Source organism: Mirounga angustirostris, unplaced genomic scaffold, assembly GCF_029215605.1.
Source record: "Mirounga angustirostris isolate CCGP_5_RB_7025 unplaced genomic scaffold, mMirAng1.0.hap1 SCAF_6, whole genome shotgun sequence".
Taxonomy (NCBI): domain Eukaryota; kingdom Metazoa; phylum Chordata; class Mammalia; order Carnivora; family Phocidae; genus Mirounga; species Mirounga angustirostris.
In genome coordinates this window covers 6,021,515-6,082,462 of record NW_026991714.1, presented here as the reverse complement: position 1 = coordinate 6,082,462, position 60,948 = coordinate 6,021,515, and the positions used below count along the sequence as shown (strand labels likewise).

Genomic DNA, 60,948 nt, shown 5'->3' with positions numbered 1-60,948 from the left:
CATTTCCAAGAAAAATCCAGACATATGCAGATTTACTAATGTACCTTAAAGAGAAATAAGTTTCAAAATATGTCCAAACAAATCTGCTTTACATTTCTAGAAATTAAAAAAAATCTACTTAAACATCATTTCCAACTTTTATAAATAATTTTGTCTAAACATTCCAAAAATCAGAACGCTTGAAAATATATGAAACAAAGAATATGGGTTATAGAAAATTTTAATATCAAATAAAGTACAATTTACATGATTAAAAGTTTTGATTTCCATATAATGTATTCTACTTAAATGGTGTAAGAGACTAACAAATAACAAAGCACAGTTTCCATGTCACATCAAATGAAATGCTGATGGCCTATAAACTAGACAATCTGCCATGAATGACAACCAGCGAGGGAAGCACACATCAGCAACTTTCTTTCCAAGCTATCAAAAATGTCAAGTTCATATTTTTCTTGTTTGTGATCCCAAAACCGGCAGCATCTTCATTTCATCCACTCTGTTCTTATGTATTTGAAAAGCAGGTGTTATCCATCGACCACATGAGCACTGTTCACCATACCAATTGAAAGAACCCAACTTGGCATTGCATTTGGGGCAAAGAAGCTGAAATAAAGGAACTGTGTTACTTCATTCACTCACTTTTATACAAGACAAATAATTATCACTGGCAATATAGGATATAAAAACAGGTAAGACTCAGTTAAGCACTGGACTCTTGATTCAGGCTCAGGTCATGATCTCAGGGTCATGAGATCGAGCCCCACCTTGGGCTCCTTAAGCAGTGGGGAGTCTGCATCTCTCCTACCTTTCCCTCTGCCCCTCCCCCTCTCTCCCTCTCTAAAAACACAAACAATACAAAATAAAAACCAGGTAAGACATGGCTCCTACCTTCAAGGAGTTTTATGATCAAATCAGCAAGATAAAATACAACGGCAATTTACAATGACAGATGGTGGGCTATGATAATTGTGTAAGAAGCACGTTGTATGCTGGGAGAAGGACCAGATTAATCCCAGTATGGGGGCGGAAGGTAAAGGTTGAGATATGATGCAAGATTTCAGGATGTGGTATGTGTTGCCTTCTAAATCAGTCTGCAGCTTAATATCCCAAACTAAGATCATCATGGCCGAAGACTAGGAAAGCATGTTAGGAGCCTCATGTCAGATCAGTATTGATATTGGTAGCATGTAGGCTAGGCCTCAGATTCATGGCTATTTAAAAACAAACTGATACTCCAGTTAAATAGATTTAAAAAAAACCTGAACATGTCTATTATATTGTATTCTGATGTATTTAGAGCATTATTTTTTAAGTTTAGCTTGTTATTCTGTGCATGACATGAGGCAGGGAGTCTTATTTTTAATCCTAGATGATATAAGCTCTGGACATAAAACTCAGAAACCAAATTTGATTACAGAAGTATCTTAAATTTTAATATGACAAAATATACCACAAAGCTGAAAGAAGCAACAGACAGGAGAAGATATTTGCAATATAGTAGAAAAATCATTAACATCTAGACTATATAAAGAGATCCTATAATTCAATAAGAAAAAGGCAAAATCTATAGAAAAATGGACCAAGGATATAAAGGAAATTTATAGAAAAAGAAGCTATAAATAGCTGATAAATACATAACAATATTGGTCCTCAGCAGTAGTCATGGAAATTCAAATTAAAACATTTTAAGAAAAACATTTTTCATCTCCCAGATTGACAAAACTTTAAAACCAGTTTTAAAATACTCATTATGCCAAGGGTATGGAGAAATGGATACATGCATTCAATGTTAGCGAAAAGCAAATTTGTATAAGCATTTTTATTGTCAGGGTGGAATATTAGCAATATTTAAGACATACACACTCCACAGGACAGGGATTCCACTTTTAGGTCTATAGGAAAATTCAAATAAGTGTACAGAGAAGTATGCACAAATGTGACGTAGAATCTTCCACAAAAATGCCTTCATCTTATATGTTTTCCAGGCTAAATAAGAGCAGCAAGCCAAAAGCACAAGCCACAAAAGAAAGCAAGCAAGAAAGAAAAAAACAGATAAAGTGTATTTCAAAATTAAAAACCCTACTGCTGCAAATGATACCACCAAGAACGGGAAGTGACTGCTAACGGGTATAGCATTTATTCTGGGAATGACGAAAATAATGATGTTGCAAAAATTCTGTGAATATTCTAAAAACCACTGAACTGTACACTTTAAATGGGTAAATTATACAGTATGTGACTTACATCTCAATAAGCAGAATTGTCTGAAAACATGGGTTTGAACATAAGGTACCTCTTTTTAGGCAAGATGCAGACATAAACTGTTTCCTCACATATAACTATACATGTTCTACCTATTTTGTACATTATTGTATTCTTCAAGTGAAATATAGTAAGTTTCATAAAATTTTCATTATACAAACTTTTATACAAACCATAAAAACCTTTACAATCATTAAGACTAATTGTATCTTAGATTAAGAGTATCTTTAAATTAATAATATTAAGTAAACCTAAAAGAGAAATGTGGTCATCCCAGGATGCTCTCATGAGCTGCATTCTTAAGAATTAATAGGAAATGAAAATGAATTTCTTAGCAAACATACTGAACCGAAATATCAGGAAAAGAGAGAGAGGAGGCAAAAGAGAAAAAGAAAGAGAAGAAGATAAAGAAATTTTAAAATCCTTGATTTGCCCTACTTGTTACCAAGTTTTAATTTGTTAAATATATTCTAACCGGCTTATGTTAGTCTTCTATTTGAAAAATATAAATAGCCTTAAAAGGAATTAACTTAGACCAACAGCTCTCAACCAAAAGTGGTTCACTACTTTAGATAGGCTGGATTTTTACTTACTTAATTAATTTGATAGACTCTTATCTGCACTAGAAAGATATAATCTTCATAAAGAAAGTACTTATGATGGAGTGAAACACCAGTTAAAATATGGTCTAGAGGGCAAGAAACAACAAAATATAGATGATATAATGAAACTGCAGAAAATAAAATGTGTTCTTACCTGTCCATCCATCACACCCAACAAAGCAGATTCCATCCACTGTACAGGTTCAATGAAATACGATGTACATTGAGCCAGACTCCCTGTGGTGAGCATGAAAGATGGTGTCACTCTCTTGTGGGCAAAGGCTATGGGACCACTTCCTTCATTATGATCCAAAATGCTAGAACTTCGAAATAAAGATCGCCTGCAACCCCCAAACAAACAACAACATTAATGACTTCCAAAAGGATGAAAAAATAGATGAAATGTGCAGTGTTTCTTAGCAAAATAAAAATGGATTATGCTACTTTAATTTTCAATAACCTCTACAAGTAACCTGATTTACTTTCACTCTTAAGAATTTATATTCTTATATAAATGGTGGCTCAGTCATTAAGTGTCTGCCTTCGGCTCAGGTCATGATCCCAGGGTCCTGGGATCGAGTCCCACATCAGGCTCCCTGCTCAGCAGGAAGCCTGCTTCTCCCTCTCCCACTCCCCCTGCTTGTGTTCCCTCTCTCGCTCTCTCTCTCTCTCTCTCTCATCAAAAAATAAATAAAATCTTAAAAAAAAAAAGAACTTATATTCTTCTTAAAAGCAGTTTTGAGTTTGAAATTTTTATTTTGTTCAATTAAACAAATTCTTCCTACAGATTTTAAGAAAATGAAACTTTTAGTACATTTTGGCTACTGAGACAAGATAAAATCTCCAGAGGATAGAAAATATTTTACCTGCACTTTCTACACTTGTAGAGAATGCCATCTTTCAGTCCTTGTGAAATGGTGGTTGGGTCAACAGCAAAGAGTTCTTGAGGTAAGTTCTGTAATTCTACATGAGATAATTAAAATGTATCTATTTGTTGAAATCAACTCTGCATTTTCAGACAAAATTCAGCGAATGTCAAATTGAGGCAAGAAGTGCTAACCTCAGGAAAAAAAAAAAAATCTCCAGTGTTGAGAAATCAAGGTGAGGTCAGAGAGCATAGTGAAGAAGCCCTGGGGTTCTGAGCACAGACTGCCTGAGTTCAAATCCCAGCCCACCACTTACAAACCATGTGACCTTGAACAAGTTATTTCTTGCTAAACCACTGGTTCAGAAGGAGGAAAAAAAAAAAAATTGTACCTGTCTCAAGGGATTACTGGAAAAGTGAGATAACGCACCTGAAGCCTTTAGCATCAGAGTAAAGAGCATCTAAAAAGGGCCCAATAAGTACTAGCAATTATTACTTACCTGGATACTTTTCTGTAACTTTTTGTAAACGATATTGCTTATAAATTGCACTAGAGGTATCTACTTCATATCCCATTGCCTGGTATAATTTCAGTTGCCACTCAAATCCCTCATTCATCCTGTAAGGACAAACAAATACAAAGTTAAGTTTTCTCTAAATGGATAAAATCACATTAAAAAAACAGAATTATTTCTATAACAAAAAACTCACTTAGCCTCTGGTTTGATGATCTGGAGATTTTCATAGGCTTTTTCAAAGGTAAGCTGGTCAGTCTTCATCATAAAAGCAATCATTATAGCCACACTTCGACTAACTCCTGCATGACTGAAAAAGAGACCTTTAAAATAAAATATCAAATAGCAGCAATTAAAAAAAAAAAAAAAGCCCAGCTCCCTATCAACGGTAAAGTTCATGTCCAGTTCATGTCTGCTTCTTCTACCCAAATAAACCCTTTGCCTCTAAAATACTACCCACACACAAAAGAATTATTCCTTTATTTCCTTGATCTTTTTGAATTCTGAACCATGGGAATGTATTACCTTTTCAAAAATAATTACACTAATTTAAAAAATTTTATAATGGCTTTGGAAAAAATCCAACGCTCCTTTGCTCTTGGCATTAAAGGCCCTGAAGATCTGGTCCAGGCTTCTTTCCATTTTACCACTACCTTATGTCCTTCATGTAAATATTTACAGCAAGTACTGGCAAGGAGTAAAAGTGCGGACTCAATAAATTTAAACTAGTTATTACACTCCAATGCAACTAAAGAGGACTACTAAGAATTCCCAAATACCTATCAAGATTTTCTTACAGGCATTGCTACAACTTACTCCCATCTTTCCCCTGGGCATGGCTTTGGGCTCCTTTATGTCCTAACCAATTTTCCTCTCCCCATTTCTCTTCACCAACCACCCTCTGCCCCAAACAAAAACACTGAAAATAATCTGCTTTTCCTTGGAAGTTGGAATAACCTTAACCTTTGTTCATCTCTTTTAGTACACCACTCGAATCCTAATCTGCATTACAGTCATCCGGGGACGTTGTCTGGCTTCTCCCGAAGAGCCTTTTTTTTTTTTTAAATAAAGATTTTATTTATTTTTTGATGAGAGAGAGAGAGAGAACACAAGCAGGGGGAGTGGGAGAGGGAGAAGCAGGCTTCCTGCCGAGCAAGGAGCCCGAAGTGGGGCTCGATCCCAGGACCCTGGGATCATGACCTGAGCCGAAGGCAGATGCTTAACGACTGAGCCAGCCAGGTGCCCCTATACTTCAATTTTTTTTTTTAAGATTTTATTTATTTATTTGACAGAGAAAGACACAGCGAGAGAGGGAACACAAGCAGGGGGAGTGGGAGAGGGAGAAGCAGGCTTCCCGCTGAGCAGGGAGCCTGATGTGGGACTTGATCCCAGGACCCTGGCATCATGACCTGAGCCGAAGGCAGACGCCCAGCCACTGAGCCACCCAGGCGCTCCCCGAGGAGCCTTTAAACTCTTTTTAGGTTCAGGGACTTTGCCATCTATCAGCCCCCACTAAAAAACAACTCGGGGATGGGGCCGGGGGCTTCAGAACGAACCAACGGAAACAAGTCTGAATCAACAAAACGAGAATGAATGAGAGCAAGCACGCCATCGGGGGCCCGCCTCCTGCCCCTCCTCTCTCTCGGACACGCGCCAGTCGCGGAAGGGACGGAGACGACGTTCTGGTGGCCTGACCGCCCCTCCGTCCTCCCCGAGGCTCCTCGGAGGAGGCGGGGCCGCTCCCCGACGGGCGGGCCACTCACCAGTGCACCAACACGGCGCGGCCCTCGGCGCGGGCCTGGCTGATGAAGGCCACGCACCGGTCCAGACGGCTGAGCAGGTCAGTCTCGGGCCTGTCCAGCGCCGACACGAAGAGGCTCCGTAGACCCTCCATCCCCGCCCCCGACTTGAAGTCGGGCTCCTCTGAGTCCACCGTCAGCACGGCCGTGATGCCCGCCCGCCTCAGGCGGTCCGGCTCCGCCGCGGCCGCCGCTCCGCCCAGGTACAGCCCCGGCCGCACCTCCAGCATCTGCCCGGCGGAGCTGGCGCAGCCCTGACCGCGCGCCCGCCGCTCGCAGCCATGGCTCCCTGCCTGAGCCTCCAACATGGCGGCCGCCCGGGGCCAAGCGGGCAGGGCCCTACCATGGAGTAGGCGGCCGGCTAGAACGCCCTCTCCGGGGACGAGCCGGCCTGAGCCGCGCAGGGCCTCCCTCGGAGGACCACGGCGACCGTGGGAACGTGTACTAGCTGGGGAGGCGCTGGGCGTCTGAGGCCGAGCGGGCTTTAAACCCGGGTCTGGCCGCAGCCCCCGCAGCTTGATGGCAGCAGATAAATTCCCCAAGTACAGGGTTTCCCAGGCTTATAGTGCTGAGACTTTACGGAAAGGGACAAGAAGAGCAGCGGGACTCAAATTTGAAATGATGGTCCCACCGACTGAATCAGCAGTACCATTTTATGCATTTGGGGTAAAACAGTTGTTTTTTTCCCCCCAACATTTATGAAGCCGTTCGTTTGTATTTCTTCTCTTGTGACTATTTTTTTTTTTTGTCTCTTTGCCCAGTATTTTTATTGGCCTGTGAATCTCTTTCTTGTTAATGCATACTGTCCTATATACTTTTTTTTTAAAGATTTATTTATTTATTTATTTGACAGAGCGAGAGAGGGAACACAAGCAGGGGGAGTGGGAGAGGGAGAAGCAGGCTTCCTGCGGAGCAGGGAGCCCGATGCGGGGCTCGATCCCGGGACTCCAGGACCATGACCTGAGCCGAAGGCAGACGCCCAACGACTGAGCCACCCAGGCGCCCCAGGAGAGAGAGAATCTTTTTTTTAAGATTTTATTTATTTATTTGACAGAGAGAGACCCAGCGAGAGAGGGAACACAAGCAGGGGGAGTGGGAGAAGGAGAAGCAGGCCTCCCGCAGAGCAGGGAGCCCGATGCGAGGCTCGATCCCAGGACCCCGGGATCATGACCTGAGCCGAAGGCAGACACCTAACGACTGAGCCACCCAGGCGCCCCCTGTCCTATATACTTTGAAGATAGTAATCCCATGTTCTTGTATGCTCCTACCCTCCAACCGAAGACCACCAGGAATCTACATCACTTTCTTATCATTTGTATGTTCACTGAAGTAGCATTTTTAATTTCCTTCAAGAACTTTTCCTTTGCATTCACATTTTAGCTAATTGTTTGGCACAAAAGGCTTAGTTTTCAGCCTATCTTGGCTTTTGACACGCCTCTGCCACTAAACTTAATCATTTCTAGCTTCTGCCTTAAAGTGAGAGATGTGTGAGTCCTTTCACTTGAACACTTAGAGACCGTTGTAGGATGATTAATTGGCTGCTTTCAATATTGTTGTGTCTCAGGGACTAGGGAGGCCTGTGGAGAGGGAGACAGATTGGGGGAATGACTGGTCTGTGGAGCAGTGAGAACATATATAACATTTGTTAAATTTGTTGTCTTATATAGATGTGATTTGTGGCACCCGAAAGCAATTACAATAGTAACATCAAAGATCACTGGTCAGAGATCACCATAACAAATATGATAATAATGAAATTGTGGAAATGTTGGGAGAATTGCCAAAATGTGACAGAGACATGAAGTGAACAAATGCTAAATGCTGTTGGGAAAATAGTGCCAATACGCTTGCTCAATGCAGGGCTGCCACAGACCTTCAATTTGTAAAACATGGAATACTTGTGAAGCATAATAACACAGGTATGCCTTTATAGGATTTGGGCTTATATTAGGTGATTTTGGACAGAGTCCAAGGAAGCAGGGCTTTGCTCTGGATTGGACACTGTCAGGAAGTGGCGGTGATTCTAGGATTGGGTATATCAGTGCATTTTCCCTATAGGGAGAGAAGGCTACATAGATGCTACAGCCGTAATTGGTCAAGAGGTAGTAGACAGACACATGGACCAATGGAACAGAATACAGAGTCCAGAAATAGACCCTCACATATATACTCAAATGATCTTCAACAGGTGCTGGTGGGACAATGGCGAAAAATAGCCTCTTCAAATGGTGCTGGGAAAACTGTATATGCACGTGTCAAAGAATGGAGTATGATCCCTACCTTAAACAATATACAAAATTAATTCAAAATTGATTAAGGACCTAAACATAAGACTGTAAAACCCAGGGCTCCTGGATGGCTCAGTCAGTTGAGCATCTGACTCTTGATTTCGGCTCAGGTCATGATCTCAGGGTCATGGGTTGGAGCCTGGCATTGGGCTCCACACTCAGCAGCAAGTCTGCTTGTCCCTCTCCCTCTTCTCCTCCCTCTGCTTGTGTTCTCTCTCTCAAATTAATAAATAAAAATCTTTAGGGGCACCTGGGTGGCTCGGTCAGTTAAGCATCTGCCTTCAGCTCAGGTCATGGTCCCAGAAAAAAAGCGAGCTAAGCCCAAAGTTAGCAGAAGGAAGGAAATAACAAAGATCAGAGCAGAAATAAATGAAATAGAGACCAGAAAATCAATAGAAGAGATCAATGAAACAAAGATCTGGTTTGGGTTTTTTTTAAGGTAAACAAAACTGACAAAACTTTAGCCAGACTCACTAAGCCAAAAGGAGAGAAATCAAAATCAGAGAGAGGAAACATTACAACTGACACCACAGAAATATAAGGGATCATGAGAGACTAGTATAAACAATTATCTGCTAACAAATCGGATAACCTAGAAGAAATAGATGCATTCTAGGAAACATGTAGCCTACAAAGACTGAGTCATGAATAAATAGAAAATCTGAGCAGACCAATAATGAGTAAGTAGATTAAATCATTAATCAAAAATCTTCCAAAAAAAAAAAAATCCCCAAGGCCAGATGGTATCACTGGTGAATTCTACCAAACATTTAAGGAAAAATTAATGCCAATCCTTCTCAAGGTCTTCCAAAAAATTAAAGAGGAGGGAACACTCCCAAATCCATTTTACAAAGGCATTACTGTGATTACAAAGCCAAATAAGGACACTACAAGGAAAGAGAACCTCAGGCCAATATCCCTGATGAATATAGATGCAAAAATTCTCAACAAAATATTAGCAAGTAGAATTTAACAGCAAATTAAAGGATCATACACCATGATCAAGTGGGATTTATCCTTGGGAGGTAAGGATGGCTCAACATTCACAAATTAATAAATGTGATACACCAAATTAGCAGAATGAAGGATAAAAATCACACGATCATCTCAATAGATGCATAAAAAGCATTTGACAATATATAACATCTTTTCATGGTAAAAAAAAAAAACCACACACACAAACTTTCAACAATTGGGCATGAAGGAACATGTCTCAACATAATTTAACAGGCCTTACATAGCAAGCCCATAGCTAACTTCATACTCAACAATGAAAGATTGAATGTTTTCCTCTAAGATCAGGGTCAGGACGTAACTGCCCACTCTCACCACTCCTATTCTACATAGTATTGGAGTCCCAGCCAAAGCAAACAGGCAAGAAAAGAAATAGGACACATCCAAATCGGAAAGGAAAAAATAAACTTGCTTTTGCTTGCAGATATGTGATCCTATATATAGGAAATCCTAAAGACTCTCCCCAAAAACTGTTAGAACTAATCCACAAGTTCAGTAAAATTACAGGATACAAAGTCAACATACAGAAATCAGTTGCATTTCTATATACTAAAAACAAACTATCTGAAAAAGAAAGAAAGCCATCTCATTCACAACAGCATCAGAAACAACTCAGGAATCAATGTGACCCAGGAGGTAAAAGGCCCATACACTGAAATATGAAGGATTAGCCTTTTCCATGGTAACCAGAGGAAAGGGGGAAAGAGTGGGTGGGGATGCAAGGAAGCTCAGTGGTTTGGTGGCAAGAAGCTATAGGCATTTTCTTGCGATGTTTTCTATTTTCTGGGTAAAGAATCCGGCTTATATGCTGAGAATGAGGATGGAAGTTTGAGAAGAAGCAGTTTGAGGAAAATTTGCCTGGAGAGAGTGGAGAACGTCCGCGGAAGCTGACCTGTGGGGTCAGGCGTCCCAGTGCCTGGTCAGTGTTCGCATCATAAAAATAAAAGTCTTCCGTGCGGTAAAGGGTTAACTCAGTAGGCCTTGGTTGCTCAAGCTCAAGCTTGAGGGTAGTCTCTGGAATAAGGAAAAACTGGAACTATCTAAATGACTGCAGGCAATAGGTTGTATCCAGTCAATGAGATACTAGGCAACTATTTAAAAATTTTTTTTTAATTTTTTTTTTTTTTAAGATTTTATTTATTTGTGAGAGAGAGAATGAGAGACAGAGAGCATGAGAGGGAGGAGGGTCAGAGGGAGAAGCAGACTCCCTGCTGAGCAGGGAGCCCGATGCGGGACTTGATCCCGGGACTCCAGAATCATGACCTGAGCCGAAGGCAGTCGCTTAACCAACTGAGCCACCCAGGCACCCCTAGGCAACTATTTTAAAGATAACAAAGGAAATGGTCAATGCTAACTATGTTATATCTATCTATCTATCTATCTATCTATCTATCTATCTATATCTATATACTTTTTATAGCTAGAGCTCCTCGGTGTGGAGGGACAAGTTGGTTTTTTAAAGCTGGTTTACAAATAGAAAACATGTCTTAGCCCGCTTATATGTATATGAAAAACATTGAAAGATATATATCAAACCGTTAACAGTGCTTATTTCTGCGAGCTGGCTTAAGAGACTTACATGATAGTCCTCACACACTTCATTCTATGTAGCTGTTTTGGTTTTTTTTCAACTACTATCATTAAAAGTATTCATTGTAGGGGTGCCTTCCTGACTCTGTCAGAAGAGCATGTGACTCTTGATCTTGGGGTCATGAGTTTGAGTCCCATGTGGAATATACAATTATTTAAATAAAAACTTCAAAAAATTAAATCATTCATTGTTAACAATTATAGATATTTATATTCTGGAAAAAGTGGTAAAAAAACTATTAAGGGTTCATCTCCTGGACATTTTATGAAGTTATCTCAATCATTCCCTCAACTTTATTAGTTTTCTGTTGGAAGTGAGCTTTCGATCCTCAACTCCCTAAAATGGCTAGAAGCTCCTTCAAGGATGGGAGTAGGAGACACATGTGAATTGTTACTAAAGAGCCTGGCCCAGTAAATAGCTGTAACTGGATAACTGAAGCTGAAGATATTTACCAGGTTCTGCATTTGTACTCTTCACCACTAGATGACACCCTTGATGCTTTGGCCAGATAGATTTTTCTGTCCCTCCCTTACAATAGGGAAAAACCGGTATGACAACCTGTAAGAAAAACAGGATGTTAGGAGAGGAAATGCAGGCTTTAGAGAAGGAGCTGGATTGTTTTCTGTCAAAGAGAAAAGAGGCTCCCTGTCCTAGGAGTAGTAGCCCTCACCCCCACCCTGCCACGCCACACCACACAGACCCAAAGGTAATTTATCTGTTCATTTTATCATCAGAAACCCTGCAACCTTGATAAATATGGATTAAACAAAAATTCTTACAATTGCTAAAAGATTGTCAAGTATGTGGTGGCTTGCATGTTAAGAAGACACCCATTTTGTGTAACAAGACCTGATCACATGAGAATACACATCACCCAGACTTCCCCTTCTTTAGTTGTTTCTCAGAAATGTTTGGCTACAGTATGATAATTTATCATTTTTGTCTTTAAAAGTATTTTCTGTAGGGTGCCTGGGTGGCTCAGTCAGTTAAGCGACTGCCTTCGGCTCAGGTCTTGATCCTGGAGTCCCGGGATCAAGTCCCGCATCGGGCTCCCTGCTCAGCGGGGAGTCTGCTTCTCCCTCTGACCCTCCTCCCTCTCGTGCTCTCTGTCTCTCATTCTCTCTCTCGCAAAAAAATAAATAAAATCTTAAAAAAAAAAAAAGTATTTTCTGTAAACGCATATCTATGCTGAGCCATGAGCAAGGAAATTTCCCCTCTTTTGCCCCATCACCTCCCCATCAAAGTCCAAAAATGAACTTCCTCCTTCTATCCTCAACATGTTTACCGGACCCTCCTATACCCAATGAGTTATCAGTAAATGTTTGTCAATGGTGTTCTTCATGGGACTTAAAATCAAAGGGCGCCTGGGTGGCTCAGTCGTTAAGCGTCTGCCTTCGGCTCAGGTCATGATCCCAGGGTCCTGGGATTGAGTCCCACATCGGGCTCCCTGCTGGGTGGGAAGCCTGCTTCTCCCTCTCCCACTCCCCCTGCTTGTGTTCCTGCTCTCGCTATCTCTCTCTGTCAAATAAATAAATAAAATCTTAAAAAAAAAAAAAATCAAAGACAGGGATGAAGATCCACCTGAAATGTACTTTGAGGCCAAGTAAAAATGAACCAAAAATACAAACGGGTGATAATGACATAATTCCATTATTTGGCTTGTGGTTGCGAGGGGAAGTGGCTATCTAGAAAGTGATGAGCTGGGACTAGGCATTGTTCTGGAGGGGCACAGTCTGAAGCCAGAGAAAACCTAAGTGTGATCCTGAGCTGCACTGGCCCCTGCTTCCCAGCAACATGTGGTGATGTGCCTTTCTAGAAAGTTCTCTGATTTCCCTAAGTCTCTGTTTCTTCCTCTGCAAAATTGGAGTGATTATAGCCATATTACATGACTTACTAGTGACAGAGAGATATCCTGCGCTGAACCCCTGCACCAAGAACAGCCTCCAGGGGCTTGGGAGAGGGGAGCTGAGTTGGGGTGAGGGAGATGCCTGCAGATGGCTTGTTCTGCTGAAGCTGTTGAGCAGAGATGAACCATGGACTGTGATCTGTCCAGGAATTCAGTGGTCATGAAGATTAGGGGAAAGTGGATTCTAACCAACAACCCTGCGCAAGCTCACTTGTTCACTTGGCGTCTGTGTCTTTGTAAAGATGTGTTCTCCTTCCCTAGAGGCATACCTACTGTCAAGATTGAGGAAGAAACTTCAGCTCTAGGCACCCTGGGACCAGAGATAACTGAATGGAGTTGGAGCACCCTCGGTGTGGAGGGACAACTTGGTCAACTGACGCAACAACTCTCCCTGCCTCACTCCCAACCCCTCCCCAACCCCCAACATTTGCAAACTTACCATGTCCTGCAGCTATCCTGAGAAATGCTGTGCCAGGAACTGATCTCAGTTTCTTTTTGACTCAAAGAGAAACTGGTAAACAGAGAGTCAGATGAGCAGAGCAAAGGGGACCACAAATGTTCCCCGTTGCACATTGGGGGTTTGCTGGGTTACATTTAGCAGAACCTGCTTCCCCATCCGCAAACAAAATGCAGGGAATGGCCTATGTTACAACCTTCCCAACGTTAACAACTTTGGAGCTCTTTTGCTGCCCAAACTTCATCCAGTGAGTTACAGTGGAGAGAGCTCTGGACAGGTGCACCCAAGTCCTAGACAGAAGTGTTGTTCTGTCATGTGGTGGTTGTAGGACTTGGCCAAGCCAGTTAAACCCTCTGAACTGCAGTGTCTCCAACCACAAAAGACAAGGCCAATGATGCCGCTTCTAACATTCCCCAGAGGGCTTAAATTATCAAATCTGAAATCCTATAAACTTTTGGTCAGTCCACAAAAGATTTCGAAATCCTTTAAAATGCTGTTCCTTGCCCCTCCTCACCACCAAATATACTCCACTTGTCAGTGTTTCATATTTACAATCTCACCCGTTCCAGGAAATATTTCTTTGCCCACTCCTACCAGTAATCTACTCATCCCCAGCCAGGAGAACTGAAAGTAGTGACAGGCCATTTACAAACATTCAAATCAGCAGGAGGAAACTGCCCAAGGAGAAAAACCAAAAACAAAAGCTAGATTTGGATGTTCACAGAAGCACTTCCATTTGGTCCCAAAGTTGAAATATTTTTTTAAATTACATAATGAAACCCTCCTTGATTCTATCTCCATTGATTCGTTCTTGCTTAGCAATGAGAACACTGCACGGAATCAGATGAAGACCTTAGGGTCAAGCTTGCTCTGTGTAGATATAGGTACAGATACCCAAACCATGTGCTACGCTGGCCATACAAACAAAATACTTGGGGCTCAGACAAAAAAAGGAATTCATTTTGGCTGGACAAAACTGGGAGAAACTCTCTGAGAAGGTGGCATTTGAGTTGGGTCTTTCCCAGAGGTGAAGGAGATGAGGGGAAAGAGGTGGGGGAGAGCCAGGAGGAGGGTGCACCCAGATCTGAGGACTGACACCCGAGACGGTCTCATTCTGCATGCCCAATGTGGCTAACTAAAGAGATTATTTCTTGTCAGACTTCACAAGGCATCCTGGGACATGTGTTCGGTCACATTGGCCATATCCAGCCCTAATGGCAGCCACATCAAGTTGCAGCCCCTGTGGAGGCCTCATGGTTCCACAGCCCCCTGTCACAGAGGGTCTCAGAATCCCGTAGCAGCCTGCCAGGTACTGAGTGGATAGGCCTCCATCTCTGCTTATACCTTTAGGCCATCAAACCAGTAAGGTTGCCTCCGATCCAAAACAATGTTCTAGAGCAGGTTCCTGCAGGAATGACTGATAAGCACGTACAGAAATAAGCAGCTAGGGCGCCTGGGTGGCTCAGTTGGTTAAGCGACTGCCTTCGGCTCAGGTCATGATCTTGGAGTCCCGGGATCGAGTCCCACGTCGGGCTCCCTGCTCAGCAGGGAGTCTGCCTCTCTCTCTGACCCTCCCCCCTCTCATGCTCTCTATCTCATTCTCTCTCTCAAATAAATAAATAAAATTAAAAAAAGAAAGAAAGAAAGAAAGAAGCAGCTATATTCAGCACAGTGTTATCAGCCATAGACAGCATGGCTCTTAACTATAGCTAGTCATATGGTGGGCATGGTGACTGTAGTTAATAACACTGTACTGCATACTTAGAAGTCGCTAAGAGAGTAGATCTTAAAAGTTCTCATCACAAGAAAAAAATTCTGTGACTATGTGTGGTGATGGGTGTTAAGCAGACTTACTGAGGTGATCATGTCACGATACATATAAATATTGAGTCATTCCATTGTATTCCTGAAGCTGTACGTTGGATGTCAATTATACCTCAATTTAAAACCAGCAGCAGCGTCCACCAGGGGCCAGCATGAGCTTACCAAGATCAGTCTTGCTCGGATAGTCTGTTCTTTTCCTGACAGAATGACTACGTAGGCAGATGAAGGAGACTGCTCACACACCAGATCTGTACTTCTCTGGGCTGTGGGATACATCTCCTGTGGACAAGGGCAGAAATATAGGCTGGATATCAGAACAATTGAGTCATGAGTTGAGGTTGGTAGTTGGTTAAACGATTGTACCAGAAGGAACAGAAATGGATCAAGGAGAGAGATTTCTAGGGAGAGAGAGCCCTCACGTAAATTTCTTTCATCTGTTTTATACAACTTTTTGTTGTTGTGGATTGATTTGGGTTAGGGTACTGAAGACCGGCTTACCTAATCTGCATGTGTTACAGCCGAGAGGAACTACAGTGGGATCCAAAATGATCTTAGGAAGCTAACAAAGACAAAGTTCAAAAGAGATAAGGTTCTGCACTTCGGTCCCCCAAATGAATCACAGAAATATAAATTGGGGGGCAAAGAAGTACACCTTAGATGGAAAGAATCCTACAGGTGAGTTTGCAGACAGTAAGCTTAATGAGGCTGGGCGAAATCACTGGAGCCCTGGAAAAGCTGTTGTCCTTCTCCACCCCCGTGTCTGTTTCTACCCCTCCACTAACAAGTCCTTTAGTCTCTGGGTCTCCATTCGGGTTTCTAGAATCAACAAGTTGGACTAAATCTCCAGGTCCCTGACAGCAGTAAATTTGAAGACCCAGCCCTTTACCTTCTCTGGAATTGGGGTCAGCGTTCACTCCACTACCTTCTCGAGTGCCTTTCTGAGCTGCAGAACCTGGAAAGTTGGAAGGGACGAAGACTCCCTTGCCACGCGGTGTGGGGCCCAGCTGAGGTCTGGCCACTCGGAAGCCTTTGGATAACATACAGAAGGTGAAAGTGAAGAAGAGGCTGTACTTCGGTCGCTTCTGTTCCTTCTGGAAACAGGGTGCAGAGGGTTTGGGGTTTTCCATAGCAGCCGTGGCAGAGATTCCAGCGTCCAGGATCTAGCTCAGCGGTGCTCAGAGGCAGGGCCCTGAGCATCCATTTCTTGGACTAGAGCAGACCAGGTTCCCTCCTGGTGCCCCCGAAATCATTGCTTCTTTCTTATCTTATCATGGCTATTTCTCTGATCACAGCTGTGTCCGAGTGGTCCTTGACTGGCGATTTTCTGATCATGGAAGGAGCAACATCTCCCACAGTGGCTTGATACTGGGAGGCTTCGCTGAAAACTCAAACTAGAATCTGTTTCTTCATCTATCCCAACTATTCTGTAGGCTGTTAAATACTATGTAATAAATTCCTTCCTACTTCATCCAGCTAGAGTGGATTCTGTTCTCCAAAACTGAATGCTGATCAATATGACAGTATACTTTTTTTTTTTTTAAGTCCTGGAAGAGCACACACTAAATTGTTAGATGGTGGTGACCTCTGTAACCACCGGGGGGGTGGGAAGGTGGCCTCCGAAAGCAGACTTGAACATTTTTCTATATACTGTGACTTTTTAAAAATAGAGACAACATAGTCCCTCGTGAGGCTATGCTTAAAAAATTAAATAAGGTGGATGACTTGTATGTTGAAAGCACAATTTGTGGCATAATCAAAAGCAGCTTTTTAATCTTTTCATAATCCATTTAAAATGTATTTAATGGGTCAGGGGCGCCTGGGTGGCTCATTCGTTAAGCGTCTGTCTTCGGCTCGGGTCATGATCCCAGGGTCCTGGGATCGAGGTCCTGGGATTGAGCCCCGCATCGGGCTCCCTGCTCGGCAGGGAGCCTGCTTCTCCCTCTCCCACTCCCCCTGCTTGTGTTCCCTCTCTCGCTGTGTCTCTCTCTGTCAAATAAATAAAATCTCTTAAAAAAAAAAAAATGTATTCGATGGGTCAGTCTTGCCCTGCTCCCAGCACTTTCCTAGCGGTATTGGCATCCATTGGGAGCTTGTTAGAAATGCTGGATCTCGGGCCCCACCTTGGACCCACTGAATTAGAACCTGCATCAGAAGAGCACTGGGTGACTCACATGTACATTAAGGTTTGAGACAATTCATGATTTTTCTGCTTCTCTTGATAATCGATAATCCTATAATGACTTTAGGTCACAAGCATAGTTTCAATTTATAAATTAGAATGCCCAGTCCTCCATGTTCGTCAGACCCCAATCTTAATTCAAAGATAAGTCTTTGTCCTGCTTACCGAGCTGAGGTCCTGATGTGGGGAAGGAGCTTGATGGGTCTTCCTCCCCCTACCTCTCTCATTAAGATGTTTCCCTTGGGTCTCACCTAAGCCAAAGTTGGAGAGAAGAGAGAAGGGAGGATGGGTAGGGAAACAGAAAGTTCTCATGTACCTGGGCAGTTTTCTGCTCTCTGAACTTGGCAGGTCACATAAGCCAATGTTTTTTCCCATGGGTACTTTTGTGGACTTTTTGGAGATGTTTATATCGGAGGACTGCTCTCTCTGGGCCTGTGTTCAAGGCAGAGGCCTCATGCATCTTGCCTCTAGGTGTTCACTTGCACCTCTCCCCTCAGCTCCTGGAATTCAGGTTCACCTTCAGCTTTTTGGTGACTTCATCAACCCCTCCTGGTGGCCTTAGGTACAGGAACCAAGACAATCCCATGCCAGCTTGTAACCAAATTCAAGTTCATAGGCCCAATGCACAACAAAGACCATTACTGAGACATCAGGTATACAGTGAGGAAAGGGTTTATTCCAGATGCCACAAAATGAGGAGACTGGAGGGCAAGCCTCAAATCAGCCTCCCCAAGGAGGAGAGTCAGGGATCTTTAAAGGCAAATGAAAAGCATAGCTGCAGCTGAGTTTATTAGTCCCATTAACCCTATGAGTGCCGGTTTCAGGCTCTGTCTTTTAGGAACCATGGAAATACATAGAGGGCTTTGCTCCAGGATATTCTGTAGCACAGGCTGATCCCAAAACAAGCTCTTCTATGCTACAGCCACTGCTCACCTTAACCTTCTCAGGTGTGAGTCAGGCCCGGTTCCCTGTCAGTCTCCCAACTCAACACATTTCAGACCTCTCTGGGTGACTCCATGGGTATCTTCCTCATTAGGCTTGAGGGAGACCTGGGGAGCTTCCCACACCTTCGCACTATGAGGAAGAATTATCATGGGAACTCACACCACGGCAAAGGAATCTCTTTACAAATCTTCTCTCTTGGGGAACCTGGGTGACTCAGTTGTTAAGCGTCTGCCTTCGGCTCAGGTCATGATCCCAGGGTCCTGGGATCGAGCCCCGCATCGGGCTCCCTGATCAGCAGGAAGCCTGCTTCTCCCTCTCCCACTCCCCCTGCTTGTGTTCCCTCTCTCGCTGTGTCTCTCTCTGTCAAATAAATAAAATCTTAAAAAAAAAAAATCGTCTCTCTTCCCCTTTTAATCTCCTCGATGTGACTACAGAGTCCAGAAGTCAGGGAATAGATCCTCCACCATTTCCTCTGTAAATTGTGCATGTGATAATCTGGTTTCAGAATTTCACATCTATTGTATCATGAAATATCACTTTAGACATCCCGTCACGAGTGCAATTGCTTGACTGTAAAAAATAAAAATAAAATCCTGCCTTCCTGCCTTATTCTCCCAGACACCCCCCCTCCTCCAAGGAACTGTAATCAGTTGTGGGTCCCACATTTTAAACCAGATAGAAAGCAGCTGGAGATGTGCTCAGAAAAGCTGGGATGGAGAAGGAACTCCAAATTAGGGACAGTTGAAAACACTGAAAAAAAAACAAACAAGAAAAAGAGTCTATCTTTAATAAAGCCTAAACATGACCTAATCAGAGTCTTTAAAATCTGTGAAGGGCTAACAAGAGGATCAGGAATTAGATTTGTCCTGTGTACCCCTAAGAGGTGCAGTGAATAAAAGTTATAACAAAACTGTTTCAAATTACATTTGAACCCAAGTCTGAACTCCTGAGCCAGGGTTCTAAACCTCTATACTCTGCTACCTCTAGGCCCAAAGCTAATCAGCTTGGCTATTACAATTTAACATGGTACATTGGGGGCATATTTACTTTAAGAGAGGAGGAGGATGGTAATCTCCCACATCACTGCAATAAGATGGGCTCCCTTGAACTGAAAAAGACAAAAGTGTATTACACCTATTCTTTTGCCTTAGATATAGCTGGATCAGGGATATAAATTATATGAGGCCTCTGATTATGAGGAGAATATCAAGCATTGAAACCAATTATCTTTGCAGGTGTGGTGACTGGGGAATGAGCTAAGCTAATATGGGCTAACTGTAGCATATGTTGGAAATAAGAGCTCTACTTGGCAGAAAGTCCGCATTTAATAAGTAAGTATGGTCAGGAGTGCATTTCCCTTAGTTAACTACGGACCAGCCATCATGTAATTCAGAAGATGGGTGGGGCAGCGTTACAAATAGGGGCATTGACTCCAGAGGGACCGAACTGCTCAGCACTACATGACACTAGGTTAGTAATGGTTCAGGATCCAATGGGAATATTAAACAGCGGATAAAGAGTTAAGAGGTTCTCTGGGTCTAATTAAGAAATAGGAGCATGATGGCGTGCTCTCTTGACTAGGGTAGGAGAGACAAGCCCTCTCATATATATCTAGTGGAAGTTCGAATTGCTACAATCTCTTTGAAGGATAATTTGACAACATCTATTAAAATACAATATAAAATCCAGCAATTCTACTTCCAAGAGTTTATCCCACAGATATATTCAAAGACATGTGTAAAGATGTAGGGGTGGGGCACCTGGGTGGCTCAGTCGGTTAAGCGTCCGACTCTTGATTTCGGCTCAGGTGATGATCTCAGGGTCATTGGATCAAGCCGTGTAGGGCTCTGCGCTCACTGGGGAGTCTGCTTGAGGATTCTCTCTCACTCTCTCTCTGTTCTTCCCCCAGAGCGTGTTCTCTCTCTCTCTCTCAAATAAATAAAAAAATAAATAAATCTTTGGAAAAAAAAAGACATAGGGGTAAGGATATTCACTGCAGCATAAAGTCAAACAGCAAATGTTTAGAATCATCTAATACTCTGTCGATAGGGACTGGCAGATGTCATCTCTCCAGGAATGATTTGTGAACCCCCACTAGTGTCCCTCCGCTGTGCTTCTAAGCATCTTAGCATCCTCTGTCTTAAAACTTCTAGTAATGAAGGAATCCATTTACTTGTCTGTGTCTCCCTGTAAGGTTTCTCTTATTTCCCTAATTTTTCTGATGAGGACACTTGGGCTCAGAAGGCTTGAGCAGCCCCCCATCGAGGTTGAGGCAAGAGTATATGCCAAGGTACAGTGGTGGGCGAGGGGCTGGGGTGTTGGGGAGAGAGCAAGTGGCCAGTGTCACTGCGGTACAGGGTGAATGGGCTCCATAGGCCACGATAGGGAGTTTGGACTTCAACCAGAGGATGTGATCCAATCTCTTAGGGAAAAAGTCATCAGTGTAGGACCCAAAGAGTTCCCCTTTTCCCTAGAGTTAAGACGAGATAAGAAACTGAGACTCAGGGAGGCTGAGATCCAACTGGAACAACTTGCCAGGATCATCTCTGCTCTCTGATAGCAGACTTTTGGTTTCCTTGTCTGGAATCTGGGTTAAGGTCTGAGACCTGAGTCTGAGGCACTGAACTGAACCGGGAACCAGAGAGAAGTAACTTCCTCCCCAGGCTTCTCCAGCATGTTTTGCTATCGTTTTTTGCTTTGGAATGAGCTCTAAGCTCTCCCAAATGCATATTGGAACCTCAGCCGGAAGCTGGATGAGGTCATTTTTTCCCCCAGAGGGGCATGGCCAGTAAGTTGCCTATCTGATGTTTCTTGCTATTTTCGTAGTGTAGGCCTTCCTGGAGATCATTAACAGGTGTTATAGGGGATGATCTATGAGAGCTGGGGGTTTAAAACAGTGTTCTAGAGGACATATGAGTCAATCCCTCCCACCCCTGGCGAGACACAGAGAGAGAGAGAGAGAGAAGCTGCATCACGAATGATTTCCATTCTCATGCTTAAGTCTTGTTCTTCCCCATCTCCCACATCTCTAGTGCAAAAGGGAGGTGGGTGGCAGGACAGGAAGAAGGGTATTGCGGCTGCTAACAGGATGTTAGTGAAGGAGATACTGTCATACCAGCTCTCTTGTGAGGGGCTATGTCACTTTTTTTTTTTCTCTCTTGAAAAATGATCAACTGGTTTCTTTGGCTTCTGCGGTTTTTGACTTGAGATCCTTTGATTACTAAGCTTCTTGGCACTAAAACTGGTCACTTCCTATCTAATTCAGAGATGGCAGAAACTTCAGGTGAACAAAATCAGAAGGAGGAAGGACTCTCGCCCCCGGAGTAGTGTGGGGTTAGCCAGGGAAGTCATCTTCTAGGAGAGTTCTGAGAATAGAGATGAGTTTGCATTAGAAAGCCAGAAATCAGAACCACAGGGATTCTTGTAAACCAGAACCCAGTACTGGATTATAGGGGCCTGGACATGCCTTCTCAGGAATAAGCAAGCGTCCACTGAGATCAGTTTAATTGATTCTTCTTTTCTGATTTTAAATTGACATTTCCTCCAATAAGGCTTATTGATGCCTTCAGTAAAGAATGCTTCCAAATACCCATCCCAAATATCCAACAGGCTGAAGGACTTCTTAACAAGACTTTCAGGTTCTGACCCCCTTTTACTTCTCCATGTTCATCTCCTATCATCTTGTCCCTAAAATTCACCTCCCCACACAGAAACACACACAATTCTCCAACCCCTCTCAATTATTTGCAGCTCTGCAAACACACTAGGATCTTTCAAGTCTCCATGTGTTTGTTTCCACAGCCTACTCACCCTACTCTCAATCTTTTTCACATCTCTGCTTGAAATCTTACTCTTCTTTCAAGATTCAGCTTCCGTCTCTGAATTTCCCTAGTGTTTCAGAGAGCACCTATCACATTGCATTGTAATTTATGTGTGTACCTGCCTGTCTCTCTTCCTGCATAATTTCAGTGACTTTGTAATAATATGGTGACGAATCATACTAAGAAGAATATGATGAAGGATGTTGATGTCATTCTGGTTGATCACTCAAAAATAAAGGGGAAATTGGGTTGTGACAAGTTCAAGTAGAAGTGAAAGATGGGAGGGTAGAGTTGTCAGCAGTTCTTAGCCTTAACAGTGCTGCTTACTTGATGAAGGGTATGGACCCAGTGACCTTCTGGGAATAAGTCACCAGCCCTGCAGAGAACGAGTGGCTCTAGCAGGCAGATGGGGGACTCATGAAAATGGGGCTTGTGGTGAACATATCCCTGAGATGGCAATTGACATGGTGTCTTGCTTTCTTCCTTCAAGTAACAGTAAAGTCACCATGCAAGATGGGATATGGATCAGGTCATGTGTGTCTAGGTATGCTAGGGTTGAAGTGGCTCTTAGGGAAGTAAAAAAAAAAAAAAAGCAAAAAACTAGAATTCTGCAATTTTAAGCATTTGTCTTAAAACTTCCTTCAAAGAAATTTCTAAATGCAAATAATACCACTTGTTTAAGTTATAGCTGAAGTGAGCCTGGCCAGAGTCCATCCGTCTGTCCAGCTACCCTGGGGCAAGAGGAGCCAAAGGGCTCATTATCTCAATGACCTTAAACACCCATCTATTTCCTGTGCTGAAATGTGTACTGGGTGGGCATCTCTGAAAAGCTAAGGGTGACTAAATAAACTTGAAAACAGAAACTTCAAAACCAAGTGGAAAGTAACAGAAGGGGAGTCCTGTGAGGGCAGGAAGAGATCAGAGGAAGGGCCCCGTGCTTACAGACTGCTCAAGTACGCTGCGACACCGAGATCGTCAGCCACCACACTTTATGGTGCTTCTATAACACGACCGCCAACCAAGGGCACGCGAGCGAGATGGCTTCGCGAGGTCTCTGCCGGTGAAGAGGGAGGAGCCTGGAGAGGGGACAGTGGCGCCCCCGGCCCCTCAGCTCTCCACAATAGTGGTCTCTCGGGTTCCCGGGCTCACAGCAAAGTGGGAAGTGGGGGTCTCGAGCGGTTCCCTGTGCTCTGGGAAGGCCTGGGGCTCCTTTAACTCCAGGACCACCCGGCTCAGAAGGCCCTTGAGCAGCTGCATTTCTTGGAGCAGAAGGTCCACGTCGGGTTTCAGGTCTCCAGCGGATTGTTCCAAGGGCGTCGGCGGGGCGCAGGCCGGTGGCCCAGCAGTGGGGGCTCGGCCCGCGGGGAACTGCAGCCCCGATGAGGTGGTGTTGGGGACGGAGGTGACCGACAGGGCCGATCTGGACCCCGGGGGCTTTCTGAAGGAAAGCGGCTGGTTCCCCGGCGCCAACGCTGTGGCCTGTGGGACTGGGGCGGTGGTGGACGCCAAGTCCAGCGGAGAACCTGCGAACGCAGCACACGGCTCTCGCACGGCTTTCGCGGGAAGCGGGGCACACGGGCCAGAGGGGAGTAAGGAGGGCCGGGATGGAGTGAAGGGGTGAGGGAGGAGTGAAGAGGCAGGGATGGGGTGGAGAGGAGGGAGGAAGGGGGATAGGTGAGGAGGGCCGAGGGGATGGGGTGGAGAGGAGCGAGGCATGGGAGGGGTGAGGAGGAGGGAAGGGATGGAAAGGAGAGAGGAAGGGGAGGGGTGAGAAGTAGGAGGGGAGGAGGTGGGGAGGAGGGAACTCGGAGGCGAGGAGAGAGGAGGGCGGAGATGGTGAGCTGGGAGGGCCGGGTGGCGCGAGGGAGGCTCGGGGTGCGGAGGCGGAGGCGGGGCTGCCCGCCGGGGGTGGGGCGGGGGTGGTGGGATGGGGGCGGGGAACGTCCCGGGAGGGTGCGGTCACTCACCGCGCCCGGGGAGCTGCAACCAAGGGCTGCGTTTCCGGACGCTCCGCGTGGCGGTAGCGGCCTCGCACCAGAACGACTCGAGCTCCTCGACCTCGGGCTCGGGGACCGTGTACTCGGCGCGCCAGTCGAAGCGGCGCACCGGGCGACTGTACTTGTAGAAGGCGAACTGCAGCGGCGTGTCGCGCTTCTGCGGGTGCAGGCGGGTCTCGCAGCGCACGGCCACCCCGCCGCGGGCCTCCGCCCGGCCGGTCACCCTCAGCACCGGCGCCGGGAACAGCTCTGCGGAGAGGGGTTCCGGGGGCTGAGGGTGCACGGTGGGCCGGCGCAGGGGTCCCAGGGGACGACGTCCCGCGTGTCCACGCCCCGCGACCCCTCTGCCCTTTGGGCTTCCCTCGAGGGCTCCTCGAGGACCAGGGAACCGAGACGGGGTGGGAGGAGGCTGTGTGTGCGCGCAGAGGAGGGAGGAAAGCCTTCTGAAGTGTGGGGCAGGGGCCAAGGCCTCGACGGACCGGGAGAGTTCGCAGAGATGTGGGGGGAGACGGGGCCAGACGCTGCCTGTCACATCCCGACTGACACCCAGTTTGGATCCCCGGGCTAGAGGGGGTGGCCGCGTCCGCCTCGCGGGATGCTCGGAGCCGTTCCCTCGCCCCACTCGCACAGCGACCCCTACCACGGCCGCGCCTTCTGGCTGGGACTTGGATAGAGCTGCCCCCTATATGGAGTTACCACCCGGAGCAAGAAGCCGGAGGTGTGCGGGAGGGAAGGGACAGTCGTCCCCACGCAGGCTGAGCATCAGGGGCGCCCTCACTGCGGAGGAGAGGCGAAAGCTTGTGCGGACTAGGGGAGAGATCCGCGGCGCGGCCGCTGCTTGAACCTCCGCCCTCCCTGCCCGCCTTGGTTCCTGTCCCAGAACTTCCCCGCGCTCGTTGGCCTCCCTCCCGGGCCCCAGGTGTGCCCCACCTTGCACGGTCACGGCCACCTTAGCGGAGAACATGGGCGCGCCCTCCACCGGGATGCGCAGGGTGCCCGAGCACTGGTAGCGCCCGCTGTCGGCGGCGCGCGCCTGCGGCACGGTGTAGCCGGCGCCCGAGGGGAAGTAGCGCACCGCCTTGCCGTCGTGGTAGTAGTGAAGCTTGTAGACCACCTTGTCGTACCAGCCGCGGCAGCGCAGCACCAGCGGCTCGCCCTCGAACACCGCGGCGTAGGGCACTTGCAGGATCAGCCAGTCTACGACAGTCACCACCGACAGGCCTGACTCCAAGAGACGTCCAGCCCTGGGGTCTCCCCTTCCTCTCCCTGCTGCCCGACCCCGCGCAGCGGCTCGCCTCCTCCCCACTTAATACGCGGCAGGCAGGCGCCCCAGGGGCCTCAGAGCTGGATGCATCGGGAGGCGCCGAGGGGAGAGCAAAGCCAACGGGCCCGTCTTTCCTTAGGGATTAGGAAGGCAAAGATGGCCTGGTTCTAGGTTCCAGCCTCATCGAAAAGTAATGGCCCTCAGAATCAAGTTTCCACTTCCCAGGATGCCCTAGGGGCCTTCTTCACCTGGGCCCTGTTTACCCTTCCGGCACCATCTCAGTACTGTCGCCTGTCCAGTGTCTCCCTCACTGTCCCCACCTCCCACTCCTAATGCAGGCTAAGTCCAGCCACGCCCAGCATACATATTGGGAGCACTGGCCCTGCTCTGGGCCCAGGGCCTTTGTACCTGTCAAGAAGATCCCCCCCACACACACCTGTTTTAGGTAAGACCTACTTGTCCTGCAGGTCTAGCCTTAGATCTTTTCTCCTCCAGAAAACTTCCCCAACCCGGCTGGACAGCCTTAGGTACTGCCCACAGCACCCCAAATGTGCTGATCACCATCGTCATCATACCTGATGCTTACATAACCCTAATATGTTCCGGATGCCATTTGAGGAGTTTTACTTTGAGAAAGAATTCTGCAAGTAACAGCCACAATCCGTAGACCACTCTTCCACAATCAGTAACCACCTTCTCTCATGGCCAGTATCTTATCTGAACTATCAATTTCCAAACAACAAACCACAGAGTATAGACATGAAGTGTATGTAGATACTAATAGTGTGATGATCTTTGAATTCTGAATACAAATTGTGGCTTATCTGGCTAAGATGACATAATATTTCCTACAAAGTAGCCACTCCTGTACTCTAAAAAACAAATTATTGCTATTTTCTTATCCTGCTTTGAAACCCTTTAAGTAACCCCAAGAAGTCAGTTTCTGAATTGAGCCCTATGTACACATGTGTATGTCTGCAATGGATTTTTAAGCGCTTTGTTCCACTGCTGCTCTCTTTTTTCTTTAACAGTGTGTCATAATTCATTTTTCATCCTCACAACAACCAAAGAGACAGATACAACTATTGTCCCTATTTTACTGCTGGGAAGCACAGAGAAGCATCGTGTTGTTCAATCAGGAGTAATTCTCCCAGCTGCATGCAGCCTGCCCAGGGACCCTCACTCCTCACCCCACCCCCACCTTGCTCTGCCCTTTCCTTCCCTGACCCCTCCCCCTGAAGTTCCCTGTCCAGTATCCCAGGTCTTCAGAGCCTCTGCCCTTCTGAGCTAGTCTCATAAATAAGCACAAGTGTTTATTGCCTCCCTCTTGGGCAGAGGGGTGAGGGGACCTTTGGGGTCAGACAAGCCTTACCGCATCTCTCACATAGTACCATGCAGGGCCCCGCCTGCTGCAGAGACCCAAGATAGTCCCCATTTCGTGCCCCAGTGGGAGTGGCCTGGTGTCCTCTCTCACTGGAGGGCCAGTATGGCCAGAGGAGATGTGTGGAACACCTGCCCCCATACTCAAACACTCACCGTTGGAAACAGAGAGGTGGATGGGGTCACTGACAGGTGCTCCCCGTGTCTGGCATCGATACACCCCTGGTGTCTGCACCTCGATGCTCTTCTTGTGAGAGGGCAGAAGGAGGTGGCCCAGGTACCAGAGAGTGCTGATGGGCTGGAGATCCAGCAGCGGAGGGTGGTACCCATCACAGCGCAAGGTCACCCGCTCCCCCTTAAAGATTGTGGTCCAGGGCGGGTGTAGAGACAATATGGGCTTCTCCAGAGTAGCTGGGGGTATGTGTGAGAGGGGGCAATGTGGGAAAGAGAATCAAGGTGAGGTGCCCAGAATGTGGCCTGAGGTTGGCAAATCTGAGAAAATTCCAGCTTCCAGGACCCTGCCTACATGACTAAACCCATCCCCGTGGCGGGACACACCACACGGGACTACAAGCTACCAGTACCCATTTCGAAGTGCTTAGAGGCAAACTGAGTCACAGGGATTGGGGAGAAACGTGGGAAGAGACAGTGTCCCGCAACGGCCAGGAAGTGGGGAGCACTTAGGGGGGTTGGTGTGGAAGTTGTTGAAAATTGGGCTGGGGGATGTGGAAGACTCACCAGCCCGCCCGCCGCTTGGAACTGCAAAACGAGAATTGAAGAACAGTGTCATGTCAGGGATGAGAGGAAAATAAGGGCCCTCTTCACCGTAGGAAAATCTCCAGGGGTCTCAAGACCTGTTTTCCTTCTGCTTTTAGTTTCCCTGGCTCTGAGAAAACCCCCTTCTCTTTATCCTTGAAAAATAGTGAACTGCTGTTTGGAATCCAGGAATATCCCCCCAGCACACACACACACACACACACACACACACACACACCACACTCTGGCCCCCACTCTCTCCCACAGCCAGTCCTTAGGCCACTGTTGACGCACTGAGGACTCACCCAGGAGCAGAAGGGCTGTCAGCACCCACATGATGGACCCACCTGCGGCAGCAGCAGGATGATGTCTGCAATAAATTTTTTTTTAAAGATTTTATTTATTTGACGAGAGAGACACAGCGAGAGAGGGAACACAAGCAGGGGGAGTGGGAGAGGGAGAAGCAGGCTTCCTGCCGAGCAGGGAGCCCGATGCGGGGCTCGATCCCAGGACCCCGGGATCATGACCTGAGCTGAAGGCAGACACCTAACGACTGAGCCACCCAGGTGCCCCTATACTTTAATTTTTTTTTTTAAGATTTTATTTATTTATTTGACAGAGAGAGAGAGACAGCGACAGAGGGAACACAAGCAGGGGGAGAGGGAGAGGGAGAAGCAGGCCTCCCGCCGAGCAGGGAGCCCGATGCGGGGCTCGATCCCAGGACCCTGGGATCATGACCTGAGCCGAAGGCAGACGCTTAACGACTGAGCCACCCAGGCGTCCCTGACATCAGATTTTAAGGAAGATAACTCTGGCAGTAGTTTGGAGATAAATGGGAGAGGGGATAATTCTGGAGGCAGGAAGTCGTGAGGCTTTTTTTTTTTTTTTTAAGATTTTATTTATTTGACAGAGAGACACAGCGAGAGAGGGAGCACAAGCAGGGGCAGTGGGAGAGGGAGAAGCAGGCTTCCCGCCGAGCAGGGAGCCCGATGCGGGGCTCGATCCCAGGACCCCGGGATCATGACCTGAGCCGAAGGCAGACGCTTAACGACTGAGCCACCCAGGTGCCCCTATACTTCAATTTTTTTTTTAAAGATTTTATTTATTTATTTGACAGAGACACAGCGAGAGGGAACACAAGCAGGGGGAGTGGGAGAGGGAGAAGCAGGCTTCCCATGGAGCAGGGAGCCCGAAGTGGGGCTCCATCCCAGGACCCTGGGATCATGACCTGAGCCGAAGGCAGACGCTTAATGACTGAGCCACCCAGGTGCCCCTATACTTTAATTTTTTTTTTTTAAGATTTTATTTATTTATTTGACAGAGAGAGACACAGCGAGAGAGGGAACACAAGCAGGGGGAGTGGGAGAGGGAGAGGCAGGCTTCCCGCCGAGCAGGGAGCCCGATGCGGGGCTCGATCCCAGGACCCCGGGATCATGACCTGAGCCGAAGGCAGATGCTTAACGACTGAGCCACCCAGGTGCCCCTATACTTTAATTTTTTTTTTTTAAGATTTTATTTATTTATTTGACAGAGAGAGAGAGACAGCGACAGAGGGAACACAAGCAGGGGGAGTGGGAGAGGGAGAAGCAGGCTTCCCGCCGAGCAGGGAGCCCGAAGTGGGGCTCGATCCCAGGACTCCGGGATGATGACCTGAGCCGAAGGCAGACGCTTAATGACTGAGCCACCCAGGCGCCCCTGCAATAAATTTTTAAGCGCTTTGTTCAACTGCTGCTCTCTTTTTTCCTTAACAGCACGTCGTTATTCATTTTTCATCCTCACAGCAACCAAAGAGACAGATACAATTATTGTCTCTATTTTACTGCTGGAAAGGCTGACCGATGCTGACCACTGAGCCCTGGGGGACCGTGCTGCTCTCTGCCACCCATTCCTAATTCCTGAAGATGGTGACTGGAGACAGCAGGACACGGGCTGGATAAGTGTCCGCCCTCAGGTGTCCCCGGCACCAGGCACCATCCCACCTACCACCCCTGAAGCCACCTCACGTCTCAGGCCAGCCCCAACCCCTGTAGAGAAGGCGTGCAGAGCAGAGTCTGTGCCCTCTGCAGCCCAGGAAAGCCACATAGAACCCCAGATGGTGGCAGGTCCCCTTCAGGCTTCCATTGACATCCTCCTCCCATCCCACCTCCTCCTACCTTCCAGCTGGCCCTGTAAGCCTCAATTGAAGAAAATACCTCCCCATGTCCTCAAGGTCTACCTGCAGCCTTTGTGCTGCTCACTCCCTGATGGTGGGAGGCCTTGGGAGGTCGGCACTGGGCTCCCTGCGCCCAGAGTTCGCAGCCTCCCACAGATGAGCTGGACAGAAGGGTATGATTCGCCAACCAACTTGTGTGTCACTGTCTTCCAAAGTTCCAGTTAAGAAGGGAAATGCAATGTGTTACCCCTTTTTTCTCCCTTCCTTCCTGAAAACTTAAACCCTCAGAAATGAGAAAATTGCTTTCTACCCACCCCAGTGATCTCCTCCTACTGCATCTCCGCTCACTTGTGCCTTCCTTCCCTCTAACCATCCCTGCAAGCCTCCCCCAGCCATGCCCCATTGCCAGGACTCCTTACCTGGGGCAGAGAAGTCACTGCATCAGCCCCTCAGAAACTTCTCAGATCTGACCTCCCAGCTCTAATTTTCGTGCTTTTCGAGCCATGTGATCATACCCTAAGCAATGGGGAACCTGAATTCTCATGTAAATACTTAATGAATTTTCCAACCTGATTGTATGTCTCCTTGGACCGTCTCCTGTCTTCACCTGTGGTACAGTACTGGGCAGCTCCTTCCTCTGGAACTCTCTGGCAAGGAGGAAAAGGACTATCAGACGCTGTCAACTCTCTTAAACACAGTCTCCCCCCTCTTGCTTGCTCATGGCCAAAGCTCCACTCTGAGAATTCCCTCATAGTTTCCTTTAATATGCCAGTTTTTGTTAAAAATGCAAATGCCTCTTAGGGAAATGTGATTGGTCATTTAAGGTATGCTGGCCATTTCAGATCCTGTTTGAGAGCAGGTTTTGATAAATGACAGATAGTCATATGGGTCTGAAAAGTAGGGAGGTACTTGATAAGGGGCTCAGGAGGGAGGGAGGGAGAGAGGAACTAGATAATAGGAACAGAGATTTATAAACTGCCTGCTTTAGGGGTGTCCGGGCTAGACAATGCTGCCAGGCTTCCCCACACCCCTCCAAGACCAGTGTGGGCCTCTCACATCATCCACAGCCTCCCCACATCATGCCCCAGGAGACTGACTCCTGCACCAGGTCACCACCTCTATGGTAAGGACGTGATGCCCCTGTCATTGGTCCCTTGCTCTGCACAAGCAGTCTCTATTTTGGCTTCTTATCACTCAGAACACAGATCTCAGCCTCTTTCCCAGATTCCACAAGAAACCCTATTACACCAAATATTCATGAGGTGTATAGTCTTTCTGAAAATCTCTAGACTTATCGATAGGGTTCCTATCATACAGTGCTCAGAATCAGGCTTGAAGAATCTCCCACCCAACATATCTTTATTCTGGACTTCTGCATTTTCCCCGAGTTGGATCTTTTTCTCCATCCAGGACTTTGCCCCATCCAGGAAATGCTCCATCTGCATTTGCCCCGAGTTGGATCTTTTTCTCCACCCAGGACTTTTTCTCCATCCAGGACTTTAAACTTTTCAGGTTTAAGTTTTCAGGAAGGGAGAAAAAAGGGGTAACACATTGCATTTCCCTTCTTAACTGAAGGGAATTTCTAATTCTTCACCCCTTTGCTATGCAGAGAAATGTAGCCCACGGCGGACACCATCTTCCTGCGTTTCCTCCTGACAAGGGGCCGTTGAGGAACGATTATTAGTAACCAAGGTGATAGAGCTGGGATGTGAGTAGAAGTCCATCTCGCTCCCAAATGTGCTCTCTGTCTCCTGCTCACAGCAGTTTGTCATCCCAGACTCTTCAGGTGCCCTCTCTAGTTCTATTATTTCTTTTTTTACCTCTATCCACACTACCCTTCTCCTCTGCTCCACAAGAGCACGCATCGCACGGCACTTACCGGATGTGTCTGGACACACACATAGGTTTATCCCTGAGAAATGTCTCGTGTTATTGATTTACATAAATGGTATTGTGTTCTAGGTATTATTTTCTCTTTTAGAACAAAAGCCAGAGTTAAGAGGAATTTGCCCCCCCCCCCCCCTTTGTTCCCCTGCATCTATGATTGAGCTGGGATATCTCATCTCATCTTCTCCGGCCCTTGCACTGGGATTTACACCAACAGCTTTCCTGCTTCTCAGGCCTTTAGACTCGGACTGAATTATATTTTCCTGGGTCTCCAGCTTGCAGATGCCAGATCATGGGACTTCTCAGGTTCCATAATCTCATGAAGCAATTCCTCATTCTCTCTCTCTCTTTCTCTCTCTCTCTCATTCTCTCCCAGCCTCTGACAACCACCATTCTATTCTCTACTTCTGAGTCTGACTATTTTAGATTCCACACATAAATGAGATCATGCAATATTTGTCTTTCTGTATCTGGCTTATTTCACTTAGCGGAATGTCTTCCAAGTTCATCCATGTTGTTGTGAATGGCAGGATTTTTACATACATACATAAATCTCACATTTTTTTCATCCATTCATCTTTTGATAGACATTTAGCATTTAGGTTATTTCTATACTTTGGCTGTTGTGAATAGTGCTGCATCGAACATGGGAGTGCAGATATCTCTTTGAGATACTGACTTCATTTCCTTTGAATATATACCCAGAAGTGGGATTCCTGTTCATAAGATAGTTCTTTTTTTTTTTTTTTAAGATTTTATTTATTCATTTGAGAGAGAGAGCACGGGGTGGGGGGCAAGGAGGGGCAGAGAGGAAGGAAGAGGCAGACTCCTCACTGAGCAGGGAGCTGGACATGGGGCTCGATCCCAGGACCCGGAGATCATGACCTGAGCCCAAAGCAGACGCTTAACCATCTGCACTGCCCAGGTGCCCCAGTTCTTTTTTTTTTTTTTTTTTAGGTTTTATTTCTTTATTTGAAAGAGAGAGAGAGAGAGCGAGAGCGGGGGCAGTGGCAGAGGGAAAGGGAGAGAGAGAATCTCAAGCAGACTCTACACTGAGCGCAGAGCCCAACAAGGGGCTCGATCTCACGATCCTGAGATCATGACCTGAGCCAAAATCAAGAGTTGGCTGCTTAACCCATTGCGCCACCCAGGTGCCCCTCATAAGATAGTTCTATTTTTAATTTTTTGAGGAACCCCCATACTGTTTTGCACAGTGGCTGCAGGAGTTTGCATTCCCACCAGCAGTGCACAGGGCTCAACACTTGTTACTTCTTGTCTTTTTGATATTAACCATTCTCACAGGTGTGCGGTGATATCTCCTAGTGGTTTTGATTTGCATTTCCCTGATGACTGGTGATGTTGAGCACTTTTCACATACCTGATGCCCAGTTGTTGGTTTTATTTTGAGAAATGTCTATTCAGGTCCTTTGCCCATTTTTAAATCAAGTTATTTGGGTGGTTTTTTGTTGTTGTTGTTGTTTTTGCTACTTAATTGTAGGAGTCCCTTATATATTTTGGATGTTAATGCCTTATCAGATATATGGTTTGCAGGTATTTTCTCCCATATCATAGGTTCCCTTTTCACTCTGCTTACTGTTTCCTTCGTTGTGCGGTTGTTTTTTCTCCCCCAGACGTATAACAGAATAAAGGAACATGTAACACAATCCACTTAGACTTTATAAACTTCAGTTAAACTCTTCTTTGAGAGCAGAGATCATGTTAAATTTATATTCTTTTTTTCCTATACCACCTTCTTTTTTTCTAACAACACAATACTCTGTACATAAATGTCAAATTAAATGAAGCTTCTTCCGTATTGAAAAAAATTAGCTATTTTGTCTGACCTGATTAAGGCTGAGGAAAATGTGTGAAACACACACAGTCGTGACTTTCAGGTCAACGAACAAACAAAAGTTCACCGAATCCAGCAATACTGAGGGTACGTTGGGGCAGTCTTTAACAGGTTGGAATGGTTACTTGAGGATCAATAAAGCAAAGAACTACTCCACATAGTAGGTAATAAACTTGGCTTTTATTACCTCTAAGAAAAGATGAAGGCAGAAAACACACAGGAATTTGAAGATTTAGAGAAATATGTATATTTAAAGGAGGCCTAAATTCCTACTCAGAGAAGATTTTAAAAATTACTAATAATTTATATCTACTTATGTGTTTCTCCCTCATGGTCTTCCCAATCAGCCCCTCAAAGGTAACTACCATCCTGACCTTGGTATTTCCATGTTCATGCTTTTTTAAAAGGTTTATCCTATGTATGTGTAAATGCCTAAACAATATATTGTTGTACTTGTTTTTAAACTTTGTGTAAAGGGCATCTTACTATGTGATATCTTCTGGGATTTGCTTTTTCCCCTCAATGTTATATTCCTGATATTTTTTATGTTGCTTCACTTTAGCTATGGTTTATTAATTTTTACTGTTGTATAGTATTCCGCTCTGTGAAAACAGCACAATTTATCCATTTTTCTGCTGGTGGACAACTGAATTTATTCCAAAATTTTGCTTTTATGGGTAGTGTTATTATGAACACTATTATACTTGTCTTCTGACACACACACACTAAAATTTATTTTGGGCATATACACCCAGGCATTGGCTTCAACTTTACAAGATAATGGATATGCTTGCTATCTAACATTGACTTCAGAAACAAAATCTAACATGGTGCACTGGGACCTCTGTGGATTACAGAATCCTAAACTGTACAGGCCATAAATGTGACGCAGTGTAACAATTCATCTTCCCCACCTCCTCTCAAACTCCTCAGGCTAGACGGGCAGATGGAGACAAGTAAAACTCCTCCCCCACATTCTTTCAGCTTTGTTTTTTGCCTTCCTCACCCCTGATGCTGAAAGATCCTCTCCTTGAGGCTTCCAAGTCCTTGACTAGGCTGGGTCCTCTGGGCAGAGTCTGGAGATTTTGGTGATGCCAGACATGCCACTCATCCTCTAAGGTCCAGCTTAATTTCCATCTTCTTCAAGATACTTTCCCTTATGCTGGTCCAACTCAATTCAACTAAACAGAATTTTAGAGCTTAACTATGCCTCATTAAACTACAAACCAAAGAATCAATGTGGCACAAAGAGCTCAAGGAGCTCTCAAAGGGCTCACTCTCCAATGAAGAGAAATAAGATAATAAAAAATTCAGATGCAGTGTGATGATAGAGGTGCACACAGACACATGGATGAGGAATGCAGAGCTGACACATCTCAGTTAGCTGCATCCATGACTTCCTTCCCGGATCTCTGATAGCTTTTATAATCTGTACATGAATTCCTTGTTCAGCATGAGAGCTTGCAGGATGCATTCATGACAATGGTACCACGAGCTGAAATCAACTCCATGTGGAATGGTTCTAACAGAGTATCTTTAGAAGTATACCCAGCATGGTCCTCTGGCAATTGAGCTTCCATGTTTTCAAATTCACCAAAGTCATGAGATACCTCTGGTCATCCTTTCTTACAACTCCCATTCACACAGCTGTGAGTTGATCCTCTCAGGCTACAAAGATGTTTACGGACTTTTACCAATTCCCAACTGCCTCCTGGTCCTTCCCCCTTGAAGATATTAGGAACCACCATAAAACTCAAATTTTAATATCCAGCATGATTCTATTCCTTTGTTTCTTTGTGGAATGTCATCACATGCACGTTTTTGTAAATCACTGTAGGTCAGTATTGCACAGAATAAATGGCACAAAGAAAGAATATGGTGGATAACATCATACCACATGATTTAGGATAACATGGTAGAACGCTCATTGGTTGAGGTCATTACAAAATGGTGTGCAAATTCATTGACCAAAGGTTACTGTAGAGTCTGTCAAGCTGTCTTTCATTGGCTGTGAACGTCCAATGGCAGTCCAAACGCAGAAAGAAGCATTATTATGGTACTGAAATAGACTATATATATGTCTTTAAAGAAAAATATTTCAGAGACAAGTATATTAAAACCAATAATTGCTGTTTTGGCAATGTTATGCTTGATCATATATATTTCTGAGTCTAGTAGGATCCTGTGGGAAATTTTTACATACCCCGCTTTTATTGCTTTATGGAAAAGGGTTATTACTGCTCCTCTATCCCAAAGTCTAAACCCTCAGAGACACTATCTTAGGAGTATCCTTAACACAGCACAAACTTTAATATGTAGTAGAGGCCAGCAAAATACCAATTTGTAATTAATATTTGCTGATGATGCTGGAGGGGGCAGCAAATAGAAGAGGCAAAGGTCCACCCCAGAGTCTAACACCTAGCTTCCACAAGGTTGAAGTTTCTTAATCTCAGCACTACTGACATTTTGGGCCAGATAATCCTTTGTTGTGGGGGCTGCCTAGTGTGTTACCTCATGTTTAGCAGCATCCTTGGCTTCTACTCACTAGATGCCAGCAGCACCGCCCCCACAATATGCAGACCAAAAATGTCGCTAGATGTTGCCAAATGTCCCCTTTGGTGGAGGTGGGGGATTGCCTCCAATTGAGACTGCTGCATTAAATCCATCTCATTGATTTTCTTTCAATCGCCAGATTCTGGTCGGGGCAAAAGAAGGCAACTCCTGGTCTAGAGAGATCAGGGTTGTTGTGTCATGTTATGAGAGAATATAAAATTATAGCTAAATTCTGAGGATCACTTTGTGCACATTTATTTACACTCATCTATCTCAGTTACTCTAACAAAATACTGGACAATTTGTAAGACTATTTATGGGTATCTATAGGACAGAAAGAGGAAAAGTAGAAAAAGTTGAATTTATTGGGAGTAGTTGAGCAATACTGCAAATGAATTATTTACTCATACTTGGCAGAACGCTTTGTAGTCTCAAGCTTCAGGAGGGCAGATAAGTCCCTCAGCTCCATGACTAGGTGACCAAGGAGAGCTCTTATATCCTGCATTTGTTTGAGAAGAATGCCCATCTGGTGATACAGATGGGGGTCTGGCACCTGCAGAGGAGAGGAGAAGCCTGGATCCTTAGAAGGGGTGGACAGTGGAGGCTGAAGTCCAGGAGAGGCTGTTGGAGTAGATTCTGGAACAGCTAATTTCTGAGGAGCTGGATTCAAGGTGGGGGATGCAGTAGAGCTGGAGGGACCTGTATTATGGGGTAAGAGGCACATGTAAGAGTGAAATCTGACTCTGGCCCTAACCTCATATTCGTGGTCAATCTTTCTTTGTTTTCTGAAAGTGGCTATGGGGTCCAATGGCAGCCAAGGTTTGAGGATTCCCTCATGGTTAAAATTTGAATCGGAGGCTTGGCTACCACAGTTTGAAAATCTTCAGTGATGAGGCTTCATCATTACAGGGCTATAGATATTAGCCAATTCTTACTCTCTCAAGGCAGAACCTAATTCCCTGTAGTGTGGATGTAGTAACTGGTCCTAGGTCAACATCTTCACTGTATATGACATTAGTGTAATTCCTCATCTTTGTGCCAGCCTTCAGTGTTTTTTTTTTTTTTAAAGATTTTATTTATTTATTTGACAGAGACACAGCGAGAGAGGAAACACAAGCAGGGGGAATGGGAGAGGGAGAAGCGGGCTCCCCGCAGAGCAGGGAGCCTGACACAGGGCTCGAACCCAGGACCCTGGGACCATGACCTGAGCCGAAGGCAGACGCTTAACAACTGAGCCACCCAGGCGCCCCATAGCCTTCAGTGTTTTGAGGACACCTCCATTGGCCCCTTGGGTCACCTCCTCTTCAAGATGAGTATCTTCCACTCCCCTCCCCCCATGATTTTTCTTATGACATGGTTTCAAGCCCCCTCATTACCCTGGATACCACCTCTTCTGGATAAATTATTTCAGGTCAAATGCATACTTTTTAATTGGGGGTCCCTGAACTGAACATAAACTCCAGACTACCTCATCTTCATTCTAGATACTATATTCCTGCAGATGCCCAGAGTTCATGTTGGGAGAATAAGGTCTATGGGGCAGCAGCTGTGGAGCTGGCTCAGGTCTTTCTTGGTTTGGTGAGGGTGTGCACTGTGGTCTGAGGGAGAAGTTCCCTATCTGTGCTCTCTTCCATCCCCAGGGACTCTGGCTTATTGTTCCTGCTTCCCCTGTGTCCTTTCTTAACCTGCTCATACCAAACGCCAGCTCATGGGTCCAATCTTTCCTTCACTTTTCATACACACCAGACAAATACACACTCACTTACCCTGCACCTGGATCTCCAGCTTGGAGCTCTGTTTCCAAACTTGGTTGTCCTCAGTGACTGCTTCACACCAGTAGGACCCAGAGTGTGCCTCTGAAGCTGTGGGGATCTGGAATTCTGGGGAGAGGCCCCTGCCACGCACTGTCCTGCTGTCCTTGTAGAAGGAGAAGAGGAGGCGGGCGGTTGACCTCTGCAGGGGCAGCTTTGTCTGACAGCTCAGGGTCACTGGGTCCCCCTCTTTGGGCTCAGCTGAGGGGGTGGCTCTGAGAAGTGGGGCTGGAAACAGTTCTGAGGGAGAGAGAGGTGAGAAAGAAGAGCTCAGCCATCCTACATTCAGGCGGACCCATGCCAGGTAAAGAACCCAGCCACACTTTCCTCCCCCTATTTCCATCAGGAATGAACACTCTTAGTAAAGCTGCATTTGAACTTTTCAAATCTTCTCTCTCTTCAACTAGAAAAGATTAGAAAAGACCCAGAGATGGGCAAATCTGACAATAGTCCAGACGCCCAATCAGTGAACACTGGGAAGCATGGCTCTGTAGGCTAGAGCTGTGGGAAGCATACTAAATGGGGAGAGGGCTGAATGACTTGAGAATGCAATGCTGAGATGCTGCCCCTCCTGAAGCCCAAATTGGGCATTTGCCAGCAACACGTTCCTTAGCCTTCGGTGATCTTGCCACCTCCAGTGAAAGACAGTCTTGGTCCCTCTGTGTCTCCCCACCTGCCTCTGCCCCAAAGACATTCCCTTCAGCTCTCACCTTGGACCTTGATAGCCACGGGAGATGCTGTTTCTGGGCTCCCGGGACCAGGGCTCCTGAAGATACCACTGCAGTGATAGTGCCCGCTGTCAGCCTGTCGCACCACAGCGATGGAGAATTCCCTATTAGGTCCAGGGGGACCCATTGCTGAGCCATCTCGGTAGAAGGTCACCTGGGTCAGTGGCCAGTCTTGCCAGGCCTGGCAGCGTAGAATCAGTGGGTCGCCTTCAAATATAGGGCTGACTGGACCTTGGAGGATCACCCAGTCTGTGGCCAAAGCAGAATTGAGTGTGACCCACTGCCTTCCTTGGGAGTTCCCTGTGCTACCCACATAGACTCCCCCTAAGCTTTCTCTGAGGGTCCAGGTAATTCTCACCCCTAGTTGGGAATGTAGAACAACTTCTCTAAGGCCTAAGACTGAGGGAACCTTGGCTTTTGGGCTGAATATGGGGAAGATGGCACAGTAATCCCCCGTTATCCACAGTTTTGCTTTCCATGGTCAACTGCAGTCCAGAAGCAAATGATTCTCCTTCTGACATATCATCAGAAGATCAATAGTAGCCTAATACTACCTCACAATGCCTATGTCATTCCCCTCACTTATCAAGTAGGCATTTTATCATCTCACATTATCACAAGATAGGTAAGTATTAGTACAATAAGGTATTTTGGGAGAGGGAGAGACCATTCTCATAACTTTTACCATAGTACATTGTTATAACTATTCTATTTTATTATTAGGTATTGTTGGTAATCTCTCACTGATCTCTTACCGTGCCTAATTTATACTTTACTATAGGTATGTAGGTATAAAAAAAACTTAATATATTTAGACTTTCGTACTCCCTGCAGTTTCAGGTATCACTGGGTGTTCTGGAACATATCCTCCATGGATAAGGGGCAGGGGGAGCTACTGTATCTCATCCCATGGCCAGTTTCCTGGGGGCCCCTTCCTGAGTGGGCTGGCAGTCTAAACAGGCAGGTTTGGGAAATGGGAGAAAGAGAAGACCTATACAAGTCAGTCCTTCCCGAGACCTCACCGTAAGACACAATCAGATGGAAGGGTTTACTGAAAGTGTAGCCCTTGACCTGGAAGTCAACTTCCCTTGGGTCCTCCTGGGTATCGCAGCTGCTGTCCTGGGTCCTGACTGGTCCTTCACATTGCAGCATCTCAAAACCGGCAGCTGAGGAGGGCATGGTTTGAGAACCAGAAAACAATGCTGTGATTTGGAGGAAGAAGGCAGAAACTGCCCTCTACAAGGGAATCTCCAGGAGAATCATCCTTTTTAGAGTGAGAAGGAAGATGAAAACAATGCTGTGACTTGGAGGAAGGAGACAGAAACTGCCCTCTATAAGGGAATCTCCAGGCGAATCATCCTTTTTAGAGTGAGAAGGGAAGATGCCAAAACCCATGTGGGTCTCTTGATCCAATACTTTTGAGTTGATTCACTGGTTTTCAAGTGCTTTCAGTGAATGGACCATGGTATGGGGAAGAGGGCGGGGAGAGAATGGCAGAATGTGAACTCACCAGCATGATATCCAGCTGCTGGTGCAGGAAACCAGAGGCCAAAGGCAACAATGACCCCAGAGCAGGTAGACACAGGACACAAAGAAAAGGGAGATGATTAGATTTTAACACTCACCAGGGGGTGTTTATCGTAAGCCATACACCACTAGGCATTTTTACACATGATTTTACTTAATCTTGACGAGATTTCTAGGTATGTGATTTCACTCCCAATTTTATAAATCTAAGAGAAACAGGCTCAGGATAGTTTGACAATTTACCCAAAATTTCAAAAGGGAGTAGGGAATGGAGCAAGAAAGGAAGGTATGTCTGAGTCCAAAATCAGTGTTCACTGTTTAGATTTGATCAACAGTAGGTCTCTGACCTTCCTTGGGGGTTTCCTTCCAAATTTTCATTTTCTCAAAATTCCCTTGGCTGTTCATCCATGAATACATTATCTACCAATTAACTTCCAGTACCTAGCAGTGTCTCCTCCTTCCTTGCTACCTCCTTTCGGGTCTTCATTTTTCAGCCATTTCTACCTTGATGTCCTCTGTCCCTTAAACTTTCCATGGCAACTGTAGAGCCCTTCCTATGTCCTTCTCTCCACTCCAAACCTCTGCTCCCAGTCTGTCCTGGTAACTATGGAACAATTCTTTCTCTGCTTCCAGGTGAAAACTTAGAGTTAAGGATTTCTCATTGTATCTCCTCAATCTATCTCTTAGCTCCATGATTGACTCAGGCAAGGTTAATTTCCATTCTTCTCATTTTCATGACTGCTTCTTGTCCCTTAATCCCTCTCCTCTTCTTCTGGTCCCATGGCCATTCACATATACTCAATTCTTCTCTCCATTCTTTCCTGGTTTACTTGCCTCTGTTTCATTCCACTCCCTAAGACCCAAAACTCTTCTTTGACCCTGTAACTTCCCCTAGCAACGCCCCTTTCCACTTCGTAATTCTCATTACATCAGTACCAGGTGTTTTCTTTAGATCCTCCTTCAGCTCCCTTCACCACCCTGCTGCTACCTTTTTCAGTTCCTCCGCTGTCATTCAACTAGACTCAGCCTCCACTCCTTTTTGAACATGAACTTGTGGGTTGCTAGGCACTTTCACTCACTAAATTATGAGGTAGGTATTAGTCTCATTTTATGAATAAGAAAATGGAATTAGAGGGGTGCCTGGGTGACTCAGCTGGTGAAGCGTCTGCCTTCGGCTCAGGTCATGATCCCAGGGTCCTGGGATCTCTGCTCAGCAGAAAGTCGGCTTCTCTCTCTCCCTCTGCCCCTCCCCCCAACTTGTGTTCATGCGCACGTGCACTCTCTCTTTCTCTCTCTCTCCCAAATAAATAAAATCTTAAAAAAAAAAAGAAAATGGAATTAGAGATATCAAAAGTGAATTTTCCAAGGTGACAGAGAGCTAGTTAATAGAAGAAGAATGGCTTAAAACCAGTGTCTGGAGTTCTTGCCACAATACCAGTGTTGTATCTTCGTAGTCACCCAGTCCTGTTTCTACGAGTTCAATAAAATGATTCAACAAAATTTTTGTGCAGGGAACAAGGCAGATGCTAAAAATTCAAACAAATTCGACAAGGTTAAAAAACAAAAACAAGGGCGCCTGGGTGGCTCAGTTGGTTAAGCGACTGCCTTCGGCTCAGGTCATGATCCTGGAGTCCCGGGATCGAGTCCCGCGTCGGGCTCCCTGCTCAGCGGGAAGTCTGCTTCTCCCTCTCCCGCTCCCCCTTCTTGTGCTCTCTCTCTCTCTCTTTCTCTCTCAAATAAATAAATAAAATCTTATAAATAAATAAATAAATAAACAAATAAATAAATAAATAAATGAAGGGCACCTGGGCAGCTCAGTTGGTTGAGCGACTGCCTTCGGTTCAGGTCATGATCCTGGAGTCCCGGGATCGAGTCCCGCATCGGGCTCCCTGCTCGGCGGGGGGTCTGCTTCTCCCTCTGACCCTCCTCCCTCTCATGCTCTCTGTCTCTCATTCTCTGTCTCAAATAAATAAATAAATAAAATCTTTAAAAAACAAAAACAAAAAAGCATTGTCCCGGTCTACAAATAACTCAGTTTAGTGGACAGCACAGTCATATGAAGAGATTATATCAGCATGAGGAGGAAAGTAATAACAAAGACATATGACAGGCAGCCATTAGGGCAGAAAGGAGGGTTCAAAGAAGCTTCCCTGGTGAAGATGCCACCTATGCAGAATCTCCAGGGGATGCCTAAAAGTTTGTGAGTGAGAGGGAATAGGGGCCATGGAGAGAGCTCATTTCAAGCAGAGGTAAGCAGTATGAGCGAAGCTTGGAGATAGGTAATAACCTGGTGTGTGAGTGGATAAATACAAGCAGGTCGGGGTTTATTACAGCATAATATGCAGGGCTCATAGGCTAACAGCAGAGGCTGCAGAGGTTAAATAGGAACCAGGCTACGGTGGGCCTTGTGTGCATTGGCTGCAGAGCGCAGAATCCATTTCAAGGGCACAAGGCTGAGACATGGAGGTTAGTCAGGAAGTTATGGGACTATCCAAAGTCCACAATGATGAGGGCTTTTCCTAGCATACTATTAGTTCTGTTTCAAGGAAGGGACTGTCTCTAAGAACAGTTTAGAAAGTGCATTTGGCCAAACTTGCTGATTGATCATATGCAGTGGATGGAGAGGGAGGACCCTAGGTGTTCTCCCAAGTTTTTGGCCTGGAGGCCCGGGTGGATGCCATGAATTGAGATCAGACATAGTGAAAGATGAAATTAAGAGAGTAGGGGCCAGGAGGACAGATGAGTTCAGCTCTGGTCATATTGTGCTGAGATACCTGTGAAACATGCAGGTAGATATGTCTTGTGCAAAGTTGGATCTTTGACTGTGAAACTCAAAAGCACAATTAGGGTTGGAGATACGACTTTGGGCTCTTTTTTTTTTTTTTAAGATTTTATTTATTTATTTGACAGAGAGAGACACAGCAAGAGAGGGAACACAAGCAGGGGGAATGCGAGAGGGAGAAGCAGGCTTCCTGTGGAGCAGGGAGCCCGATGTGGGGCTCGGTCCCAGGACCCTGGGATCATGACCTGAGCCGAAGGCAGACGCTTAACGACTGAGCCACCCAGGCGCCCCTCGACTTTGGACTCTTAAATAGATAGTCGTAGTGGTAAAAATGATACAGATAAATGAACTCACTAAGGAAATTGTGTAAAGAGTGAAGGGTAGAAAGGCAGGAAAGCAACAGTAGAAAACACCAGTCTTTAAGGGGAAGAGAACATAAGCCATCGAAGGGACAAAGACAGGTACATGGAGTGCAAGGAAAAAATGGCACATGGAAGTCAGGCGAGCAGAGAATGCCGAGAAAGAATAAGTGACCAACACTGCCCAATGCAGCAGAGAAGTCCAGCAGCAGAAGAATTAAAAGGTGGGCCATGGTGCAGTCCATATGGAAGTCATTGCACCCTGGCAAAGCTGATTCCAGTAGAAGCCAGACTGGAAACACTGAAGTATGAGTGAGAAGTGAGGAAGTGGAGAAAGCAAGTGCAAACTACTCTTTCAAGAAATATGAGAAAAGGAAGAAAAAGAGTTGAGATGGTAGCTCAATAGGGCATCACAGTCAAGTGGACTTTTAGAATGGAAAAGGCTTGAAGATTTTTATATTCAGAAAGAACCATTCAATCCTGCACACCAGACTTTCTAATATCTACCCTTCATTTCCCATCTGCACATTGCTTCTTTGGGCCAAAGTCAGACCACGTATCTTGCCATTGATCAAAGTCAGGCATATCTCCTTTCCCACACCAATGTTCAAACATATCACTTACCCAGCAGCATCTGGACTGCCCAGAGCATCGTAGGAGAAAAGTAGAGGACCCCAGCCATGAGGACAGAGCCCAGCTTCATGGTGACTGTGTTTAGGTCTCCTGCAGCCTCTAACGCACTGATTTTCTTCAACATGAAACCTCTCAAGTTAGAAAAGAGGAAGTAAATCTAACTGTCTCATCTCCTTGCATCTGGGGCCTATTTTCAACTTTGTGATTGGCTTTCATCATTCAGATTTGGCTAGGTTGGCTCCAGCATCGTCTACATCCTTAGGACTGTGGGTGAAATAGTAACACTCTCAATTGTTCAAGAACTCCCCCATAGAGCTCAGAGACCTTCCAAAGCACATTATTTTCTGATATCCCTCTGGCCTTCAGGACACTCTGAGAAGGGTCAGGGCAACAGCCCTTCATTTCACTGATGAAGCAGCTGGGGACAAGAGACAGGGAATTGCTTGAAGACAACATGGAAAGTCACTGGGAGAGCAACAATGAGAATTCACGCGTCCTGCCCTATCCTGCCCCAAGACTTCCATGTTTCTAGTGACCAGACTGTCGAAAGGGGAAGGGGATCGGTAATGGCACCCGATCAGATATCAGATTAGTCCCCTGTGGGCTCCAACCAACCAAAGCCCACACAAATTTGTATGAAAATTTCTCTAGACTCATGTCTCAGCTCTCTGTTTCTGCAGCAAGATTAAGGCTATTTAGTCTCAGAGGAAATCTGAGTATGAGGCAGAGTCCCCTGGGAAAGAGGAGAAGGAAGAAGAAAATTGACTTCCAGAGGACATAGCAGTAAGCCCAGGGCTCAGGCTCAGGGCCAAAGCTTGAGCCACTGATCCTGAGGAAATTAGAGACAGGAGGCATCTGATAGCTGGAGAAACCTAAGGAGACTCAGGAATAAGAGTGATATGGAGGCTATAGGATCTCTCGTCAGCTCCAGGTGGCCTTATGAGGACCGTTGTCCTTGCCTCTGAATGTTTGCTGTTGGATCGAGGCCTCCTTAATGGCAGGGCCCATGCCTCTTGTCCCAGGGACCACACTCCTTACCCTTCCCCTCCCCATCATAACACCCACCATGAGATGAAACAAGTCATCAGAAATGGGAGAAAGCAGTCCTGCTTGAAGGCAGAGGGAGGGCCAGCATGACCCTTCAGCTGTGCAGAAACCACAGATCAGAGCACACATATTAGCAACATGGGCATGAGAGAACGGATATTTCTCAATCTAAAATAAGCATTTAGAATAAATTTTCCACTATCTGAGAGGCATATATTTTTGTGCAGGTGGCCCCAGGGAATCCAGCGGGGGTTGAATATGGGCGTGGGGAGTCAGTGAGGCAGTAAGCCTTGCAGCTGATGTGATGTGAAAGACCCAGCAGCCTCAGAAGAGGAAGAAAATTGCTGGCCAGACCTAATCAAAATTAAGAAAATGAAATGTGTTTATATGGACCTCTACTCCTAACACTCCCTAGAACAGAGTCTCAGGGTTAGATAGGTCTTCAAGGGGCTTCTAAACCAACCACAAAAATCTTTCCCTTCTTACGCCACCCCTTCTCTTTAACTGCCCTTCCACACTATCATACCTGGATAGAGACCCTCCTCCGTACCATCTGCATCAACTCACAAGATCTCAATATGAGAAGCAAGAAGGCCTCTGAAGACGTGGGGTGAAGCTATCGTATTCTTCACACTTAAATTCCTACTAAGGCCTCTGGGAAATTTTACTCACTTGAAGCCTGATCAATGAACTATTTAGAGTAGGAGAAAAAGGCAAACTTTGGCCTTGCTATGTGCTTATGAAGACTGAAATCCAGTTCACTGAGTTAGCTATGCCATCCAGATCATTCCAGAATTCTCATGGGGAGATGGGGCAAGTCCTTGACTTCACCTCATCCCAGCACCATGGGTTAATGTCTGTTACCATTCCCAGCTGCACCTGGCTTGTCACTAGCAGGCTGATGCTTCTTTTTCCTTTATTTTTAATTGAGTAGATAAAGATATTTATAAAAGATGTGAAGGTTTAAAGAATAATAGAAAAATATGCAGTTTTGTACCCTTGCCCGGTTGAAGAAATAGAATAATACCTTTATCCTGGAAGTACAGTGTGGGTCCCTTCTGATTATATTCTCTTCCTTCCCCGTGATAATCATCCACAACCCTAATCTTGTATTTATCACCCCCCTTTATTTTATAGTTGCAATAATTTTGTACTTTTGAACTTTCAATAAATAGAATCGTATTTTATTTATTGTTCTAAGACTTAATTTCTTCTTTTTTTTTTTCTTGTGAATTTCTTTTATTAGTCTTTTGCTTGGTCCTTAATTCCTTACCTGCCATGCTTCAGGTCAGATGTGTGTGTGTGTGTGTAGGATGTTTAAACACTTTTTTTAAAGAGTAGTTTTAGATTCACAGCAAAATTGAGGGGTGTAGAGAGTGCCCATGTACCCCTGCCCCTACACACCCATAACCTCTGACATTATCAACATTCTCCCAAGAATGGTACATTTGTTACAATTGATGAACCTACACTGACACATTATCATCACTCAAAATCCATAGTTTACATTAGGGTTTACTCTTGGTGTTTACATTCTATGGGTTTGGACAAATGCATAATGACAGATACCCATTATTATAGCATCATGTGGAGTATTTTCACTGCCCTAACCACTCTGTGCTCTGCTATTCATCCTAAACCCTGGTAACCACTGGTCTTTTTACTGTCTCTATAATTTTGCCTTTTCCAGAATGTTACAGAATTGGAATCATACAGTGTATAACCTTTTCAGATTGACTTCTTTCACTTAGCAATGTGTATTTGGGTTTCCTCCATGTCTTTTTCTGGCTTGATGGCTCATTTTTTTTTTTTAGCCCTGAATAAAATAAATAAAACTCCTATGGACAGGAGCGCCTGGGTGGCTCAGTCGTTAAGCGTCTGCCTTCGTCTCAGGTCATGATCCCAAGGTCCTGGGATCGAGTCCCACATCGGGCTCTCTGCTCGGCGGGAGCCTGCTTCTCCCTCTCCCACCCCCCCTGCTTGTGGTTCCTGCTCTCGCTGTGTCTCTCTCTGTCAAATAAATAAATAAAATCTTTAAAAAAAAAAAAACTACTATGGACATTTATATACCAGTTGTAACATACACATAGGCTTATTTATAGTGAGATATAATGGACATAAAACATTATATTAGTTTCAGGTGTACAACATAAGTATTCAATATTTGTATATATCACAGAATGACTACTACAACTCTAATTAACATCCATCACCACACATGGTTACAATTTATTTTTCCCGTGATGAGAACTTTTAAGATCTACTCTCTTAGCAACTTTCAAATATACAATCCAGCATTATTAACTAGAGTCCCCATGCTGTAGTTATAACCCCATGACTTACTAGCTTTCATTTTTATTTTTTTTCGAATACCATTTTTTAAAAGATTTTATTTATTCACCTGACAGATAAAGACATAGCAAGAGAGGGAACATAAGCAGGGGGACAGGGAGGGAGAAGCAGGCTTCCCGCTGAGCACGGAGCCCAGTGTGGTCTCGATCCCAGGACCCTGAGATCATGACCTGAGCCGAAGGCAGACGCTTAACGACTGAGCCACCCAGGCGTCCCCAGCTTTCATTTTTATTGAGCAACCAGGAGTAGACTGGCTGACCCATAGAGGTGTAGGTGTGTGTTTCACTTTTTTATTTTTATTTTTAAATTTTTATTTATTTATGTAATTATGTATTATGTGTGTACTTCTATAATTTTCTATTGTCATAAAATACACACAACATAAAGTCAACCGTCTTAACCATTTTTAAGTGTCCAGTTCAGGGGTATTAAAGACATTTGTAATATTGTGCTACCATCACCACCATTCATCCCCATTACTCTTTCATCTTATGAAACTGAAACCCTGTCGCCATTAAACAAGAACTCTTCATCTTCCCCGGTAGAAGGGCATCCACCATTCTACTTCTATCTCTATAATTTTGACTAAGTACCTCGGATAAGTAGAATCGTATTTGTTTCTTATGACTAGCTTAGTTCACTTAGCATAATGTCTTTAAGATGTATCCATGTTGACGCCTATGTCAGAATTTCCTTTCTTTTTGGGGGGCGCCTGGGTGTGTCAGTCAATTAAGCATCTGCCTTCAGCTCAAGTCATGATCCCAGAGTCCTGGGACTAAGCCCCACATCAAGCCCCGCATTGGGCTCCCTGCTCAGCTGAGAGCCTGCTTCTCCCTCTGTCTGTCACTCTGACTGCTTGTGTTCTCTCTCTCTGACAAATAAACACATAAAATCTATTTTAAAAATTAAAAAAAAAGAATTTCCTTCCTTTTTAAGGTTGAATAATAAATATTCCACTATATATATGTACACCACATTTTGCTTATCCATGGATGGGCAGTTGGGCTGCTTCCACAATTTAGCTATTGTGAATAATGCCGCTAAGTACATGGGTGTACAAATATCTCTTCAAGACCCTACTTCCAATTCTTTGGGGTATATACCCACAAGTGAAATTTCTGTATCATATAATACTATTTTTAATTTTCTGAGGAACCACCATTCACTTCCCGCAGCAGCTGCACTAATTTACATTCTCACCAGCAGTGCACAAGGGTTCCAATTGTTCTAAGTCCTCAGCAATACTTGTCATTTTCTGTTGTTGTTTTTTTTTTCTGCTAGTAGCCATCCTAATGGGTATAAGGCAGTATCTCATTATAGTTCTGATTTGCATTTCCCTAATGATTAGTGATCTTGAGCATCTTTTTATGTGCTTATTGGCCATTTGTTTATCTTCTTTAGAAAAATGTCTATTCAAATTCTTTGCCCATTTTAAAATTTGATTTTTTTTGTTGAGTTTTAGGAGTTCTCTATATGTTCCGGACATGAACCCCTTAGCAGATTTATGATTTGCAAATGTTCTCACTCATTCTGTGGGTCGTCTTTTCGAGATGTTGATACTGTCTTTTGATGCACAAAATTTTTAAATTTTTATAAAATCCAATCTATTTTTTAAAAAGATTTATTTATTTATTTGAGAGAGAGAGAATAAGAGAGAGTACATGGGGGGGGGAGGGTCAGAGGGAGAAGCAGACTCCGTGCTGAGCAGGGAGCCCGACGTGGGTCTCAATCCTGGGACTCCAGGATCATGACCTGAGCGGAAGGCAGTCGCTTAACCGACTGAGCCACCCAGGCGCCCATCCAATCTACTTTTCTTTTTGTTGCCTGTACCTTTGGTGTCATATCTGAGAAATCAATGCCAAATTCAATGCCATGAAAATTTGTCCTATGTTTTCTTCCTAAGGGTTTTATAGTTTTAAATCTAATATGTTTAACTATTTAAGAAACTGTCACACTGTTTTTTTCAAAGTCGTTAAACCATTTTACAAACCCACTAGCAGTGTAGGACAGTTCCAGTTGCTTATTCATTTCTTCCAAAAGAGAGACAAAAGGAATAAAGGGAGGGTGTGAGGAAGGGAGAGAGGGAGAGAAGGAGGGAAAAAGGGAAGGAAGGAGGGGGAAAAAGCAGGAAGGGAAGAAAGGAGAGAGGTAGGGGGAAGAGAGATAAAAAAAAAGAATACACTAGGTCTAGTTTCAGGTTGCTCAAGTAGAAGCTCGAAGTGTCCAGACAAGCCAGACATGAATTGACATGCCGTAGATGCATGCTTTTCGTGCACAGATTTTAGAACATACATTTAGAAAGCATGCACAAGGATGCGCTGTCTCCCATGCACCAAACCTCTCACTCAACAGTTTCTCTTTCAGGAAGTGGCTCTAATTCCTCAGGAAAGCTAATCCCTTACCCCTGGGACACCAGAAGTATGAGAAACTCACTCTGCTGGTTGGTCTCATTTTCACAAGGAAAACACACATATTCCTGGAAGACAGTGCCCTGAGCTTTTCCTTTAACTCAAATGCTGGCAGCAAATAAAAGAATTAAGGGTATTTCACAGAGGATAGTGCCCTGAGCTTTTTCTCCTTGAGAAATTAATACTGGTTGAGGTTCTTGGGCCACAGAGGATCAAAAATATATATGTGTGTGTGTATTTTTTTTCTTATTCTTTCTGTGATGATGGGTCTGCAGATTCATCCAGCAAAACAGGGTAACTCTGAGCTGGCAAGAGGTAGAGCACAGAGGCGGGCAGGTTCCTGTTGGTGCCCAAGATGATGATCTCTCTCCCTTCTCTTTGCTGCTTTATTTGGGCCTGTCAACACAGAGCACAGCCTTCAGTTCTCAGCTGCTCGATGTATTGCTTCATGTAATTTGTTAATTAACTGAAATATATCTCTCGATGTCTTTGTTGAAGTAGACTATCTAGCAGAACCACAGGCTTTTCCCCACCCCCAACAAACATGAACGAAAAAATGAAAGGGTCAGTAACTGCTTCTTATTTGACAGAGCAATTTTACAACTATGTATTCTGTGCAAGAATACAGAGATGTCAATTACAACATTATTGTCCTGACAACACATTCTAAAATAAGATAACCAAATAGAATCACGGGTTTCCTTTTGAAGGTGATTTTCATTGAACATGGCAATTTTTTTTAAGAAGTTCTTCTACAAGGCCCCCTTAGTCAAGTTTTACTTCCAAAAACAGTGTGATAATAACACAGCAAGTTGGTAAACAATTATGAATATTCACACAAGTCTCTATTTTGCTCAAGAAAACAAGACTGATATTCTCAGAAAAGTCTTTAGTTTAACACTTTATCAAATTGGATTCTTTGGGCCAGCTTTATGGTGCAGAAGGATAATGCTTCTGTTGATGCAGAAGAGAAGGGATACTTCTTTCATCTCTTTCAAGACTCCTTTTATTAGTTACAAAGTTTTTAAGTTTAGGGCCTGCAATTTTATTGGTTATCATTGTAAGCAAAAAGGGGGCCTATAAAACTCTATTTTACTGGTAGAAATGATGTAGAAATGAATAAGATCTTACTTAATATAACAACATAAGGCACATAGAATATCAAGCTTCCAAATGTTTTTTGCAACAATACTTGCTCATTGGAGAAAGTGTCAAAAATACAAAAAAAGGAAACAAAGAAATAAAAATCATTTGTAATTCTTCTACCTAGAGACTTTTCTTATTGTTTCATTTATTTTCTTCTTAGGTGTTCCCCTCCCCCAACAAGCTCAGGGGGAAAACATAGACTATGATTAATTTTATGTACTGGTAGAAAGTATAAGTTTAAATATGTATATTAAATACATAAAGCTCTAGGGGTGCCCGGGTGGCTCAGTTGGTTGGGTGTCTGACTCTTGATCTCAGCGTCGTGATTCAGGCCCTGTGCTGGGTTCCATGCTGGGCATGGAACCTACTTAAAAACAAAACAAAACCCCCACAAACAAACAAACAAACAAAAATACAAAGCTCTAAAAAAATATATCTAAAATTCTAGATATCTGGAGTAGGGAATGTGGAGTAGAGGTACTCTTCCTTATTTTCCTACTAAATGCAACTAAAAATTCTGGACGTTACATGTAAAAATAAAACCCTTAAAAATGTAAAGAAGTGGGGCACCTGGGTGGCTCAGTCAGTTAAGCGGCTGCCTTCGGCTCAGGTCATGATCCCAGGGTCCTGGGATCGAGCCCCACGTCGGGCTCCCTGCTCAGTGGAGAGTCTGCGTCTCCCTCTCTCTCTGCCTACTTGTGCTCTCTCTCTATCTCTCTGTCAAATAAATAAATAAAATCTTTAAAAAAAAATGTAAAGAAGACAAACCAGCTAAGGATCTTGGAGCCCAAGAAACAAATGGGTTTTCCTTTTGCTTTCTATATCCCAGACTTGGAGTTGAAAGAGCCAGCAGCCCAGAAATGCAGTGGCACAGAAAAAAAAAAAAAAAAATCCCCAGCAAAAGCCTGCTCTCTTTGGCCAAAGGACAGGGAAAGGGACAGTTTAGCATGACTGAAAATATTTAGACAGTAAATGTTCTACTTCAGCAACTCAAAGGAAAAAACTATGGCCCCACCACCACCCACAAAAACCTTAGAAAACTGGGGTGACTGGCTGGCTCAGTCAGACTCTTCCTCTAGGGGTCATGTGTTCCAGCCCCATGTTGGGTGTGGAGATTACTAAAGACAAACAAACTTAAAAAACAAAAACAAAATTATTAGAAAAAGCATCAGTAGACTCCAGAGCGGAGAAAATTACCACAGACCATTATATGGACATTATACAATAATAAAATTGTCAATTCACCAAAAGACATCCCATATGTATATATACCAAACAACAGAGCTGCAAAACATGTGAAGCAAAAATGATAGAAAAGTTGACAAATTCACAATTATAGTTGGAAGCTTCAACACTCCTCTCAACAATTGTTAAAACAACTAGATAGAAAATCAACAAGGATATAGAAGAACCTACAACGCCATCAACCAACAAGATCTAATCAATATTTATAGAACACTCTACCCAATAAGAGGAGAACATACATTCTTTTCAAGTGTCCATATACTAAAATAGACCATATCCTGTGCCAAAAAAACTGCTCAACAAATTTTCAAAAATTAAAATCATACAGAGTGTGTTTTTCAGCCACAGTGGAATCAAACTAGAAATCAATAACAGAAAGAAACAGAAAAATCCCTAAACAGTTGGACACTAAGCAACATACTCCCAAATAATCCATGAGTCAAAGGAAATTAGGGGCCCCTGGGTGGCTCAGTCAGTTAAGCATCGGCCTTCAGCTCAGGTCATGATCCCAGGGTCCTGGGATCCACACATTGGGGGTCTCTGCTCAGTGGGGAGTCTGCTACTCCCTCTGCCACTCTGCCTACTTGTGTGCTCTCGCTCTCTGTCAAATAAATAAATAAAATCTTTAAAAAGGGGGGGGATTAAAAAAAGATACACTGGACTGAAAAATGAAGATACAACATATCAAAATTTGTAAGACATAGTTAAAGCAGCGTTGAGAGGGAAATGTATAGCACTAACTGCATATTCTAGAAGAGAAAAATCTTAAATCAATGATCTAAGCTCCCTGGAAAAAGAAGAGCAAAATAAATCCAAACAAGAAGAAAGAAGGAAATGATAAAGATGAGAGCAGAAAGACAATAAAATGGAAAATGGAAAAACAATAAAGTCAATGAAGTTAAAAAAAGAGAAAATTAATTTTTCCTTGAAAGACAAATAAGACTGACAAACCTCTGGCAAGACTGACAAAGAAAAAAGAGAGGAAGAAGACATAAATCACCAATATCTGTATGAAACAGAGGATATCACTTCAGAAACTGCAGATATCAAAAGGAGAGTAAGGAAATACTACAAATAATTTTATGCACATAAATTTGAGTACTTAGGGCACCTGGGTGGCTCAGTTGGTTAAGCGACTGACTTTGGCTCAGGTCATGATCCTGGAGTCCCGGGATCGCGTCCCGTATCGGGCTCCCTGCTCAGCGGGGAGTCTGCTTCTCCCTTTGACCTTCCCCCCTCTCATGCTCTCTCTATCTCATTCTCTCTCTCAAATAAATAAATAAAATCTTAAAAAAAAAAAACTCGACTACTTAGATCAAATGGGCCAATTCCCTGAAAAGCCCAAACTTCCACAATTAACCCAAAATTAAATAGATAATTGAATAACCCTATAATTTTTTTTAAAGATTTTATTTGCTTAAGAGAGAGTGAGAGTGACTGAGAGAGAGAGCGTAGAAGGAGAGAGAGAAGCAGACTCCCTGCTGAGCAGAGAGTCTGACATGGGTCTCCATCCTAGGACCTTGAGATCATGAGCTGAACCGAAGGCAGACACTTAAGTGACTCAGCCACCCAGGTGCCCCAAATAACCCTATAATTAAAAGGAAATTGAATTCATAATTGTAAAACTCCCCAAAAAGAAATCTCAAGGCCCAGATGGTTTTCCTGAGAATTCTGCCAAAAATTAAAGAATTAACCTCAATTCTACACAATTTTTCAGAATATAGAAGAGGGAACACATCCCAAATCACTTTAGGAAATTACTACCCTGATACCAGAGTCAAACAGAGAATACGTATTATTTTCAAGTGCCCATGGAACATATTTGAGATAGACCATATACTGGGCCAAAGCAAATAACAGGCTTAACACACACACATACACACACACACATCACAGATGCATATCTCTCATGAGTATAAATGCAATAATCCTTAACAAAATATTAGCAAATATAATTTAGTAACATATAAAAGGAATTATACACCATGACCATGTAGGGCTTATTCCTGGAACACAGGGATGGTTCAATATTTTAAAAAGTATTCAATTTAATCCACTGTCTTAACAGGCTAAGGAAGAAAAGTCACATGATAATGGTAATCAATGCAAAAAAGGCACTTGATAAAATCAACACCCTATTCATGATAAAAACTCTACAAAAAAGGGTGGGGGAATAGAAAGGAACTTCCTCAACTTGATAAAGAGCATCTACAAAAGACCTACAGCTAACATCATACTTAACAATGAAAAACTGCAGGCTCTCCCCCTGAGATAGGAAACCAGGCAAAGATGATTGCTTTCACCACACTTATTCAACATAACTCTCTGCCCCGGGCCAACTGTTCAACCACAATGTTGTTGTTAGGGGCGTTGCTGGGTGACCCAATAGTCAAATTTTTTTCTCGCCTTCTGGGATTCCCCTGGGGAGATCTGATTTTCTCTCACTCTTTCTTAATGCCTGAGAGCCCCACACCTCTCTTCAGTGGAGGTATTAACTCTCATATTGGTAGCCCCTGGGCAGACTAGCAATTGCCTCCCCTTAATAGAGGCTGATATTAATTCCCAGGTCTGGGCAACTCAGGCTGAAGTGGGTCGGACCTTAACAGCAGGGCCTGTTCCCATACACCTTAAGGACCCCACAACTTTCCCTTGTAGGAAAGGTTTTTTGGGCATAACAGGACCCTGTGGCTCTGGACACCAGGATATCTAGAGATAGCACACCCTCTCTATTGGTTGATCAAGGATACCCAGACAGCTGGTACCCATCTATTAATGTGGGATCCAGAGTCAGAAAAAGCTTTTTAAAAATCTCAAGAGGGCCTTGTTCTGTGCTCCAGCTTTAAAGGAAATGGCCTTGGGTGTCTTAATCCAGGCCCAGGGCCCAGCTCAGCAGAAAGTGGGATATTTACCAAATAGAGTAGCACAGAAAAGGTGGCTCCAGTATCAAGAAGAAAATCGACTGGTTTTCCTTCTATTTCCAGAACTGCCTGAGGCGCTGGGTTCCCCACGGTAGCTGTTTCAGAAGAGCCATCACGGAGAGCCCCGGGTCCCATCGGTCCCGATCAGGGGTGCTGGCCTCCTGAGTCCTCGCAGATTGAGGTCCCCAAAGGCATTCAGATTTCCAGTGACCCCCTCCACAAGCGCGACAGGGTTACAGGGCCTTTGTTTTTGCCACTGAGGGCATTCTCACTTCCTGTGTCCTGGGCGGCCATAGAGGCCAGAGCCTTGGGAGGCTGAGCTGGCAAGAGCATTCAAGGCCGCAACTAAAGCCTCAGACTTCCTCTTTAGCTCCTGTTCTTCACTCTGCTCTTGGTCACGATTGTAACAGACCCGCTGGCAGCTCGTTAGAGCTCTTCTAGGGTCCCCTCGGGGCCAACAGCCAACTTTAGCAGTTTCTTCCAAATATCTGGGGCCGATTGGGCCTTTAAGAATGATCTCAGCCTCAGAAAAACCAGGGGAGGTAGCTGTGTATGTAATGAGAGCCTCTCATAAGAATACAATAAGGGGGACACCTGGGTGGCTCAGTTGGTTGATCGTCTGCCTTCGGCTCAGGTCATGTGTGATCCCAGGGTCCTGGGATCAAGTTCCGCATCGGGCTTCCTCAGCGGGGAGCCTGTTTCTCCCTCTGCCTCAGCCTGCCACTCCCCCTGCTTGTGCTCTTGCACTCTTTCTCTCTCTCTCTCTGACAAACCTTAAAAAAAAAGCTCAAAGTTAAAAAAAAAAATACAATAAGAAAATTTTCGGTGTTTTCCTCCTGAGTTTGGGTTGACAGTTAGCATCATGTTTACTAACAGACTAATATCCTTTACCAGACACTTTGAAAGCTATCTTAACAACGACCCATGAAAACTTTGAGACAGACAAGATTAACCACCATTTTCTACCAACAGACCCAAATATCCTTTAAAAGCACAAACCTATGGGGCGTCTGGGTGGCTCAGTCGTCAAGCGTCTGCCTTCGGCTCAGGTCATGATCCCAGGGTCCTGGGATCGAGCCCCGCGTCGGGCTCCCTGCTCTGTGGGAAGCCTGCTTCTCTCTCTCCTGCTTCTCCCTCTCCCACTCCCCCTGCTTGTGTTCCCTCTCTCACTGTGTCTCTCTCTGTCAAATAAATAAGTAAAAATTTTTTTTTAAAAAAAGCACAAACCTATGTCCAGTAATCAATGTTTTAGCACTTTATCCTATTTGGAAAAGACCTAGATGTAATCCCATTTATCACCCAAGAAAACTTTCTTCCCAATTACCCACGAAAACTTTGAGACAGAGAAGATGAGCTGCCATTTTAATTCGAGCTTATTTGACCTTCAGCAAACCTAGATAGAATCATTCCTGGTTCTAAACCTCATCAGCTCGGACGGATGAGCAGATACCATGTTTTTTCCCACCAAAGTGGAAATATGCAGTTCATGGCAGGCCAGAGAAGACAGGGAATCTCCCCAAAACACAGTTTCGGCAGCTGCTTGGGAATAGTCATTAAAGTCTCTGTCCTGAGGCAGAACTAACCACAGTTGGCTCCAATTATAGCCATTCACCTGGGAAACGAATGAGGGAGAAGCCCCCATGTACTGCTCAATCCCTGTATGATGCAGGCTTGGAAGTGATAGTGATACCAGTTTCCAAGGGGATCATTAGGGTCCCAATTGGGGTCTTAAGGTGGTACAGCCTGGGCTCCAGTTGGAAACTGAAACCACCCATGGGCTCACCCATCCCTTGATCCCTGTATCTTTTAGCAGTGGCCAGAACCCCACATTTTTCTGCTTCGGAGAGGGTCTGATTTAACAGAAAGAAGCATTACATCCAAGTTTGGAAAACTTTGAGGTCCCCCTTCATCTCAGGTCTTGTAGTGGCACTTCCCCTTGCTCCCCCTTGGAGCATTACCTGTTCTTGCAGAGGGTAAAGCCCTCGGGCAGCAGTAGGGGATCCAACATAGGGTGGGACAGGTATGGGGACCTGATCTTACCCTAGGAAAGATAGAGCCAGGGGTGGAGATTCCACTGTGGACTCCATTTGCCTATCGACTTTTGACGTGGATGTGGTGTTCCTTTGTTCCTTCGCCCCACCCCCCACTTGGGGGGCGGGGCCCGGAAGAGAGCCACCAGGAGGCTGGGATCTATCCTATCTTGATGAGATCAGAACAAAAGAAAACGAGCAGCCTTTTTCCCAGTTAAAACCAGGAAGGTAAAGTCCCTCAGGTGGCCATGGCTCATCCTCCAACTTGTATTGTGGCCATGCCCCAGAACAAAAGAAAATGAGTTGCCTTTGTCCAGTTAAAACCAGGAAGGCATCCAAGTAAATGATATTGAGTGATTTACGGGTCTGATATCCTTCCTATAGCCTATAATGCCAGGAAGGGACTCTAAAGGAGTAAGGGTCATGGTCAGGTCTACAGGAAAAGAGGAAAAAGTGTCCCTTACCTCAATTTCTTATAGTTGATCAGGGAGACTTGGGAAGAAAGGAAAAGGCGCCCCCCCCCCCACACCCCCAGTTCCTCCTCATCTTTTTCCTGATGTGTGGCCCTGGTGACTCATGCGACTGGCAGCCAGAGCCCTGTGTGCTCTCTGCGAGGTGCTGGGAGTAGTTGCACTTACCCAGACTTGGCCCTACTTCCAGAGAGTGACCTGGTTTCCTCACCCTTAAGTCTCCCTTAGAAGTCAATAGATACACTAGACTTCTTTTAGTAGAATTGTTCCGTCTGGCATAGCCACCTAATCATCGTTTAGTAGAATTGTTCTGTCTGGCATAGCCACATGAAGCGACAAGATGGGGCACCAAGGAGGGGAAATCCACCTGAGATGAGCCCTGATGGAACTGAAAAGTTGGGAGATCCCTTAAATCTTAGTTCTTTTGCCCTGCTTGGCCATTTCTTCACATAGGTGGTGTAGCCAGTCTGAGGGTTGTCCGAGTAATGCCTAGAATAGGGGACCCTCTCAGGTCCTAAGAAAAGCAGTCTTTTCAACAAATAGTTACTGAAGAAATTGGTTTTCCATAGGCAAAAAACAAAACAAAAAAAACCCAACCCAAGTCTCACACATCATTAAGAAAAAAAAAGAAAGAGAGAAAGAAAGAACTCAAAATGGATCATAGACTTAAACATGAAATGTTAAAACTCCAAAACTTCTAGAAAAATACAGGAGAAATTTCTTTGGGATCTAGTGCTAAGAGTTCTTAGACATGATACCAAAAACATGATCTATCAAAAGACAGATCTACTTTCATTAGATACATGGAAATCATAAATTGATGGGTTTAATTTATTTGACTGAGAGTAGCTATAGAAATGTATGTTACAAGGTGTTTGATGAGAAGTCTTAAGTAATCTTGTTGATATAAACTGTATAATTTAAACACTCTGATGAAATTGTGCTTTTCACAAAAATAAAAGAAGAGAAATAAGGAGTATTTAATTCCAGTGGACACAGGAATACAGTAAACAAAGAGACTACCCTAGTGAGGTAAATATCTTAGATGATTTTAAATATATACATATTCCTTGGTGTTTAAAAAATATAAAAGTATTAGAATTAAGGAAGGGGATATTATTTAAGATTAAAAGTTATTGCAAATAGAAAAGATTACAATGTACAAGATAGAATGCAAACAAGAGAGAAGACTTGATCAAAATATCAAAAGCTAATTCTGTGAAAAGCCCGATAAAATAGGCCTTTGACAGGTCTGATTAAGATAAACAGAGGTATAATGATGTCTCTAGCATTCAACCATTAAACAACAATATTTTGTTTAATATCTATGAAGTCATGTGATGACCACAAATCTTGGTCCTGTTATTATAGAAAATTGAGTTACAGGGAGTTGAGTTTATTTCCCTAAAGAGGAAAAGGCTAATAAGAAGGAAGATCCTTTTCCTGAAAGATCCCAAGAAAGGTTCAGGAATGGGAGGAATTAGGTACAACACAAGATATAGATCAATAATGATTTTGAAAAAAAAAAGGATATATCTTTGTATAAGGAGAAATTAGACACTTAGGGCCGCTCTCCTACCCAACAGGAGTGGGTATTTCCAGGAGACTAATTTTCCCCCCAACATAGAGTCTCAAAAGAAATTGAACAAGCGGGGCGCCTGGGTGGCTCAGTTGGTTAAGCGACTGCCTTCGGCTCAGGTCATGATCCTGGAGTCCCGGGATCGAGTCCCGCATCGGGCTCCCTGCTCGGCAGGGAGTCTGCTTCTCCCTCTGACCTTCCTCCCTCTCATGCTCTCTGTCTCTCATTCTCTCTCTCAAATAAATGAGTAAAATCTTTAAAGAAAAAAAGAAATTGAACAAGCTAGCAAGTACAGGTGAATTCAGGTGAGTTGAGTAGGTATGAGGTGGGACATCAGTGGCATCTGGTATACCATCCAGGCACCATTTTTCAGGATGCCCTGGCAAGGAAGTAAACCAAGATAGGAAGACATAAGATTCAGGAAAAAGGAGGTTTAATACAAAAGAAAGACAGAGGCAGGAAAGTCCCAGCACAACAGCAATACATGGGGGCCTAGAGATCAAACAATCCAAATTAGTGCCAAAGAACAGAGAATTCCAGCAGAGACTTTTTGCTGATGAAAAAAAAGGTGTGTGTGTGGGCGGGGGGGTGGGGGTGGGGGGGTGGTAGAAAGAAAGAAAGAGAAACTGAAAAATTTCCTGGTACATTTGACCACGTGGGAAATAGTATTAAGTTGTTTCACAATGTTTTTGAAAAATTGGGGAAAAGCTAATAATAGATACATAGACAACTAACCAAGTGGGAAATAGTATTAAGTTGTTTCACAATGTTTTTGAAAAATTGGGGAAAAGCTAAAAATAGATACATAGACAACTAACCAAATGACAAAAATGAAGCAGTTATTATCTCTAGAGAGGAAAAGATTGTTCAGAAAAGGAAGTGTAATCAGAGAACACTGTGTGTCTCAGTAATGAACAGCAGTCATAAAATCATGGTAAAGCTGCATTGGAGCAGTGGGTAAGGAAAGTGAGAAGTGTGTAACGATGGTATAATAAGAGTAGTCTTCATATTCTATGGTGGGAAATCAAATGGATAATATTTAATATTGAAAAATCAAGAGATAGCAGCAGATTATATCATTGGAAATATGGTGGTAAATTAACAGAAGACATAGTTAAAATTGTTGAAGAGCATTGCCTCTGGGGAACAGGACAGAGGGGATGCAAGGAAAGGGTCAAAAACCAGCTATTTCTTATCATATGCCTTATGTTCTACTACATAATTCAAATTGTGTGTGTGTTACTCTAACAGAAAATTTTTAAAAATGTTTAAAAATGAAAGAAAGCACTATCTTCACATATACATTTAAAAACATTTAATGCAGAAAAATCACATAGACCACATCACCATGCAATGAAAGTAGAAAATAACAACAAAGAAGATAATGCTTATTCTTCTTGGAAATAAAATGAACCAAGAAAATACAACAGCCTTCTATATCAAACTTAAGAAGAAAGTAAAACTAGGGGCACCTGGGTAGCTCAGTCAGTTGAGCATCTGCCTTTGGCTAGGGTCATGATCTTGGGGTCCTGGGATCAGCTCCATGCTCAGCAGGGAGTCTGCTTCTCCCTCCCCCTCTACTCCCCTGACTCATGCTCTCACGCTTGCACTCTCTCTCAAATAAATAAATAAATAAATAAATAAATAAATAAATAAATAGAATCTAAAAAAAGAAGAAAGTAAAACTAAAGTTATAGATTATTTAGAAACAAGTAACAATGACAGGAAGACATATCAAAATCCAATGCATGTAGCCAAAATAACAAAAAGAGGAAAAGTTATAGCCTTTGTGAATTTGTTTATAAACAGTTTAGAAATAAATGAGTAATGCAGTAAATCTAAATAAAGTAGAAGAAACAATGCATTAGGAAACAGAAGGTAAAGACCTGATCAATAAAACAAAATCTGTGACAGGACTAATAAAACAGACAAACCTTTGGCAAGTTTGATTAAGATAAACAGATAAAGTGCTCAAGTTGGTTGCTCTCAGAATGATTAAGC

The 60,948-nt window shown here is 44.4% G+C and overlaps 3 protein-coding genes and 1 long non-coding RNA gene across 6 annotated transcripts; 1 reads left to right on the top strand and 3 right to left on the bottom strand.

The window, feature by feature from the left end:
- Positions 1 to 208: 208 nt before the first annotated feature.
- Positions 209 to 6,378, bottom strand: DUSP12 (dual specificity phosphatase 12). The gene is made up of 6 exons (XM_045876782.3): positions 6,011 to 6,378; positions 4,444 to 4,557; positions 4,233 to 4,351; positions 3,734 to 3,830; positions 3,022 to 3,208; positions 209 to 606 (listed from the first exon to the last, which is right to left on the bottom strand). Exons 1-6 carry the CDS (start codon positions 6,352 to 6,354, stop codon positions 445 to 447), a joined length of 1,023 nt encoding a protein of 340 aa, XP_045732738.1. The 5' UTR covers positions 6,355 to 6,378; the 3' UTR covers positions 209 to 444.
- LOC123845886 (uncharacterized) lies at positions 6,107 to 16,412 on the top strand. Its single transcript, XR_006791118.3, has 3 exons — positions 6,107 to 6,249; positions 10,142 to 10,267; positions 13,107 to 16,412. It is a non-coding gene; the product is annotated as an uncharacterized LOC123845886 (long non-coding RNA).
- A 6,669-nt stretch (positions 16,413 to 23,081) lies between these two features.
- On the bottom strand, positions 23,082 to 27,804 carry FCRLB (Fc receptor like B). Of its 3 annotated transcripts, none has more exons than XM_045876087.2 (6): positions 27,774 to 27,804; positions 27,451 to 27,471; positions 26,869 to 27,123; positions 24,999 to 25,265; positions 24,039 to 24,317; positions 23,082 to 23,594 (listed from the first exon to the last, which is right to left on the bottom strand). In XM_045876087.2, exons 1-6 carry the CDS (start codon positions 27,802 to 27,804, stop codon positions 23,179 to 23,181), a joined length of 1,269 nt encoding a protein of 422 aa, XP_045732043.1. In that variant the 3' UTR covers positions 23,082 to 23,178. The 3 variants fall into 3 exon arrangements, with proteins under 3 accessions (XP_045732043.1, XP_054363751.1, XP_054363752.1); XM_054507776.2 differs by having other exon boundaries at positions 23,304 to 23,594; positions 24,039 to 24,184; XM_054507777.2 differs by lacking the exon at positions 27,451 to 27,471 and having other exon boundaries at positions 23,304 to 23,594; positions 24,039 to 24,184.
- An 8,446-nt stretch (positions 27,805 to 36,250) lies between these two features.
- Positions 36,251 to 43,832, bottom strand: FCRLA (Fc receptor like A). Its single transcript, XM_064593519.1, has 6 exons — positions 43,744 to 43,832; positions 39,962 to 39,976; positions 39,474 to 39,617; positions 38,434 to 38,700; positions 37,679 to 37,963; positions 36,251 to 36,611 (listed from the first exon to the last, which is right to left on the bottom strand). Exons 1-6 carry the CDS (start codon positions 43,820 to 43,822, stop codon positions 36,313 to 36,315), a joined length of 1,089 nt encoding a protein of 362 aa, XP_064449589.1. The 5' UTR covers positions 43,823 to 43,832; the 3' UTR covers positions 36,251 to 36,312.
- Positions 43,833 to 60,948: the final 17,116 nt, after the last annotated feature.

Coding starts and splice junctions, on each gene's coding strand:
- DUSP12 (XM_045876782.3), bottom strand. CDS start 6,354: ATGTTGGAGGCTCAGGCAGGGAGCCATGGCTGCGAGCGGCGGGCGCGC. Junction 4,558..6,010: donor CGCGCCGTGTTGGTGCACTG/GTGAGTGGCCCG, acceptor TCTCTTTTTCAG/TCATGCAGGAGTTAGTCGAA. Junction 3,209..3,733: donor TACAAGTGTAGAAAGTGCAG/GTAAAATATTTT, acceptor TGGGGGTTGCAG/GCGATCTTTATTTCGAAGTT.
- FCRLB (XM_045876087.2), bottom strand. CDS start 27,804: ATGTGGGTGCTGACAGCCCTTCTGCTCCTGG. Junction 27,472..27,773: donor GACAGCCCTTCTGCTCCTGG/GTGAGTCCTCAG, acceptor CTCGTTTTGCAG/TTCCAAGCGGCGGGCGGGCT. Junction 25,266..26,868: donor CCACCTCTCTGTTTCCAACG/GTGAGTGTTTGA, acceptor TGACTGTCGTAG/ACTGGCTGATCCTGCAAGTG.
- FCRLA (XM_064593519.1), bottom strand. CDS start 43,822: ATGAAGCTGGGCTCTGTCCTCATGGCTGGGGTCCTCTACTTTTCTCCT. Junction 38,701..39,473: donor CCATCTGATTGTGTCTTACG/GTGAGGTCTCGG, acceptor CTTTGGCCACAG/ACTGGGTGATCCTCCAAGGT. Junction 37,964..38,433: donor CGTGGCTATCAAGGTCCAAG/GTGAGAGCTGAA, acceptor TCTCTCCCTCAG/AACTGTTTCCAGCCCCACTT.